Raw genomic sequence first — 72089 nt, 5'->3', positions numbered from 1 at the left:
TTTTCTTTTTCTTGTCAGTCATATTTCTGGCAGGAAAATAGATCAATTCTAGCGGCTTTCCCTCTGAACCTCACTGCTAGTGCTAGCCCTCTTCTCTGGTACTTATAGCACTAGAATATCTAGGTTGTTTCATTTTGTCTTCAGTATACAGCTCTTGTTTTTCTGTGTGAAGTAGTGTCAACTGTTTCTACGGGCCGCAGGAGTTAAAAAAAAAAAAAAAAGCCACAGAGTAATTACATGCAAACTTCTTTTTGAACAAGCTTTCTTCCTTTAGTTCAAAACTCTCTACAGAGGCAATTAAACTGAACTATAATTGTAAATGGGACTGGATAAATAACTTTGCAGACTTAAGGTATTCGATTATTTTTGGCTTTTTATTTCTCTTAAAAATTGTTCTGGGAATAGGCTGTTTTATTCTCTCAGATGTTTCAATGTGTCTATTCAGAATCTTTGAGAAAATGTAAGGCATTTGCCATAAATTCAGCAAACAGATTTGCACGTTTTTATTGTATACGTGGAAACAGTATGAAACATGTCCATAGAAGAGCAATGAAGCTGGTGATGAGTCTAGAGCACAAGTCTTATGAGGAACAGCTGAGGGAAATGGGGTTGTTTACCCTGGAGAAAAGATGGCTCAGGGAAGACCTGATTGCTCTCTACAACCACCTGAAAGGAGGTTGTACCCAAGTGGGTGTCAGTCTCTTCTCCCAAGTAACAAGTGATAGGACAAGAGGAAATGGCCTCAGGTTGTGCCAAGGCATATTTAGATTGGATATTGGGATAAATTTCTTCACCAAAAGTGTTGTCAAGCATTGAAGCAAGCTGCCCAGGGATACAGTGAAGTCATCATCCCTGCAGGTATTTAAGAGACATGTAGGTGTGGTAATTAGGGACATGGTTTAGTGGTGGACTTGGCAGTGTTAATTTTATAGTTGGACTAGATGACCTTAAAGATCTTTTCCAACCTAAACAATTTTATGATTCTATGAAAACTGTTCTTCTGGATCCTTCAGACCCTGAGCCTAGTGATAGGTGTAGTAAAAACCCTCAGCTCTAATTGCAAACAAAGAGAGGTGTTAAGGAATGCATCGCAGAAAACAGCACAGAACAGAATAACTCATAGATCAGTAGGAAAAACAAGAGGTTCTAGTGTCATTTTGGAGACACTTCTTGCTAAGGCTCCCTAATTTTCCATCATCTGTGAGTTAATATAATAATGTTAAGACAAGAAGTATTTTTATATATGCAAATGTTTTGGCTGTTTGAAAATTAAACATTCTTCAATTTTGTATCTCAGTGCTGGTAGCAGACCTGCTGGGATGTTCCTAAAATGATAAATTGATAAAAGTCCTAATGGGAAGAACTTAACAGGAAAAAACAAAATTAATTAGCTTGCTGAGACATGGCTAACATCATTGAGCTTATATACGTTTCATTAAACTGAGACTTGACAGCGTTATGAGGAAACAGTAGGGTTTGCAGTGTATGAAGAACCTGTAACACTGCCAAGGCTGATCAGGTCCTTTGCCATACAGCCTAGCTAGTAGACAAATATTTGCACAGTGAAAATGTCATTTTAAACAACTGGTTTGTTAATCTCTTAAACTTTTACATGATCTACAAATCTGGAAATTCTACCCTGGTGTTTAAAACCTAGTGACACGTTAGATGATCAAAGCAAATAAAAAATAATGGGTTAAGCTTTATGCCTGAATTAGGAATTCTTTGATGACTCCTGCTGTTTCTTCCACCCATCAGTTTTCTGCCATGTTGTGTAACATAGCTGGGATTGGACTGGTGTCTGTTCTCTCTGTTGCAAGTCAAATTTGTATTCTGAATGTACATTCAGTTTGCTGCACACTTATTTGGATCCACATATGTGCTTAGGCTGTAGGTCTAAATGTTTTCATATTCAAACTTGCTTTGCCTGCCTGAAAAACGAATTCATAGTTTTGTTTTGGATTTCATTACCTCTTGCAATATGAGTAACACTATTAGCTCATATTTGTGTAGTGACCCTCAGAATTTGTCAATAAATTAATCAGCTATTTGTGATTATCAGAATGATCCCTCAGATTCTTGCAGTGTGTTTATCCCACTGCAACCTCACAATTTAGGTTGGAGAACTGAGGCAACATATCAATTAAAGGAGGTTGGTTATGAGTAAATCTAGTTCCATTTGACTGCATTTTAAAAAGATTAAATCAGTTTCAGATTCTCTCTTGTTCCTGCTGTATGAAGTAAAAGTTGAATCTTCCTTAACAGAACTGGGACTGAGATCTTTTATCCTTCCCCTTTTAGTCCTTACTTCTCTGATCTCTGACCTTATCTTGCTTTTTGTCACTCATCTGCACAAAAGTCAGTGGTCAAATGTATATTGGAAAAAAAGAGAGATCCCAACTTAAGAGGCCTATATGATACCACTGATTTGAGAATGCAGATCTGAAAAAGCTGATAGTGAACTCTAGAAATAGGGGAACAAGGGCAAAATGCTCCAAAAAAGAATAGGTTAAAGACATGACAAGGCAGCAACAATGCAAAAAAAGGATAAATACAGCATGTAATTTCCTCTCCCATACATGTATTTAATAAAGAGATTAGGACATAGCAGGTGATTTAGTAAATGTTGCAAAGATAATCAGAATAAAATGCTTACAAAGAAATTTAAATAATAGGAAATCCATCCGGGCTCTGATTAAAAATAATATCATGTGTCACTAAGTTCATGTTTCCCTTAGACTGTATATCCAAAAAGTGTTAATTTTCATAAATTCTCAAAACTAAATTGGCATATGACAAAATAGTATTTGGCAATGATCAGATTCAGGGACAGATGCCCTCCACAGTATTTAGCACTGATTGCAGCACAGCGATGTCTCAAGGCTAGATAAAGAATTTAGCAGGGTGAGAAGCAGGAAGGAAAGAAAAAATCTTGAAAATTGCATTAATGGAAACAGCAGGCAGGTGGCAATAACTAAATAGCTTTAATTGTCCAAGGAGCTCATGGGAATCAATTTGCTGTGATTATTACCCACATGTTCTAAGGAAGAAATAGCAAATTAAATAGAATGACACAAATGGTAGTAAAATATACCATAGGATTCCTGTAGAGAGCTCACAGCAGTTCTGTCCTCAAGGACACACTGGTTTAGGTAATTTTGTCCTGGAGAAAACGGTGGAGATGGCAGTCAGGCAACAAGGCACAGTTATTATTAGTACATACATGCAATCTGACCTAGTAGACCAGTTGTATTTTGGTTAGAGTAAAAAACTGCAGATCTGGATTTATTTCACCTTTAAAACACCATCAGATTATTTAATATCTTACCATGAAACAGAATATTGTTATTCTCTTCCCTTCTTGCCTATATAAAGCCATACTAGGAGACCACTCTAGATCACCTATCTCCAGACTTGGCTGACCTAATAGATTGATAGTTTTCCCACCCAGACAGTTTTCTGCATTAAAAAAAAAAAAAAAAAATCAAAACCCAACAAAAAGCATATATTTAATTGAAGTTTACCTGAGACCTACTAAGATTTTGAGAGATGGCTGATCCAGAGCAGCTAGTATTCAGCTAACTCACTTCATTGAGAGATGATATGGGCAATATCTTCAGCCTTTTGGCTTGCCCAGTTCAGAGTTGCATGAGGAACTCTAAGTGGGATTTAGCTGACTAAACATAGGCAATTAGTGCCACTGAAGATGTCTTAAGCTCTCTCATCTGACTTCCACTGTTGCTGCGGTTGGGCACTGGTTAACTTCCAGGTCTGCAATTCTCTTTATCTGCAGAAAAGATATGTCATGCAAAGGTATTTGAAAGGGCAATTAAGAGTCCCATATTTAGAAAGCTGGATGCTGTCTCAGCCTTCTATATGCAATATGGGTGCCTCAATCAATATACTGTAGGCTCTTCAATAGCTACAGTTTCCAACAACAGTCTAGGGATGAATTTCTCTTAAGCATTTGCTATTAGTGTTGCTCTGTTCTGCATAAACAAATATCCCTTGATAAAGGAAGGACTGGTTTCCCAGACCAAAAGGTGAAGTATTTGCTGGGGATACACCAGTATCTAGAAATACTCGGTGTTTAAATTCTTGTTCTGTATCAGGCAGACCAGGTTTGAACCCGAATCTTCCATATCCTCAGGAACTGCCTTAATCATTAGGCCTTTAGCTAATCACAGGCCCCGAGTTAATTTGTGCCAGACCTTGATTATTTGAAAGTATGCATTTCTGCAGAGAAGCTTTGATTTTTAAAGAAATGAGAGTTCTAAAATGAAAAATAATTTTCAATGAAAGAGTCCTAACTAATTAAGACATTGATTGCTATGGGTATCTCAGACAGGATATTCCCTCTTCTTTCAAACGGGAACATTCAGGAAATAAGGACAGAGTTTATCTTTGGGGAAAAAAAAAAAAAGATTAATGATTGGATCTTTGCTTCTCAAGAGAGAAACTTTTAAAACAGTTTAGAATGGTTGGGATGTCCAACTAGAAAATCCCGTGCTGCATAACCAGACTCATTTCACAGTTCAACTTTGGGTACATAGATAGCTCAGATGCCAGGCTTGCTGACTTTGTATTATTGTTTGTTTGCTGGTTTCTTTCCCCTGCATTTCCCCACATTTTCCACAGGGTAATAGCTAAATGTATTCTAGTGAAGCATCTGTGCAACAGGCTTCAGCAAATGTAAAATCTACACAGTCGATTTAAAACTAATTCTAGTTTTTATCTCTGAAGTATTAATTGAAAATCATACAATATACATATTATTTAGTTTGCCTGACAATGTACTAGGTGTAACAGACATACTAAAAAAGCGTACATTAACATTAAACTCTAGAGTAATGGAATCAATTTATAGATTCACCTCAGCATGTAGATTTTGGAAAACTTATTTTAGAGTCTGCACTGGGAGCATATTTAGACACTTGAAACGTATCATACAGTTTTGATTTATGGCACCATTAACTTAAAAAAAATGCACAGTAGTTTGGAAGATAAACTTCATATACCACACATCTCAAGTAACTCATGTAACTCTTTCTTCCCCCTTTTATATATGAAAAAAAACCAACAAGGTAAAACAAACACCTTCCATTCTGTTTCATTATGCTCTAAAATCAGTCTTATAATTTAAGTATGTCTGATGGTGAGTCGTCACTTATGAAAGCTTCAATTTTTTGCACTAAATAAATAATTGTTAATTATAGCTACCACTTCTGACAACTATCCATCATTCTTAAATAAGCAATAGCATGTAATTACAGAATATACAGTAAAGAATTTTGAAATTAAGTACTAGAATCATAAATAAATTGCCTGGTTTTCATACCTCAGCAATTGTACGTAGTATGACAGGTTACTCAACGCTTACACACAGTAGGTGATATCTTAGCATATCCTGGTAATAGCAACATTACGTGCAAATAGCCTTCTCTGTGTTTGTGTCTAGAAATACCTCATGTTGTGATAACAAATTTACAATTCGGAATTGAATTAACTTTGTGTTTTAGAATTGCCTATTCTGAAAAGAGAACAGAATTTAGGAGATAAGGAAAGGAAATATCTGTCTTTTCATTCTGCAAGATATTTGTGAATAAGGGCAGACTTATTGTCTTCTCATACTTTAGTCATGTGCACTGACTTCTGACACATAAGCCAAATCTCAGTATAAGCACGAAGATACTTAACTGGTGGACTTTCACAAGAAGAGCACTCAGCAGACAAAAAGAAGAACCGTAGTGCCTTAGGTACATTTCACATTTCTTCAGAATCCTCTGTTTCGCAGCTGTTGTGGGGCAGGAATAAACAGTTGCAGCTGTATTCACCATAACATCAGCTCTATTGGAGGTGGCCTAGAATTCAACATTACTTCTAGTATGTACGAATAACTTGGAAGAGACTGTCAGGTGGAAATCTCATCTTTGCCTTTGCACTCAGCACAGGCTCTCCAGTCTCCCAATGAATTTTCTTTCCCTTGTGCCCTTATTGAACCTGTTAATTGTCAGCATATGCTGTTGAACAGGAATATTTTTACCCAACAGACAGCAGATAAAAATACATCTAGGTTATTACCTGGTAAAACAATGCCTAGGCCAGGGTAACACAGAGTAACTTCTGTAAAACCAGCCAAATGAAGATCAGCTTTGCTGATTTTTATGGATTATTAGAACATTTGGTTTTAGTTGTGCTTTGAGAGAGTGGCAGTGGATGGCTGTTACATTCATTATGACTGGAATGTGGATATTTATCTCAAGAAAAGGCATGGCAGAAGGAAGATGCATTTGTATTCACTAATATAGTTCTCTAATGAGGTGAGATGTTGCGCTTTGTATTTGTGTTTGCTTGAGGTATATGTTTCTTAAAAAATCACAAACTTAAAATGTGTAATCTAAAAGATGTACTCTGGTTGAAGGAAGTCTGGCAATCTGTGCCTGAAGTGAACTGAGACTCTTAATTCTTCCCACTATGTAAAGATAACAATAAGTTTAATTCTGTAGAATACATAGTAGCCTAGTGCTCTAGGGTCTAAATCTGATATCATTGATGTCTGGTGTAACTTTGAAAATATTCTACTAGGAAATATGTTGTGGGAGGAAGACTGTCAATGTTTAGCACCTTGTTTCACACCCTGCTTAACATCTTTTGGGATTTTTTAATGATAAAAATGTTTGCAAAATTTTCATTTCATCATGTGATCATTTCCACTACAGCTGAGATACCACAAATAAGGAGCTTTGACAGTGAGCTACCGGAGTTACTCTGGTTTAACAAGAGTTTGGGAGTATTTCATAAAAATTCTATTATTAATTATCACTTATAACTCATGCTACATAGCTAAGGAAATAAATACAGAAATTATGGTGCAGATCTTTTATTCCAAAAGATCTCTGCAGACTTTTGAAATAATGTTGGCACAGACATTAGGAAATCTGTATTCTATGTGATGCATACTTACAAAGCCTCTCTTGGTACTCTTTTTTGAAAGGGCTGAAGATCTATCTTGATGAAAACCTTGACTAACTGGGAAAACATCCAAAATGTTTTGCAAAGTATGTTTGAATTTTTTGCCTACATCCAGTTCAGGAAGCTTTGGGAATTATGAATAGAAAATGAGCTCTTTCTGAGTTGGTTAAGAATACAGTAAAAATCAGCCTTAATATAGAGATGAGACAAATATTTAATAATAATTATTATATTAATAGGGAGAAGCATAAAAATAGGTTAAATTTAAGAATTTTTAAATGTTGTATATCTTGGTTCCATGTTTGACTTTTCTTATATTTGCTTGATGCAGCAGTGAGCTGTCTATAACAGAAATGGATAGATTGTGTTTATTGCCTAGGCTGATGGTCTTTATATTATCCTTAATACATTTCTACAGAACAACCTGATATTTAGCATACTTTTGTATAAATGCATTATGGGAACTGAAGGGTATTTATTTATCCCAATTCCTCTGGGAACTGAGGGTAAAAGCAGTGAAACTACAAGTCTTTTGTAGGTGAAGGTAGATGAAAGAGATTTAAAGCAAAACATGATTTTATTTGGAGTAATGCGTGTTTGAATTTCACTTAACTGTAATAGCAGTTTAGAATTAAAAAAAAGTAAGTTAGGTAAAGGAAAGAAACCCAAATTATTGCCCAGGGAGAATATGGCAGAAAGAATTCAGCCATTTCGTATTTTGTTTGGCAGCAGTAAAGGACACAAACTTAGAAGAAACTAAGTTTTGTTAGTTCTGCTTCACATAGAAAAACACTGTGCTGAGGTGAGAGCTGTTTTCTTGTTATACCGATGTTTTGCTATTTACTGAACATAAAAGGTAGTAAAAAGGGGGGGGGACATCCTAATATTTTTGTACTTTTAGCATGCTTTTCTAATATGTGTAAATATCCTTTTATACCTTTTTCTACTCCTATTTTTTTAGACCAAAATAAAGTGTAAAAGCTTTCCAAAGTTACTAATGAGCAAATGATAACTGAACATGATGGAATAAAGAGGAAATTTACCAGTGCTCTTTTCAGTATTATTACTGGCTAAAGCCTTAGTGCAGCTAATAAATTGTTTGGGAAATATATTATTTTACAAATACCTTAACATTTTATTGGAACACTTTGTCTGCTGTGGCTATGTCAGTAAAGCAGTGTACGCTAAAGCACTCCTGATCTTTTATAATGCAGGTACCTATGCCAAATGAAATAAACAGGTGACGTGCTGTGTACAACTGATAGCACGATTAACAGTAACCAATTTGTTGTGCTGTAAAAGCTATGTAAATAATTTCAGGATATGCTCCTTAAGGTTTTAAACCCTGTTCATATGATAAATATTTGTTTCCTGTAAGGATAGTTAAAATGTCACTGCTTTAAAATCTTGTAACCTTCAGCGTTGGAAACAAGCACTCTGAAATCCATTTGGAAGCTGGCAACATTTAATCGCTAGAGGAAAAAGCTCCCATTTCTAGCTCTGTGGAGTGACATAATACTGATTTTTAAACCCAGTGCTCAATCTTTTTGGTTCAGCATTTGGGGCCAATGTAACTTGGGCAGGGAAATGTTGTAACAGAGGTGTTGGTGAGGAGGAGGAAACCTGTTAAGGTGACAACGTAAGCCCAAGTGTCTTGCAGGTCTTGAATATTTGGTATGTTCAAAATACTTCTGGCAGAAAGGAATTAACAGATAGAATAAAAAGTCGAAAGTGTCTGGTAAATAGAATTTATTACCTGCCTCTGAATTATTTTTTTTTTTTTTTTTCCAGGGATAACATTTCCATGTATGTCTTTCAATCTTTCAGAAGAACTGGGATCGTGCAGAGAGCTCTCTGCAAAATCATCTTAAGGGAGTTCTGCTATGAATCCCTAGTGGACCCTAGGGAAATGGCGGTGGTACATCCCATGCTTTGGACTGGGTATCTTGATTGAGGTCCTGTAAGGTGATACAAAGCTGGCTTGTATGGGTTAGCATGGTGTTGCAGAAAGTCAATGTAGGAGGAATATCCTCAAACTCAAGTGTGCAACCTCTTCTATGATTTTGTCTTTCTACAGTTTTGTTCATTTCTGCTTCTACAGTTATGCTTATTTCTTTTCCTATGAATGTGCCTGTTGATGTTCACATTTCTGTGCTTTGAAAGCTTTGTTTCATTTCTTATTATCTCGCTTGTAAACTAAGGTGGATTGGTGAGTCTAACAGTCATTGAAATAAAATGCAGGATTGAAATTTAGTTTTTGTAAAAAAAAAAATCACTAAATTAAACTATATATCTCATGTCTGGTGAGACAAATGTCACTTTTCTTATACACTTTATTGAAAATTTGCCTCAAAGGAAAACCTGAGTAGTTTTTTCCTAGTTTTGTTTTATTTGTTTTTTTTTTTTTTTAACTAATTTTGGCTTATCTAGCAAGTCCCAAAGTACTAATTATCCAGATCTATCACCAACCTTCTGTTTACTGTCTGATGCCAGGGTTCAGTACCTTGTTAAAAAGCTTAATTTAAAAGAGATACAACAAAAAAAAGAACAAATAGACTGCCTCATCCATGAAGGGTGATTATGCTTCTTCTACTTGCTTAGAGGAAAATAAAGACAAATCTTTGCCGTTCACTCTGGCCTGCAGCTTTTTTGAGTTATGGATCTTTCATAATGAGGGAAGAAACTTAGCACTCACCCTTCATGGGTGAAATAACCTATTCATATTCAGGAACAGGTGGCAAACAATTATAAATGGATTTAAAGAGATGCCAAGATTATAGTCTGGAAATATCAATTGTTATAAACTGGTTTTAGTCTCTTCCTCCTCCTCTCCTTGTATTTCATGTACAGGATCTAGCAGTGACACCTAGACAGTTAGTATTGAATAGAACACTAGAATCATTAAAAAGGCTGCAGAAACAGCATTACCTTTAAAATAAAATAAAATTAAAAAAAGAGAAGGGGGGCACACTTAAATTCTTCCTTAAGGATGAAGTAGACAGGTTACTATAGTAAATTTCTGCTACATTTCAGCTGTATCTGACTATGATCACATTTTGCAGCACTACAGCCAGTGCAAGGTATCTTAGAGTAGGTTGCCTGTGACTAAGAGAGAAATTAAGAACTTTGTGGCATCTGGATTGCCATGAGCTACAGTGCTTTAATGGCACTGCAGTTTGTGCTTCCCTATATACCACACCCTGTTACCATGTTTATGGTAACTTGAAGATGGTGAGATGAAGATGCGCCCTTACTCTACAACTGATCATAAAAACGTAACATCACAGTATGCTACTAACAACAATAGTGTCCTCTTCAAGTTACACTTTCCCTGAGAACTGTTTCTAAGGGGACAATTCTTCTTGAGCAGGATTTTTTTCTGTGCAAATGAAAACTACAAGATATAACCTAGACTCATCCAAGCCATCTTCAAGCCCTTAACTGAGCTCACAGTCATTGGAGAGAGAAAAATAGCCTGCTCTTTCTACTGATTAGGATCCTAACCTAGATGTCTCTATTATCAGTCACCAGGATAAAATTTCATTGTATGAAATATGTTGTCTTAAGTTCAGATTCAAAGTAGGATGGCCTGAAAGCAGATTTTTTTAGCTAGTGATAATTAACATGCAAATGGCACTTGCATGAAGTAGATTAGAGTCAACCTGTCATCTTTCTCAACTGCTCACATAAGAGAACATCATTACGAGGGCACCAAGTAAAACAGCCTGAGGCTTCTTTAGGATACATTTTGCAGAATTGCTGTGTAAGAATGAGAACAGATGGAAGTGAGTGGATGGCAGCTGCATGAGGCACCCAGTGACAGTGTAGATACTGCCTCAAGAAAAGCAAAGGACAAGAGTCTGGGGATGGTAAGTGAACTTGCCAGGACATAAAATGAAGGCAATGGTGTTTCTGTCAGGATGTGACAAGGCACACCTGGAATAGCACTGTCCCAATTTTTGCTAGTTTACAGATAATCTGCAAAAGACATTCTGCTATGCATTGGTAGTAAAAAAATTGCTATTTTTCCTGCTCTGTTTCCTCTTCTCCTGTATGGGATTAAAAATACTAAAAGGAGGATCAGAGCAAGAAAGATGAGGAGCTGTTTCTTGACTCTTTAACCCCGTCTGAAAAGCCCATAGGGCAGTATGACCATTCTTGCAAAAACCACAAATTGGTTTCTGACAACACAGTGAATAATAATCTTTCAAAAGCAAGTTCTCTCTAAATACCGAGTTGCACTAGTTGTGAAGTAAACCTATTTGTTTCAGAGGTACAATACTACCACTACAGAAGAATATCTTGACTACCGAAGCTCTCTAGAAGTGAAGTCTGTCTGATTCTCAACAGGGAAGGAAGCCTCTTTTAGTAACTGTTAACTTGAAGCTTTAAAAGAGCATCTGGCAGGTCTGAGAGCTTCTTATTGACTGCTTTGCTTGATATTACAAAGATTGGCTTTGTGTGCTAAAAAACTATTGACCTACTTTATAAGTTAATTGTTTATGTCTTATTGAAAAATGTATGTATCTGTTGTGTCTTGTGTTTGCATATATACATATATTTGTATTTACATAGATTGATATGTTTATACTCAGGCATACATTTGTGTATATTTGCAATATGTATTTCATATCTGTGTAAGTTTTATGTATATAGGTGTATCTACATAAATTTATTTAATTTTCCTTCTCAATCCATTTTCTTCTCTGTTTTCTGCATTATGAAGTAGACCACCTACATATGTGTTTGAAATGGCTTTCAACCAGTCACCACCATAATACTGAGGTGGTAAAAGTGCATTACTTACTAATAGGTTTAAGCAACTGTCTTTGTTATGCTCCTGGGCATAATTCTTGGCAAGAGCAAATTGCTGAAACTCTGCTAAAATTGTTACACTGATTTTTCTGGAGCATTTTATGTGCTCTGAGGGTTTGGCCTAAAGTCTGCAACTAGAATATACAAATATCCACAAGGCATGTCGGATAACTGAAACAACAGAATGTTTTTTTTGTTCTTTCTCCTCCTCTTTCAGGTGTTACTGTGTGAACCTCTCAAATGAGAAGTTCCTTGCATGTATTTATATATATTTAAATGCTTGGAGCAATGTAGATCTATTCCAGTCGCTCCAGCCAATGAGCCGGCTTCAGTTGGAGCTCGGCTCAGATGCCTCTATACAAACGCCCATAGCATGGGGAACAAACAAGAGGAATTAGAGATGTGTGCATGTCTACAGGGGTACGACATAATGGGCATCACAGAAACATGGTGGGATGGCTCCTATGACTGGAGTGTTGGAATGGAAGGTTACAGGCTCTTTAGGAAAGACAGACCTGGCAGGCGGGGAGGGGGAGTTGCCCCTTATGTTAGGGATAGGCTGGAGAGTATGGAACTCTGTCTAGGGACAGGTGAGCAGCCCACAGAGAGTTTGTGGGTCAGGGTTAAAGGGAATATAGCTATGGGAGACATTACTGTGGGGATCTGTTACAGACTGCCTGATCAAGGAGAACCTGCGGATGAAGTACTCTATAGACAGATAGGAAAAGCCTCATGCTCACAGGCCCTTGTTCTCATGGGTGGCTTCAACCACCCTGACATCTGTTGGAAGGATGGTACGGCCTGGCACAAGCAATCCAGGAGGTTCCTTGATTGTGTGGAAGACAACTTCCTTCTGCAAGTAATAGAGAAGCCGACAAGGAGAGGTGCCATGCTTGACCTCGTGCTCACCAACAGGGAAGGGCTTGTTGGAAATGTGACGCTCCAGGGCAGCCTTTGGATGCAACGATCACGAGATGCTCGAATTTGAGATCCTCAGGACAGTGAGAAGAGCGTACAGCCAGCTCACTGCCCTGGACTTCAAAAGAGCAGACTTTGGCCTCTTTAGGAACCTGCTTAGGAAGGTTCCATGGGATACAGCCCTAGAGGGCAGGGGGGGCCAAGACTCTTGGTTGATATTCAAGGATCACCTAATACAAGCATCCCAACTAGAAGGAAGTGCAGCAGGAGGGCCAGGAGACCTCCTTGGATGGATAAGGAGTTCCTGAGGAAAATTCAATTGAAAAAAGAGGCTTATAATAAGTGGAAGCAAGGACAGGTGGCATGGGAAGAGTACAGGGATGCTGTTTGGGAAGCTAGGGACCAGGTTAGGAAAACTAAGGCCCAGTTAGAATTAAACTTGGCTAGGGATGTTAAGGATAACAGGAAGGGATTCTACAGGTACGTAGCAAATAAAAAACAGACTAGGGAGAACGTAGGGCCCCTCAGGAAGCTCTTGGGAGAACTGGCTACACAGGATTTGGAGAAGGCTGAGGTTCTGAATGACTTCTTTGCCTCGGTCTTCACTGGCAAAGGCTCTGACCAAACCACCCAAGTCTTGGAAGGCAGATGCAGGGACTGTGAGAATGAAGACCTTGGGCCCACTGTAGGAGAGGAACTGGTTCGAGACCATCTTAAATATCTGAATGTGCACAAGTCCACGGGACCTGATGAGATCCATCCGTGGGTCCTGAAGGAGCTGGAGAATGAAGCTGCTAAGCCGCTGGCCATCATATTTGAGAAATCATGGCAGTCAGGTGAAGTTCCCAGTGACTGGAAAAAGGGAAATACAACCCCCATTTTCAAGAAGGGGAAAATGGATGACCCGGGGAATTACAGACCAGTCAGTCTCACCTCTGTGCCTGGCAAAATCTTGGAGCAGATTCTCCTGGAAGGCACATGAAAAACAACAAGGTGCTTGGTGACAGCCAGCATGGCTTCACTAAGGGGAAATCCTGCCTGACCAATTTGGTGGCCTTCTATGATGGGGCTACAGAACTGATGGACGGGGGTAGAGCAGTTGATGTCATCTACCTGGACTTGTGCAAAGCGTTCGACACTGTCCCACACAACATCCTTGTCTCTAAATTGGAGAGACATCCATTTGATGGATGGACCACTCGGTGGATAAAGAACTGGCTGGATGGACGCACACAAAGAGTTGTCATCAATAGCTCAATGTCCAGCTGGAGACCAGTAATGAGTGGTGTCCCTCAGGGATCAGTGTTGGGACCGGTCTTGCTCAACATCTTTGTTGGTGACATGGACAGTGGGATTGAGTGAGCCCTCAGCAAGTTTGCCGATGATACCAAGCTGTGTGGTTCGGTTGATACGCTGGAGGGAAGGAATGCCATCCAGAGGGACCTTGACACGCTTGTGAGGTGGGCTGATGCCAACCTTATGAAGTTTAACCATGCCAAGTGCAAGGTCCTACACCTGGATCTTAGCAATCCCAGGCACAGCTACAGATTGGGCAGAGAAGAGATTCAGAGCAGCCCTGCGGAGAAGGACTTGGGGGTGTTGGTCAATGAGAAAATGAACATGAGCCGGCAGTGTGTGCTTGCAGCCCAGAAAGCCGACCATAACTTGGGCTGCATCAAGAGGAGCATGACCAGCAGGTTGAAGGACTTGATCCTGCCCCTCTACTCTGCTCTTGTGAGACCTCACCTGGAGTATTGTGTGCAGTTCTGGTGTCCTCAACATAAAAAGGAGATGGAACAAGTCCAGAGGAGGGCCACGAGGATGATCAGGGGACTGAAGCACCTCCTGTATGAAGACAGGCTGAGGAAGCTGTGGCTGTTCAGCCTGGAGAAGAGAAGGCTGCATGGAGACCTCACAGCAGCCTTCCACTATCTGAAGGGGGGCTATAGGGATGCTGGGAAGGGACTCTTCATTAGGGACTGTAGTGACAGGACAAGGGGTAACGGGTTAAAACTTAAACGGGAAGTTTGGATTGGATATAAGAAGGAAATTCTTTCCTGTTAGGGTGGTGAGGCACTGGAATGGGTTGCCCAGGGAAGTTGTAAATGCTCCATCCCTGGCAGTGTTCAAGACCAGGTTGGACGAGGCCTTGGGTGATATGGTTTAGTGTGAGGTGTCCCTGGCCATGGCAGGGGGGTTGGAACTAGATGATCTTAAGGTCCTTTCCAACCCTAACTATTCTATGATTCTATGATTTCTTCCCCATGGTACATGAGAATGCTATGACGCAAAAATCAAATGAGCCTCTTCAGGAGGCACAGTCATGGCATAAGAATAGGAGATACAGTTCTGTCACTGCAGTAGAAGAATTCTACTATATGTTGGTTTGGTGGTTTTTTTTTGCCTTGAAAAGTCATAGAGAATCCGGGAGGACTGTCTTACTGTGAATAAAGCAATATCAGGAAATGAAACTTTATTCTCTTCTTGTAATGATTGTAAGCTTTTTCATGCTTGATGAGCTTCAATCAAAGTTGACACTAAGGGATCACAAGTAATAGTCTTTAAATACAACACTGTGCTCTGCATTTGCTCCCTATAGTTGTCTTCTCTCCTTAACTCCTTTTCCTCCTCACTTTTTCAGGTGACATTTTCTAAAAATGGACAAGTCGTCAATTTGACAGTCTGCAGATAGAGGTAAGAATGGTGAGATGGAAAACTGATGGTAATATCTTTTCTTCATAATACTGAAGGGAGATCTATTTACTTTGTGTCTATCTGTGCAGGATAGTATTAATTCTGGGAAGAAATGTATCTGGATTAAATTATGTTTACAAAAATCCTTCAGGAATAAGGTATGTAAAGATAGCAGTAATTTCTCCTCCTCTACATCATATTTGCCAGACTTAAAATCCTTTCAATCGTCTTGTGCTCCAACTCTGTGTATATTGAGAAGACTTCAAAAAACATTTTTTTCACCAGTAGAATTTGACAGCTGACCACCACCTGTTTGGAATTTAGGAAAGTTCTCTCAGCTCCTTTATGCTTATCTGTCTTTAAGTTGAATCCTGGAGAACAGAGTATACACTGCTGCTGAAAACACTTATGAGAGCTCCTAAACTGTTAATCTTTGTGTTAAAAAAAACTGTAAACTGTAGGTGATGAAGCAGTCTACTTAAACAGAGTGTATTTCCCATGGAACTGTAAAAAAGTCACTCATTCTCTCTGTTTTGGTTCCCTGTCTGAGCAATAATTCTTCCTCCTTCATGAGTTGTTAGGACAATAAATCAATTCTCTTACATGCTGCAGATCTGGGTGACATACAAAATTCTAGACATCCTGTTGAGTCAGCCCCACATCCTTGTGGGGTTGTTATCTTCTCCTGTTATTCAAGGCCTGTTGCTGCCTGGTCAGTAAGTTTTGAAGTAGAATGGTTGAGTGAAAAGCCCAAAACTGTTCCTCATCAGCTTTGGCCTGTTAATCTCTGAGTAAATCTGGTCATCTCAGGGTCCTGGGTTTTAATCATACTTCTGACACAGATCTGAATGAAACCATTAACTCTAATTTTAGAACTGCTTAATAGCTCAAGATTACAGATTTATTATTTCAAAAGCACTATGGAAATGATCAGGTCTTGGACACCTTGGGGCTTTTGGGGAACTCACTGAAAAAATATCTGTGTCTTCTGATGAGTAAATTTGATCCTGAATGACTTTGCCTCAAGTTTCCTAAAAGTAAGAGTTGATTTTATTTACCTATCTACAAGATTCTTGAAAGCCATGAGTAAATAATATATGTGAAGTATTATTAATTTTAATCCATATGAAACGTGTTTTGAAGACCAACACCATGTTAAGAACAAGTTAGATTGAATTAAACATTTTGTCATGTCTTAGTAAACAATATAAAATCACCTTCGTGTATGTCACCGTCTTCTAGTACTTTCTCTCCTTAGTTTTACTTGTCCTTGAAAGTAATGTAACATATAAGATGCATGCTGCTTCCATCAGAGCACAACATCCTGCTTTATGCTATGTATCAGCAGAGAGGTGAGAACACAGACTTACTAATGGCTTGGTATGTCATCTTGAGCTTTGACAGATGCTTCTTTTGACTTGCATTTAATTGTGTAACTCCAACATACACAAAAATGTCTCATTAATTTTATTTTTTATAGGGCAAGACATCATGTTCTCCACTCTAATGTACTCCCTGTCTCTACTTGGGACTTTGTTCATTACTTGTTTCTGTTAAGAATTCATAGGCACAAAGGGTTAATATACTGCATGTGAAATGGTGGCTGTATTTATAAAAAAATATATGAGATTATGTTCTCTGCCCACAGTATGTGTTCTGGAGTTGCTCGCACATTCCCAAGATCTTCCTGAAATGTAGGCAGCATGCCACCTCAGTGTGTGCAATGTGGGAGAAATTTCTGATGAATGGGGTAATAAGAGAAACTCCATCGTATTGTGGGAAAAAAGCCAACCTTCCAAATGAGAGTGGGAGAGCATGGAAAATGGGGGTTTTGTATAGGTCTCTTCTGATTCCTTCCTTCCCTTCCTCCCTGCAACCCCCCCCCCTTCTCTCCACACCTCTTTATTTGTTTAAAGAATTTGTATGGTATGTGTGAACTACACAAGTAACGCCCTCCCCCCTGCCATGTGCTAATGACACAGTTTAAATCACTACCATGTGCTATGTTCTCAGTTCTGTTTATCAGACCACAGTAAATACATACTAATAATGTTAAGGGCCTGGTATAAACTCAAAAAAGAAGATACGCAAACCTGATCTTGAATATTAGTCCTCACGTATCATAGACAATTTTGTCTTTGTTGTCTCAGAGAGGTTGGAGAAACTGTCAAAAGTGCAGTGGGTGTTGGTAAAACTAACAGTGTTTCAGATGATCATGGACTTTTCTGAGAGAAATAACATTTTTAAAAAAAGCTGAAGAAATAGTTTGCTGACATTAATGTGAGTGTGGGTTCCCTGGCTGACCTTGGTTTTATAGATCTCTACAGCTAAAGGGCTTGTTGCTGTTATGGTCAGGATGAAAACGCTGCAGACCTGCTGCTTGCTTTTTTGCATCATTCACCTGCCTTTTTGTGAAGTGAAACAGAGGAGAGCCTGGCCTCTGCCCCTCCCAGGCTGAGCAGCAGAGCTGTGGCCTCCCCACTGCGAGAAAGCGCTTGGCTTCTTGCAAAGAAAACTGTTTGAAAAGGTCTCCAAGAGCAAAGCAGTGAAGACAATTGTCACATGATTTCTGCTTAGTGCTGATCGTTATTGCAGCTTTTATACTATTAGAAAAGGGTGCAGTGTTGGTGTTTGAGAATGGAATTCTGCAGTTTCAGAGGGAAAGTGCGTGGAGAGCCTGGTGTCTGTGGTGGGATTATGCCATTCAAAATTCAGGTACTGCCCATTTGGGTGGGTATTTGAGATAGCAGAGATAGCAATCCCATTTCTCCAATTTCTTTGCTTTGTTTTTCCTCGAAGATGTGTAACACAAGGTAAAAATTTCTGATGCATGTAGCTCTGCAGTCAACAGAGATAAAATTAAAGCTAAACTGCATTATGATTTGCCCTGTAAACTCTGTTTTCTGAAAGTATACATTATTTATGGATTTTTAAGCATTGCATGTGTACCTCTGGAATGCCTTTCACTCCTTTTTGTGCCATTCTGATTATTATTTTTTACATACATAATGGGATAAGACAGATGTTTTCAGTTCCATTTCAAAAGTTGGTATAGAGTCAGACTTGCCAGGATCTTCTGATCTAAAGCTCTCTGAAGCCAATGAACTGACACCTTCTTATATCTCAATGGTCTTTGGATAAGGCTGCAAGTTAGTGAAGGACAAAGCTCAAGGATGCAAGTTTTTGGCTCTTTTAGGATGATGTTCTCCTTACAAACCACTACTTAGTAAACATGTTCTTCTTCACTAGAAAATCCTTCACTGACATGAGACAGATTGAGTGTTTGTAATCATACAAGGATTTTGTTGTATAATGTCCATCACTTTCACATCCTGAGTTTTTTGGAATTCTTCCACTGCATAATGCAAAGAAGAAGGTGGAAAGGAAGAAGCTCTACATTTGTTGATCTTCTGAAGCTGTCAATGTTTTTCACCATGTGCATTCATACTTTTTTAAGCTGCTATTGACTTGACAAAGCTTGTACTCTAAATCTGAGGGATGTAGTTAGCTACTAGGGTGAAATGATGGAGTTTCTGCTTTCTGATAAGATTAGGAGATCAGAACTGAGAACTTGAAATGACTTAGACTAAGGACAAAGTGAGGAGGCAGTGCAGGATGTGAGCTGGTTGAGGGAAGAAAAGCAAAATATTTAACTGTACAGTGTGGATCTCAGATTTTAGTAACTTCTTCTTTTTGACTCAGAGAAACTAAGATTTGTTGGCTGTCTCCCAGTTTTGTCTTATATTCCCACCACATAAACTGTATGGGTGGTGTTATAATGAAATGCTTCCAGGCTTGCTCTATAGAGCAAATGTACAGACTATATGAACAATATAGTTTATGCCTGAACACCAATTCACATATAAGTTCCTTTTAAAAATCAGAATTCTTGCTAATGTAAAACCTCTCCCTGATCAGCTCTGCTTTCTAAAGTATTCTGGCTTTTACACTTTTACTCAAAACCAGCTAAGAGTTAAAAAAAAAAAAAATTAAAAAAGAGCAAGCCAACGTACAAACCAGTGCTAAATCAAAAATAAAATACAGGCAGAATTTAATAAGAGACAATTACTATAGGAAGCAGCAGTTTTTCTTTTCTTGGAATTTAGGGTGGAGTTTTGAAATAATTATATTGAGCTGTAATATTTTATACAAATAAACAGTATGCTGTCCTATCTACCTCTTACCCCAGACTCACATTCTTTCTTTTGTCTCCTAGGGAAGAAGAGAGAAAAGAGGAAAGGAATATTTCACAAGGTTAAGATTTTTCTCTCAAGAATATACTCTTGGTTTATATACCATTATTTTACCCTATATACTGTAATCTTTGCATAGGTTAGTCTAGCCTGTGTATAAAGCAAATGATATTAAGAGTCTGTGGTTCCTTTACATAGTTATATCATGTTTTGTGCCTAGGCAAGATAATCTTCTTGTATGTTATCCATAAATACAATAAATACATTTTAGACAGCTCACACGATCTTTGAGAATAGGGCTTCTGAGGCACATGGGGCTGGGAAAAGAGGTATTGTATCTCCTGTTGCAATTTGATGGACTTTTACACATGCACATACGTAGAGTGGTAAATGCGGAGTATTCTCAGCCCCTGACTTCTCACACTCTACAATACTCCCAGCTTTTCCTAACCTTGGGTCATCTTCAAATTCTAATTGCTGAAGAGAAGCTCAAGTTACTTACTGCCTGGAATTTGTATGATGGTGTTAGAGCTAAATTATTAATTTTATAGGCTATGTGTTAAAACTTATGCCTTCTTATGATGTCAGGCAATGGCTAGCTGTCCCATCAGTGTTCATTTCTGCAGTAAGCTCCCAGCTGATTTTCCTGAGATAGAGACTACAGTCAAATCTGTGAATAATCTTACAGTTTTACATGCATGTGTTATTAAATTATCAGAGCACCCTATAGTTTTAATGCAGTTAAACCCCAATGGTTAGGTAAATGTTTCTATCCTCATTTTACAGATGAGAAAATGAAGCAAAAGGGTGAAGACTTATATCTTCACAATGTTATATGTGACTAATTTGTACTGATTTAATCTAGTACCTTTTAAGTTTTGGCTTAAAATGCTCTTCCACAGTCCTGCAGCAAGTCTGTTGTGGAGCAAGGTTTTGTGAACTTCCTGGGATGGTAACTTAACTTTCTCCTCTGGTTGACATTGTTTTCCTTTGTGTCAGGAGAAAGACTGAATGAACATGAACTCAATCCAGAGTCAAACTAGTATCCGGAATAAAGTCTGCTTTATAAAGTCTACTAAAGCATGGTGAGTAATACTCACCCTGTCTGTGTTGGTAGAAGTAAGAGGTGGAATATTTCTGTCCAGTGTCTTTCTCCTCTTTTAATAATTACATGGACATCATCATGACTACTGCCTATTTGCTTTTGGTGAACATATCATAATATTGTCTCTGGCAGAAATTAATTTCTCTTCAGCAGTTGAAAGCTGAAATGAGATAGACACCTATTACAAATTAAATAAAACTATTACAAAGTTTTAAACATATAAAGTCCCCTAGATGCCAGTTGCTGGTAATTCTTTGACTTCTGTCCTACTTCACTGTACACTGTTGTCTTTTTATAGACGGAACATGGGAAATGATCTGTCTTTTAAAAATACGGTATTTCTGGCTCAAGGTAAAAGCTTAAGGTTTTTTTTTTTACAATCCACGTTTTAAACTACAAATAATTCCTCATGTGCTTATGTTAGGGTTGAAGAAAAAAACAGGACAGAAATTAGCATTACTTAAGGTAGGGGTAGAAGGAAAGCATACCCTCAAATTTCTTGGTTGGTTACAGAAATGATTTTTGTTTTGTTTGTTTGCCTTCCAGGAGCATACTTTCCTATAGAGACTGAGATGGATGTAAATGTAAATTGTTTTTCATACTTCAAGGCAATTTTATCTCCTTAAAGTTCAGCTGTTTGTGTTTTCTTCCTTATAGAAATTGCATCTGAATGGCCATGGTAAATTATTCCAATATGTACTCATCTTAGCTTATTTTAGTCCCTCTTTCAAAAACAAGTCAGAATAAGGTGAATTTTTCAGGTGTTTGCAAAAAAGCACAAATTATTATCTCTTTCAGTCAACTGTAAATCACATTCAAGTTTAAATAATTGCTTGAAATGACTTACATTGCAGCCTGGTAAGATACTGGCTGTTCTCAGGGTCAGTTAAATTCTCTAGAATGGCCAAGTCCCCAGAAATCATACTCTGTGTACAGGATTGGGACCAAAACTTTGTTTTGTTTCCCCATATAAAAGTGAGGGGGGCTAGACATACCAACGCATGCCTATTTCTTTTAGATTCAGTCTGCATGATGGGGAGATACTGGAAACCCAGAATAAGCATTAGCATGTTGTTTTCAAGAGAGAAACAGGCAGAATCTCTGCTGAGGTATTTGGAAAAGGTGCTTTGTTCAGACTGAAATATGAAGTAGTTGCAGGTGTCTCAATTAGGCAAGAATTGTTTGGACATTCGGAATCTAAGGGGAAAATATTAATCCATTAATCTGGTTGAAACACTGATATTTCCTTTGAACAGAGGTGCAGATATTGTCACATTTAGTTTAGAATCAGAACAGTCTGAGGTCTTGTGGAACTGCTGATTTTGCAAGATAAGGGGTAAGGCAGATTAGCTCCATAGGGAGCAAGAGTGAGCTTTGGAACTGTAGCATATAAAAAGAAAAGTGAAGTTTAGGTATGGTAAAGACATTTTCATTTGAAAGCTAGCCATAGTTCAATAAAAGACTCATGCTGAACCTGATATTTTGCCATCTATGTGTCACTCCATTAAAGTTTATGTGAGCATGAAGGCTAAACCTGTCTAAAATGATTTATTAGATGGAAGTCAAGAGCACTGAAGAAGATTAGAAAGACCAGAATTCATGAGAATAGTTAAACATAATACTATTGAATATGGCTGTGTCTTCTAGGAATGATACAGTGCTAATCTCAGGAAACTCTAACATGCAGGAGCAGAAATACAATGCTAGTTTATTCTTGCTGTTGCTTACACCTGATGCTGACATTAAGTATGTTATTAAAAAGTGAAACAAGGCTTAGACCAAGCCCTGGTGTGGCAAGATATACAGAAGAGTGATGTATGAATTGGTCATAGTTATTGTGTAAGGAAGAGAACATGCATCAAAGACCAAGGGCACTTTCTCCTTTCTTTTCACTGCTTTCTTAAAGGTAGGGTTCTAGAGTGGGGGTTGTAGGATGTTTAATACAGCTGCTATGTTCTACTAAATGTTATAATGTGTTAAATGCAAGTTTTCCATCTTTTTGTTGCCTTACTTGAAAGCTAATTCAAGAATCCAGAGTAAAGAACTGCATGTCATTTCAGAGTCCTGTTGTCACGGTTATCCAAACTGCAAGGCAGTCAAAGCTTATTAAACTCTGATATGATTTGGGTTTCCTTTCTAAACAGATTAGTTGTGCAGTAGCCCCAGTCTCCTGATGTAGACGTAGCTTATAATATTTCCTCACCATAACTGCTGTAACAGCAACACTACTAGAAGTAGGCCATTCTGTAAGTGCTATAGCCTTAGTCTGATTAAATGAAGTGAGGTAGAGATGAAGAAACATGTGAGGAGAAATGTATTTATCCTTTCCCAAAAGACATTTGTGTGTTTTCAGTATTCTAAGTTAAGGGAGACAGTAAACAGGGTATCTGGAAAAATCTCCTTGAAAGACTATAAAGCATGCATCTTCTCTGAAATGTGATACAAGATCCTTAAGGATAAAGTGCCAGCTTCATTTTCATGAATGGAACAGCTGCTAAATTTTTGCAGTATCCAGAGATCAGTGATACTCTTGATAACCAAAGGCATAAGCTCCCTACTTTGATTAGACCATCCCATCTTGCAGCTGCTTCAAATTCATTTGTACAGAAAAGGAAACTGAAGTGAATAGTTGAATGACCCTTTTCCCTTTTATAAAAGAAGACAGCGTCGCCACTGTGAAAGGTCACTGAAGCACAATAGATACTTCCTGTAGGAGACCTGGGTCTTCTGTGGCATGCAGCATGTGTGTGTCTAGTGACCAAAATTCTCAAATAGAAGTAATTCTTTTTGGAGAATGATCAATTACTGGTTGTCTTGTGCCATTTTAATTTGGATAGTAATCTCTACTGCAAACAATAAAACTGAAAATGTAGCCACAAAAATGTTTCTCATATGTCTAGAATTATGCACTACTCCTCAGCATCTTTTGGAAACAGGTGATTGCCATACCCTGAAGACAGTGCTGGGAGACTTGGAACTGACAAGGAAAAGGCAGCTCACAGTTATAAAGGGTATCTTGGCTGCTGTCAGTATTGCTTCAGCTGGGACTTTCCGGAGCCTGCTTCTATAAATATATATCAATTCAATTGTGTAATTACCATTACCAATGTGAATTCAATTTGTCTGTATTTTTATTCTGTAGAATTAGGTTTTACAATCTTGAACTGCTATAGATTCTTTTATAGATATCTCCAGATCCTGAGTTGCAGAAATTAAGTCATCAGAAGCAGATGGGGTATGAAATAAAGTGAAAAATGGAAGTGATTTTCAGGAAACTTGTTTTTAATACAGTATTTTTTGTGTCAAATAATTGCCTTTGATCACCTGATCCACTAAAATTAAATCAGAGTTCTGATGCCCAAGAACTTCTCAGTCACACAATTTGCACTTGTTAAAAAGTATCAGGGTGTCATAACTGAAAAGAGACTGCTATTTGGGATGGGATGGGAAAATCATTGCATACTGCCCGGCCATGTATTTCATCCCCTGAAATGCAAGAATCACTGCAAAAACTGGATAGGGTGCCTAACCTTGCTGAATTATCTTCTCAACAAGAGGATCAGATTAGAAAGATGCGGTCCAGAATGATTATCTGGTGGTCTCTCTGAGCTAGACAGACACGAATGCCTTATTTTTGGTGAGCAGTGTTTGGAATCCCAATATCAAAATAGTTAAAACACAGGCTAGCTTTCAACTCGCCTAATGCAAAATGTTGTGTAAAGTACCTTGGGCCACAGTGTCACCTTAAATACTTACCGTTATTAATAGTTGTTAGAATCTCTAGTAGCTTGTGTAAGATTCCTCTTCCATTTCCTTTAATTCATGTAGAATTGTTGTTGCATGCTCTGTTGACAGCTTTGCATGTGTGCTTCACTGGCAGGGACAGGACAGGAAATACTATTCTTGCACTTAACCGTGCATACAGGAATAGCTGAATGGCATTTCTTCAAATGTGTGCACAAAGGGAAGATCTGTGAGAGAAAAAAACGGCATTGTATTGCATGGATTGTGCTACAGGAAAATCTCCTGTGAAAGATTTTCACTGATACAAACCAACCAAAATAGGTGGAACAGAAGGGAAGTGTAAGGCCCAGACTCTTGGTTATGTATTAGGTGTTTAGAGTAAGCAGACTCCAGAGGACTCCAGAGGTTGCAGTGCATCAGCTCTGCAGATGTCTTGTGGACTGGGTAAAGAAAGGAGTCTTCCCCGCTGCATTTCTTATCACTGCCTTGGCAGGCTGCTTGGATGCTTCAGGATTTGCCTCTGAGAGTAAGCTCTTCTGGAGACAAAAAATACTTGAAACAATAGAGAATTCTGCCCAACAGTTCTGCACAAGGCTTATTTCTGTTCCAATTGATTTGTGTGGCAGCCTGTCTTAGGTTTGCAAATACAAATCCAGACTTGTATTCAGTACAGTTAATCTCAATTTCTTATTTTCAGATGGACTTAACAGGGTTTATAACCGTCTTCAGATCTGTGCAGGTTCATGTCCTTATTTACTTCTCCATATTGATACTTACATTGTTTCAAATATAATAAATAGCTGAGTAAACAACCCTGAAAAATATATGCCTGTATATATGTATATATATGTTCAAGATTCTATTTATTAGTCTGGCCATTGGTCAGTTGCTTAAGTACAACTGCTGTCTTAAATAAAGATCAATCTCTCATGGTCACTAGCTTTAGGCAAAATTTATCCTTCAAGAGCTTAGATCAGCCCTATGGTTCTTTGGATCATCATATTCACTCGATTGACTACTGATTTTAATAGGTCTGATAGTAAAGGAAGATTCTTAGAACCAGGGTATTAAATAGGCTTACTTGAGCAGCATATTCTGTACACTTAAAAAAATAATTGCACTTCAGACTGAGAGCGTGAATTCAGATTCAGCCCCCTATTGTATTTATGCAAGTTTAAAGTAATGTCTTCAATTGGCAGCAATTAACAACTTTTCCCTCTCCCACAGCCTCATCCATAATAGAAGCAAGATTTCCAAGTTTTGGATTTGATTCTTTAGTGCCCTAAGGATTTTCATAGGTTTAGGCTTTAGTGCTGTAATAGCACTCAGTAGATGGTGTGATGCCATGTGAAACAGTGTTAGACTACACTGCGTGATGCATTGCAAACACATTAGAATGCTTTTGCTTTCCAATCATCCTTAGACAGGGTAAGAAAATAATGTCTCCTGTCTCCTTTTCAGAGCCTGTACAAGAAAGCTGCTTACATTTGTTATTATACTGTGGCCCGCAGTGCTGTTTTCAGTACCTCTTGGATGTACTGCATTATTGTTTTCTGCAGCTAATGTTGATCACCGTGATTTGTGCAGCTTAGCCTCATTGGAACTATAATTAAGCCCTTCTGTTATAAACCAAATACTCTGAAAATAATTTTCTTCATTTGCTGTAGCTGCCGAGTAAGAGCTCCTGCAACCTGTAATGATTCAGGTAATCCTATTACTGCCAATACAAGTACACCATTACAGGAAGGCTGCAGAATCATAACTAGAACTTGCTGAAAAACTTTCCAGGAAGCTTTTGCTTCCCCTCCACATCAATGTTTGAATATTTTGTAGAAAAATATCCTCTGTAGAAAAATATCCTCTGAAGCAGGAGAGATCAGTGATCAGAATAGCCAGTAGCATAGATTGAAGTATTCTCACAGGGGCATGGAAATGCAGCTTCAGATGTTTACTTCAGAAAAAAACCCAACTATCCATGGCAAATGCTATAACCATTGGGCTACTGCCAATTCTGAGAAATTCTGTTCACCTTTCCATTCTCCAACCCCCACTGAGAGGTTTTGTTTTCATTTACCACAGAGCAAAGCATCAAGGTTTTTGTAGACAGAATTCTAGTTTCCAGTGAGATAAATGATACCTTTGTCTTGATCTCAATATAATAGGATTATAGAATAGTTTGGGTTGGAAGAGATCTTCAAAGGTCATCTAGTCCCCCAATATACTCTTTTCCCAGGTGATAAGGTGTCAGTAGGTGCCTAAAATACTGCAGTGGTAGGGACTTCTTTGTGAAAGCCCTGAGAAAATGCCATCAACTTTGTTATATGTTCATGAAGTATGTATCCTAGTCACGACGAGAAGGTAAACGGAGACTATGATTTTCATTTCTACACTTTAATACTATGTTCATTTTTATCTGTTAGGTCTGCTGCTGCTGTAGCTGATTGGAATTCTAAACAGTGTTGGATATTTATTTTTGTAAACCTGTGCCATTCATCTTTAATATAATCATGTAATTTACTCTATTAATGCCAGCTGCTATATTTGGCACAGGTCATCTGAAGGGTTTGGAACACTATATTAATTTTTCCTTGAACCCATTAGCTAATTCTAAAAATCCATAGAAGTCAGAGCACTCCTCCGCCATAGTCAGGGAAAGTTTATTTTTGTCCTCGTTTTGGAACACTGCCTTAGTTTGACAGAAGAAAAATCCAGTAGGAGATGGACTATCATTTTTCTGGGATTTATTTATTTGTTTATTTTCTTCAGAGCTGTCCTTGGAAATCCCAAGATTTCCAAGACTAGGATAAGACTTTTCAGAGGGAGTTATGCACAGTGTGGAGGATTTATCTCACCTAATGCCTGCCTGAGAACACTGGATCTAATCAGCTTGTGGGAGCTTGGAAGCTAAACATATGTCTTACATGTATGTAATCTTGCACTGCTTTTTTAATCCTCCTTTCTATGAGGCTTTATGATGCACGATTGGTATCTAGCTCTTGATCTCGGAGCTTTCTCATGACGGTCCCTTCATCTGTTTTCTTTCATACAGAATTGTGTGGTTATGGGGACATCTCTGCGTCACAGTTTTCTGGGAGTGTCCACTTAGATTTTGCAAAGCAAAACAGTCGCTGTCTTGAAGGGAATGTTTTTCAACTGGTTGGTGCCTGCTTCATCTCTCTCTTGTATATGAAATCTTCTAGGATCGGCTTTTATTGCTGAGGTAAGAGTTTGAACTGTTTCGTGTTTCTATTTTCTGGCAAACCTGGTTTAACACCCCCCACCCCAACTCTGGTCTCACAGAAAGCGGTGGCAAGGTTTGGAATTTCATAGAGGTTTGTACAAGTTAGTGCAAGTTCACTCTGAGAACACAGCAGAAAAGAAAGAAAAAAAGGAAAAGGAGTGATGGCCTGAGCAAATATAACACATTCAGTGTAGTGTGGAACAACCGTGATTTTTCTTCAGCTGTGATTTTATATCTTTTTCATGCCACAGATAGTAGTATAGGTCCCATGTACTATCACCTCACTCCCTAAATGCTTTTTCTTAATCCACGGAATGCATTGGTTTACCTGTTGTCCAAAACAAACTCAGCTAGAAAACTAAAATAAAACATGACATTGAAAAATGCAGATTTTAATAGAAGGCTGTACTTTAAGTACTGAAAGAGCTTTTCATTTGAGGAGGAATTTCCAGGAAGTACAGTAAGTGCAGGCCTCTGGCAAGCATATTCAGACTAGATTACCAGTCTGCTGTAAAGGCAGGGATCCTGATCTCAGAAAAGCCTATTTTCCCCTTGTAAAACTGCTATGGATTTATTAAGACCAGACAATAATATAAGACAGTTTTGACTAGCTAGATGCATTACTGAAGGTGATAACATAATTAGGCCATGGATTGTCAGAGGCTGATACAGTATCTAAAGGGAAAACTTTTTCATTTCTCAATCTTGATCACAGAGATAATTTGAAATCCTGCTGCTTCTTCTAACAAATCAAATTTGCTATAGGCACACACCTATGTGCAGCTAGTTAGCAGAGTGCTTCAGAAAGATCGTTTGAGGTGTCCCACCAGAGTTCTCCCAAGTAACATAGTTCTAGCTCACAGCATATCTTATCAAACATTTTCTAAACTATCAACCAGGCTTCCAGAAAAGATTGAACAGAGTGTTCATGGTCCGTAAAGATGCTGTTTGATCAATAATGGTTCACTAGTTTAGGTCCAATCCCCATGGAGAATAACTTGAAATTGGATTGTAGTTCTTGGAAAATTTAGCACAACTAAGCCTACTGTAAATTAGTAATCAACTAGTGTTGTTACTTCAAATGTAAAAATCCTTCTTAATAGAGTAAAATGCCTCTTATTTAGTTTTGGACATTAACAGCTATCTTATCTCTAGCATACTACTGTGAGCAGATCCATACCCAGAGGTTCATGCTAATTAGAAAAGAATACTCTGTGAGTATGTATATGTTTCAACTTTGTGTTTAACCTCCTCAGATTTCTCAATGTTGATGTCAAAAAGGGGCTTTCTTTTAGCCTAACCTCTTGAAACTACTTATCCTAATATTTATCCTCATGTTATATTGCACACAATCCCATTTATCTAGCAAGTAATTAATGTGAAGCTGTGTCACCAAACCCTGAGGCCTGTCACTGTTGCAAGTGATTGTTAATTTAAAGCATGTTTTATTCCTCAAATGATCTCTTTTGAAGAGAATCTCTCTGCCAGAGTTGTGTATTGCTTTGTTTTCAAAGTAATCATCTACAGTCCAGATTTCCTTTGGGAAAGGAAAAATAAACAAACAAAAATGAAAAGCCAAAATAAAGAGCTGGAGCCAAACCCTCTCTAATTAATGAGTTAAAGACTTCAGACTTTTGTATTGTTAACTGATGTTGAGGCATTAAGCTGTCTCCCATAGTTTTCTGGCCCCCCTTGTTAGCTAAAACCGCTTTTTTCTTTTTAGGATCAGTTTTTACAAGTTTCAGTTTTTCATCTTCATCAAAAATAATATGTTAAAGTTATTAAACCAGCAAGGCTGAATAGGGGTTTAGGCTTTTTTCACTTCCCAGTCCTGTATCAAAAAAAAAAGGCAGTGAGGGTGAGATCATGCCCTTTTAAGGCTAGAGTAATCTTTTTTCCAGTTCTAACAAATTTCAAACACATTTGAACAGAAAAGATCGTGTTTCTGTGCTGTAGGTAGATGGCTCCAGCATTATTCATCTGATTCTTTGTATATGTCTGTAGCAGCCCTTAACAAGAGCAGTGGGACAGCTCTGAAATACAATAGCACTCAGGGCCAGCCTTTTATGTTTGTTTACTCATTTTTATGAGCCTTCCTCAGCTATTTGATTCATAGGCCTGAAGCATACCAGAAGACAGCTTAAGAAATTCATCAGACTTTTAAAAAGAGAGGCCTACTAAGCTGACCTTGTGGTACCAGGATATTAGAGCTTTCTTATGGAGCTTAAAATCTGTTAGTTTTCACTATGTGACTGATTAAAGACGGAAGATCCCAACTGCTCTGTATACTAGCTTGTCTCCAATGATTTTAGTAGGTCTCCACTAGCATAGATCTGTTCTAGGCAGCACAATTATCACTGTTCAGGATAAGAAAAATAAGGCAAGATTAGCAAATGAAATGGACAGGTAGTTATGGCACTTTAGGCAGAAGCAGCGGCACACGTCACTGTAATAGAAGCGTCTATGGAATTATGGACTCTGTAAGAAGTCACACGAAAGAAATGGACAGGTGAGGAGGCAGCATTGTGGCCTCAATCACTGCTATATGGTATGGCAGACTACACTAGAGATCATTTCAAGTTTCCTATTTACATATTCCTTGCGGGATGTGAGCTTTACTAAGATCTCATTGTACCAGATGCTGAATATTGCACAGGTGAGCAAGATACGGGCTGTAAACAATAGCTACATGAAAAAAATTCAATTTATGACTTAAAGACTTTGCAAGTGAAGGTCACTTGGGGGCAATTGGGTATCAAGCCTAATTCTGCTGATGATAGAAAAAAGATTTAAAAGGGAGATAAATTAACCTTTGGAACACTTTCTCCGTTGCTTCATTTCTTGTATCATGATAGTCTTTCTGAAAAGCTAAACATAAATAAAAGTTATAAACCTTACTAATTGCTGTAGTCTCATTGCAGCAATTATTTATTTGCAATTTTCACACTTTCATTATGGAGAAGATTAGAGAGGTACAATGTGACCTAGCTGAAATAAACCTAGATTTAAGCCCACTTGTATAGATGCTTAATTATAAATATATAAATCACTGTTCTCTGTGAACCTGTACCCAATAAAGACATTGATGACTCTTTGGTCTTTTGAGTATTTAAAATCTAAGCAAAAAGAAAGTGGTTAATGTATTTATTCTTTGGGTCAAGAGCCTTCTTTTTATATGTGTGTGTATAGTTCCATGGACAAAGGGGTTGAATCATCCAGGTGCCACTGTACTAGAGTAATTAATATTTAGAGGGTAAGCATGGTTTCTCCTCCCATAAATTGATTTAATTTTCATATCCTGATTGCCTAGAGTGCCTCAGTTCAGCAACCTTGCAGAATTTGCTGTGATTTTGATTTATTCTACAACATCCTTCTACACTTCTAATCCTTACAGTTTTTACATATATGGAATTAGTTACAGATTTAATGCCCCATTGTTATCAGTGAAAATAATTAATTTTCTGATATCTTTAAAAGGGACCAGATCAGAGTTTTGAGTATTTTCCCACTTGCTAATTCTCATTTAAGTATAATTTCTACTCCAAAGGTAACATAGGACTGATATCTTAAAAGTAACAGATAAATATGCATATTGCAGGTGGAGAGAGCACCTCTACAAGAAAAGGGTAAGAGAATAGTTTTACTGTAATTTGCAAGGACTCATTGATATCAGGCCCTAAAATGTGCAAAATGGAATGCACATTGCATGGTATGTTCCTATTAACATTTTTTCTCTTATTTTAGGGATCTATGAATCCAGTCCTACTGTAGTATAAATCCAGGCCTAATAGTATATCTGCCAATGATGCTGACATTTTCTAGGCTACATCTGTAGGAAATATGCTTTTAAGATTTTATATATATATATATGTATATGTATATGTTGTGGAATTTTACACAGCCTGGTTTCTGAGGAACTGCATGAGAGGAGATGGGATTCTTTCTTATGAAGGAGCCCTGTAGAAAGTTACAATTTTTATCTTGTTAAACAGGTCAAAGAATTAGATTTTTACTCTTTATATGTATGGTTTTGATTGATTATTTTGTAAAAAAAAAAACAAAAAACCCCACAAAAATAACAAAACAAAAAATAAATTAACTTACTGGTAGTTTCTGTCACATCTTTCACTGAAAATTATTTCTTTTTAAAGACACTAGATTGCATGTTGAATCCATAGCTATATCAAAGAAAATTCCAATGAAAATATATAAACATTTTTGGAAGATTTGCTGGCTTACTCTAATATTTCTTTAATATCATAGAACAGTTCGAGTTGGAAAGGACCTTAAGATCATCTACTTCCAACCCCCCTGCCATGGGCAAGGATGCCTTACACTAGACCATGGTGTCTGTAATAGCAGATGACTGCACAAACATAATAAATTTTATTTTTACAGGGTATGGGGGGTTTTTAAGTGCTCTCTTCTGGGATAAAAATAAATTTTTATCCGGGTATTTATTGTCCAGGGAAAAAGGTCATGGGTCCTCCACTTCTAGGTTTAGAGTACTATAGACAGAATAGTATTTTCTAATAAATTGTGTGGATATTCAAAATAGTTCCTTCTATTTCTTCTAGCTGGCATAATGTAACTAACCCCTTGAGGGCTTGCACTGTCTTTCTGGAGGTAGACTAACAGATCTAAGTTTATATATTATTGACATATTTGAAATAGGCTATTCTGGATTCTGAAGTCATGTAGTAAAAAGAAGATAAATATTAATGTTAATATTTTGCCTTTGTGTTAGCATGCTGATAACTTGAGTGAACGATTAAGGCAGATAGCTACTTCGTCGGTGAAAAATTTTATTTAAGCAGGCATTTCTAGGTAGGCTTGGACAGAACAGTCTCGCTAAGCATTTGCCCTTATCACATTTAGTTTAATACTGAACTTGTATAAAAAAATGCAAAAGTTATTCTGCCTATATTCACTTAAATATTTCAGAAAACATGATGGCTTCTGTGTTGATTTCTCTCTAAAATTTGCTTTAACAATAAGATTGTCTGTTTTATTACTTTTCTAATAAAATGTGGGGGAGGAGGTGTTAGGGTTAAGTGAGCAGCTGTGTGGTACTTAGTTACCAGCTGGGGTTAAATCACAAAGCAAGGAATAAAGCAGTGTGTCCCAACAGTTCTGATTTAATTCCTGGGTCAGATTTGTACTAGATAGCTAAATATGTGGTGGGACTTTGAAGGATACCAAAATAAATAGTTCCTCTTTGAATATAAGGCCATTTATTCACATAGATTTGAAGTGATTCTAAAGTACATGGATCCTTAGGTGAAACAGACTCAGAGCTGCCAGTAGTTATTGTTCAAACTTAGTATGGACTATAGGTTAATTAATAAAAAAAAAAAAAATTGAAAAGACAAATTTGATGCGTGTCTTTGAAATGGGGAAAACTAGAAAATTCAGGGGATTTTTAGAGGGATCAGCTTAATGGCAACTTCGTAAAACACACCAAAAATAAAATCCAAAGAGAATATTTGTAAATTGTGTTGAAGCCACCTTGGGTTTAAGATTTTCTGTTTGTATCATGCCTTGTGCACAAGAAAGAAAAGGCAGGTGCCAGATAACTTGCAATTGGTTAGTTATTTGTCTCTTGTGATGCCCTCCTAAGCAAGCCAGAGAACCAGAATCCAATGAGACTGCTACAGAATCATACAAAATTGGCTAGATAGCTGTTTAATCTGCAGCAGTTATTGGTGGTCAACTGTCACAGTACTAATGGGGATTTCATCATGTTCTGTCCTATTTCCTCAGCCCATTTTTTTTTTTTTTAATTGAAGATTGAACAAGAGTATTGACGTGAGAAATAGGTAGATGATTTGAAATGGCCTATAGGAAGAACTATAGGAATCTCTCTACTTCTCTATACACCTGTGTACTTATATTCAGTCTGACTGACTGAGATGAGAACTTTAGAGTCATCTGGCAATGACTAAAATAGAGGAAGAAATCTGTTCCTGTTGGTCCCAATGGAGGCAGAAGCAGTGTGCAGGCTTTATTTTCCTAGAACAGTTCTGTGCATCATTACAGAGAAGTGCATATGCTTTTAAATAAAGACAGAAGAAATTCTGCTTATATGCCGAAATTTGGTACACTGTGTTTTGTACAATACAGTTCTGCACTGAACTCTATTTTTGTTTTGGTTCTTTTTTATTTTTTTTTTTCATTTTGTTTTGTTTTGGAATGTAGGATATCCTCTCTTGCTAGTTCTCAGATAGCCCACAGGCAGGAAAATCAGAAGTGGTCAACATGCAAGAAAACATACTGTAATTAAAAGCTGTTCCCTCTTGTTTTCCTCTGCAGATTTCAGTAAGAAAAATATTAAGAATAAACTCTTGAGGAAAGCTGATTTTTTACAGGCTTTTTCATTTATAAAGGTACAAATATCTGAATTTGTCATTGACAGTAGTAGTAACAGAAACAGCTATTCTTAACTGAAGAAAAAGTCTTCTGATATTTTCTTCTAGAAATCAGACAAAACCAAACCCTGAACCTGCACAACTCTGAAATTTCGTAGGTTTCGAGAAGGATCAGGCTGTGAACTTCGCATCTTGTCCATATCAATATAAGAAACCAATCTGAAAAAAAGAGAAAAATCAAAGCTCGTTTAGAAGCCATGTGTATATTAAAACTTATTTCATTCATTCTCTTTGAAGGTTGTACATTCCTCCCAGTTCCAAGAGCCCAAGATTGTTCAACTTGCTTTCTGAGAAGTTAAGTTACCGCACAGTCTTAATTTGAAAGCTTTTTAGAGATGGGTGGTTTTGTCATAAAGAGAACAGGCAAACATTTATGGATCAAATAATTTGAAGGGCTGTCCTAATGAAATGATCTAAAGGACCCGAGTGAGATTTTAATGATATTCATTTGCTTGGCAATTCTTGGTGCCTGATGCTGTGGAAGTATGTGCATTTATGGCGTATGTGCATTTATGGCAGCCCAGATCCTTTTCAGTAGACTGAAGAAGAGTGGAGCTTGGCCACCATTTATTTGCCTTGATGGGGTAGTGTTCCTCATTGAGAAAATTATGAAAGATTGGAAAGAGCTGTGAAGATCAAATCCTATACACTATAGATATACATATATGTGTGTGTTTGTATTATTATTCCCTCCCAGAATAATAAAAAGCAGTCCTTTCAAATATCTGTCTGTTCATCAGAACACTGGGTAGGCATATACAGTCATTTGGGACATACTGCTATTAGACCCATCCTATTATTCATATGTACTTACTCATTAAAGACTTTTTTTTTTTTTTCCAGAAGGGCATAGCTAAAGAAGCCGTAGAAGTGCTAAGGGAGAGGTTACCAATTTACCTTTGCTGAACCCACACTTGATTTAGGTGAACTGGTTTTCCATACGCTAAATATTAGTCTACTTTATTCTGCCTGTGCTTACCTAATGCATACCAAGTACAGCAGGACTCAGCTAGGGGGAAATATAGGCTGTAAGAAAGACGGGAGATGGGGAGACAGGCTGTAAGAAAACCATTACAACCATTTTTATGAGTCTCTGCATGCAGATGAAGTAAAATTGAAGAACTCATCCATATATGAGCAACTGAAAGCAAAACTAATATAACCATTCTTGCAGAACTAATCAATAAACTAATATGTCTTCATTAGCAAGGTGGCATTTTGTGCTATTGATATTAAAGATCTGCTTTTTGTGCTGGGTTTCACTGAAATTGTTATTGATAAATAAACCCCCATGGGCTAAAATTGTTGTCTTTTAAAATATATAATCTTGATTAGATGGTTTTATTTTTCATGTGTTGCTTCTAGCCGCATCTCCCATAAAGCCGAAAAATATTGAGTTTATCATTTCACAAGTCTCAATTATGGCTCATACTGGACACTGCATGCATGAGACAGTAGCAAAATGATGAGGCTATATTGGGCTATGTGTTTCATTTAGGGTTATTTTAAGAATGGATTTTGACTTGTGTCATTCATAGTTTAAAAATTACTTGCTCAATAACAAGTTCAGTTGTAATTAGAAAATTTAATGTCTACTGACAGGTCTTTTGTGACTGAGACCCAATTTTAGCTCCGCATACCAAGGAGCTTGCCAAGGAAAAGTAACCCCTTTTACTCAGTAAGGAAGGATAATGGGTAACTTCTGGAATTAAGTGAAAAATTGAATCCAGCTTCCTGTGTGCACTTTAGGTCCCACACTGGAATTACAGAACTAACTCTGAACTGCTTGGCTGCTGACAACAAAGATTTTATGTATGCCATGTTAAATTCTCAACAAAGTTCTCAAATCAAAAAGGTAATTTTTACATTGAGTTCAGGCTGTTTGTTTAGAAATTTAAGTGCTTTGCACTGGCTTATCTTCTCTGTAGGACCCAAGTTTTGGTAGTCATTTTTGAGAAAAAATGGTAATATACCAGTTTAAGGAAAGGGGAGAAGGAAAATAAAGTCATATGCAAACAGAATTTTAAAGTGTTAGCCTACTTTCCATCATTAAGAATTTGTCCACTGAAGAGCTCATATTGGCAAAGTACTTGCTTGCCAATGAGTTCACTGTAAGAGGAATTTTATGAACACAAGAATCATGTCATTTCATTATACTATTATGTATTAACATCTATCCATATATCTATATATATAAACAATGCATAATTGATATCTTTACCAACGAAGGTGCTTCTGTCCTTGGCATGAGACAACAAATTAAAGTAAAGATGCTTTTTCACATAGTCTATGTTTTAAAATATGTTGCCTTCTGTGGCACATAACTTATTGCATTATAAGTCATCTTTTCTGTAGAGTCATTCTGAGAACCACTTGACTGTGATGTGTAATCACAGAGCAGACATGTGAGACCACGACAAAAAGGAAATGCCACAATTTCTAACCTGTGCATATAAATGGATCATGCAAGACTTAAGACTTGTATAAATATCCACTTAAAGTCTGTATTAAAAGCTTCTTGCTTTTAATGTAGCATGCTCCCACAGATGCTTTCTGCAATGCTTCATTAATCAAGAAAAGCTTCATTAATCAAGATATAATCTGAATTTCTGAAAACATATTGAAATTAAATACTCAATCCTGCTAGAATATATTTTCCAATGTATTTAGGCAAAACTGTGTGAAACTCTCAGTCAAGAGATCAGTTGATCTTGACACAGACTCCAAAACAGGGTGTCTTTAACTTTGAATTTTAGGTTCCTTTTGATCTGAAACAGATTTACGATCTTCGTATTTGGAATTTGTGTTTATATTTTATATAAAACTCCCGTGCATATTGATGGGAGAATATTGTCTTTGAAATTCCAGTGTGTGAATTCCACAAGAAAATAACCAGGAAGCCCTGTGATGTGATATTGTAACCAGACTCTCACTTAACTACTCATTTGTCTTTCAACTTGGTCGTGGGAACAGGAATTTACTAATCTAATTCAATGCATTTGTTGCCTTTAGAGATCAATTCTACTCCAAGCAAGGTCAATAACAAAACTTTATTGATTTTACTGGGACCAGATCAGCCCCTTTACACAAGGGAGACTTTATATCATTATATTTTTGTGTATAATTGCTGAAATACTAACCAATATTTTTGTCCAACACAGATCCTCACATACTTTGTAAAAGGAAATTCAGAAGACAGATGAATTCCCCAAAGAGCTGTAACAAGTCGAACATACAGCCAGGATTTCCGGTGCACTGGACCACAGTGCATAGGAGGGCTCCCCTGGGAATGGCATGGAGAGGTAAATTACTAAACATATTACTAACATTACCAAACATGTTACTAACATTGCCAAGCATGTTACTAATGTATTTGATATTTATTGCTTTCAACTACTTAAATGACTAATTTTTCTTTCCCAGGCATAGATAAGGGCTCAAGTTTTCAGAAGAAATCAAATGCATTGTAAAAAAAAAAATTCTGGGGAGGAAGTCTAATTTAGTACAAGGATTATCACCTTTTTTGCCAAGAAGTAAGAACTAGTGCATGGTATTCAATGTACTGTACATCTAGATTCTTGTTGTAGTGAACACGCTAAGAAATAAGGGACTGAGACTTTGATCATGATGTTGATGCTATGTCCTTCTCATTTTCTGGCTCTTGATCAGTTGTAGGACTTAGCAGCTATCACAGAACTGTTCTAAATGCCATCAATTATGTCTGTAAAAGCATAACAATAATACATCAATAACCCAGGAGCTCTTTAAGATTTAGACAGAAGGTCATAGGCAGAGATGCACCAAAGACAATGAGGAAACTGCTGGAGGATGTTAAGTAAAATTCAAATAGATCAAGGTACATAGTGAATAGCCTGAGGTAACAGCAGATACCTAAATAGTTATCTCAACATACAGAGCTGAAGAGGAAAAGAACTATCAGTAAAACATCTTTTAAGATAGACTCTCCCTGTTGGGATTACTGTGAGAAGAAAACCTGGATATGATAATTAAAAACTTTAAACAAAGAATATGCAAAATACATAGAAAAGCATGTAGTCTGGGAATTGAGTCAATAAGAACGCATACAGAATAAGATTTGTCTACAGTCTAGCAGCTTTTATCTGAACTGCCTCAGCTCTGTAAAAATGACTGTGAAATGATTCATAAGCCATTCTGAAGTTTCTGATCAGGGCCTTACAGAACCAACAACAGTGCACAACCTCTGCATCTTCAAAAAATTCTAGATTTGTTGAACTGTAAGGATTGTCACACACATGCTCCCCGGAAGGTCTCATATGCTGTTTCAGTTTAATTAGGCTATTAAAAAAAATAAATACAACAAATCTGTTCTTGACATTTATTAATATATAGTGTTCTGTGGGTTTTTTTCTGAAGCAATTTCATAGCTTCACCCTGTCTCCATTTTTTTCTTTGTTTGTACAGATAAACTGTGTTTGCAATTACCCTTTATTTTCTAGAAAGGATTTGAACCCAGTAAAGTATCTTTTTTTAAATAACATTTTAAATATAAAGGTCTTGCTGATGTGTGACTAAATATTGTGAGAACTAATCTATTAAGAACAGAGCCATTAATTTCTTTACTAGAGAATCCTACAGCTTTACCACATTGTGCTACGTTAATGTAATGATGCATCAAGCTCCCCATTAGTTACTGAGAAAGAAACCCTTAGGGCAATTGAAATGAAACAACTAATGTACAGAGTACCTGGCAAAAAATTACAAGGCTAGACAAGAAGAATGTTGCTATGCTGGAGGTCTGTAACCGCAGTCTCCAGGAGCTGTGAGTCCTTGCAGCACAAGAGCAGTTGTTATGGATAGGTCTTCCATGTAGCAAAAAGATCTTCTGTCTATTTAAGAATATGAGCTGTGTTACCTAAGCAGTCTAATGTATTTGTAAATTATATTTGAAAGTGTCTGCACAAGACAGATTTATTAATTTATTTCAATATGGGATATTGAAAAAATTCCTAAAACTCTTAATTAGCCTTTGATGTGCCAAACACTTGTTTCATAATCAGAAAATAAAGAAGTTGTCTGATAAAAAAGTTAATAGTAATAAATAAATAAATGCTGTTAGTTGTATTCTGGAAAGATTTCTGTACATTTAAACTGGTCAAAGAACCTGGATATCAAAGTTTGTTGAAAAATTATTTTTCTAAAAAACTTCAATAAGTCCTCTTGCCATCTTATATTTGCTTCTACACTTGGAATTGCCCAGCCTCTCAAAGAAATGAAGGTAAGTTTTCACAAGCCAAATTATGAATATGGAGATTAAATGTATTTTGTTTGCTGAAAATACTTTTTTTCTTTGACAAAGAACAAGTTACAATGAAATTAGATAATTTCTGTTTCTCGGGATTCATTCCTAAATCATCATTAGCAAATGTGTCTTCTATGGAATTTCTTTGTGAGATTTCAAATATGCCCGATTTTTAAAGAGCAAAATTTGTGCTGCTAATTGCTTAAGTGAGTAATTTTATGCATGGCAGTGGGCAGGAGACAGAAATGGGACATTTTATGAAGAAACATAACACATTTTCTACACTCAAATCACTGATAAAGACAGAAAATTAATAAAGAGTATGAAAGAAATATAAGTGTGAGGACTCTGCTAATATGCTTCCTATAGAGGTCACAACTGTGCTCAGGCCTTTTTTGTGGGTTCCCTAAGTATTTTGACATTTTCTGTGAGATGACATTGCTGGTAATTTCTCTCTTCATTAAAGTATTATTTGTCTACCACATACCGTGCTAAGCACCTGTATTATCCTTCATTGCAATTAAAGTTATACTTGCAGAACTATACATGTTCTATATATACATAGTATAGGACAACTATATATGTAGAACTAGTAGGCACTTGCAAGAAAAAGTACAGGTTCAGTTATTTTTGCTTACTTTATTGCTTCTGAAGACAGAGAAGCTGACTGACTATTGAAAATTACTCAAGAGTGGTGGATTGAAGTAGCAATTACTCTTACACTCTCAACTGGAGTCCTCTCTCATGTTCTCTTATAGCAACTGGTATGTTTCTTTCATTGATGATGTACAGCATGAAAATTCACAAGAGACACTGTATTAGAATTTTGCTGAATTTTTGTCAGCATTTCTGTGCTGACACTCCAGTTATTTTAATGTTATAAATTGAATTAAAATATTAGTATCAATATAACTTTCTTACACTCTTATCAGAGGCAAGATTAATTCCTGTATTAATATGTACACCTGAAATATGCTGTCAGGTGCTGCCTAAGGTTGTTTACCTCTTAGATCCTAGGACTTGAAGTTTGCAGAACTGTTCTCTCTTAGCAGCAAGGTACAAATATTTGTCAATAGAAGTAGGACTTACCCGGTATTATGGTCTCCTTTCTGGGATCCTGAATTTAAATTTGAATTATCTCTAGAATCAGATGGAGCAAGCCTTATGAGTAACAATGTGTAGGGAGGGACAATATGCTTTCTCAAAGGGAGCTTTATGGTCAGTAATTAATTGTAGGGAGAAAAGTAGGATTCAGAATGTCTCTAAAGTCAGGTGTTTGTATCATTACTGTTATTTTCACCAGGATCTGTGATTTAAATATCAGAACAGCAACAGATGTGTTATCATCTTTAAATTTTACAGCTTTGTTTATAATTGCACCTGGTTAAAATTTTAATACTTTGAAGTACATTGTACAAGTGCATGCGGCTATTGCTAGAATTACTTAAGGGGATTTAAAGATTTCTTTTCTTAGGCATTTCCTACAGGGAGCCTTTCAAACTCCCTTTACTGACTCCAAACCATTTCAGTTTCTATTTGTATAATTTTACAAGGAATATGACAAATGTAACTGTTTTCCCAATGTTTTATGTCCCTAATAAGGAGCAGAAGGTCAAGAACTTTGGGATGGAGGGGGAAGCCAATTACCCTTGCTACTGTGCTTTGGAATACTGTTTGCAACTTACACTCATTTTCTACCAGCAGGATTACAGGACAGTTAATTTCCTTAGAAAGTTTATGAGGCTCAAAGGATTAGGTTTGGGGTTTTTTTTATGGTTTTGGTTCCTGCTTGAAAGAGGCTCTGCAATATTCCCGCTTTTTGGAATATTTAGAACTTTAGGTTAGATTATTTGTGAGGTCATTAGGTGTTTTAAGCTGCAGATAGGTATCTGACAGATGTTCAAAAGACTCTTCAGTCTTGTTTCCCCAAATGGCTAAAGACTGCAGAGAGCTGTCTGGGATTTGCAGCCCTGTACAGCCTGCAAAGGGATTTCCATTCACCTTTGGACTGAAAGTGAAGGTAATGACTCCCATTTCACTTCAATTTCACTTAAAGGTAAAATACAGGCATGATTGATCAGAGAAAAGAATGCACTCATGTGCTAACCATGAGCATGCAGATACGTTCTTTTGGTTCCACCTACCTTACCTTTTTTTTTTGTGGCATGCTGTAGTACAGATTCCTGCAGAAGGTAGGCTGTGCTCACAGCTTAAGGGTAATTTAGTGTCATTGCCAGAGCACTCTAGTGAAGGGAAGAGCTGGGAATCAAATTTGCAGCTCTACTCAGACAAGGTTTCCCTTTTCTGGACTGAGTGCTCTTACCTACTCATTTGCAATATAAAATATGGTGTCCAAATTCTGCTGTACTAGGAATTAAAACACTCAACAGATTAAGACTCTCTGTGAAATATGCAAAAGATGAAAGATACCTGGATTCTGGCTGGTTTCAGGGTACTGAATTCAGCATAATGGTAAAAGACAATGTGCTGTGCCAGAGAATGGGGATAGCCTGGAAAGATGAATAACCTTTGAACAAAATCCATTTGTCTGTGGAAGCACTTAAACTAGTAGAGACTTGTGATACTTAAGACCTATGAAACTATTTATCAAAGTAATTTATTTCCAGTAGTTATTTAGTAGTGATGCAGGACATTGGCTTTTGCTCTACTGTTTCATTAAATGCACACTCATATTTGTACACATTCATTGATACTAACTTTTAGTTTCCTCTTTTGATACAGTCTCATATTAACCTGATATGCCAGACGGCCAGTAAAAACACATGGTTCCATCAGACTGGAACAGAGCTGCTTAATGCACTAGTAATTCTTCTCTTCCCTTGCTAAATTCTCTTCCTTTTCCTATCACATATCATGGCCAAAGTCTGTAGCTTATCTGAAAATTAATACATTTAATTGTCAAAGCCATCTGAGGATTTACACAGTCCCTCTATTCCTTGGGTTTGTGTGGTTTTGGGTTTGGTTTTGTGGTTTTATTTGTTTGGTTTTTATTTATTTTCTCTTACTTCAATGCCTCTGCACCTAACTAAAATAGTACTAGTAGTCCTAGAAATAGAAATTGGTGGTACAGCTTTTAATATGCCTGTTGTTTTACCTACTCCTCATTTGAAAGTGATTGATATGAATCTTTTCTAAATGTTATGTGTTCTGTACTCACCTAACCTTTTTCTAACTTTAACACAACCATAAATAATTTAAAACATTTGAAAACAAGCATTTAGAGAAATCACTAGGTGAATGTGGCTATTTAAGTACCATACCAACCAATTCAGGCAAATAAGAGTGGTTTCTTTCTGAAATAGCCTTGTACTTTGGGTAGAAATTTTGTCTGCAGGGGATACCATTACATGAGATGCATGCTGTGGTAGAATTAGGCAAACTTCAAACCATGATTCACTGAAAAACCAGAAAATTGTATCATCTAAGATCTAGAGTTTATATATAAAGAAAGAACTAAACTCTCTCCTAGATTAAAGACTGTGCAGGTATCCCTCTGTGATGAAGCTTAGTCATCAATGAACTTAATTCCTATGATCCAAAACCTTTGCTGATTTACTCTGGTGTAAATGAGCAGAAATTCCAGAGCAACTGTAGCTAAATTTCAATGTAATGGAGAACACAAACCTCAGTAATGGTAGCACAATATGGCAGGTTTTTGACTCCAAATGCTGTTTTACTTGACCTTCAAATAGCACAGTCCCTTTCTGACAGTGTTTGCACTGCTCTTACTGAGTTACAGTGTTCTATTTTTGTATTTGATTGTAGAGATACTCCACTAAAAAGACTAGGAGATAAATGGACCAATAAATGGTAACTGATTACTTGAGTGGAGTTTAACTAGCAGAATCCAAGTAAAGCAGTGGAGTGATAGGAATGCTTTTGGTTGGGCTTTTCTTTGATTTTACTGCCAGTGTGACAGATCAAAGTTTTCCTGTGAATGGGGGTTGAGAGAGATGGATGGATTTTGGTCCTTTGTTTGGTTTCAATTTAATTGAATGGCTTAGGAGGATGCATTGTTTATTAGGCACAGACCACCATCAAACAAACAAATAAATACAAAACTCCTGGCAATTGTTTCTGAACATTTGGGGTTTATGTTTTTTTTAAGTTTTTTTTTTTTAATATCTCTAAGAACGTAAGAACATAATTCTGGTTTTGGTTTCTGCAAAGATTTGGAGTAGAGTTCCAGTGGCTTTTTTGTATAGAGGACATATTCCAGCTTTGCTTTGCAAAACATGCCTAATGAGACCCTGAGCAGGAATGCTGTAACATGAAGGCAATTCACTTTTCAACCATGGCAGTCTCCAGACTAGATACTGTCCACAGCAGCAATTATGCACCTTAGACCCAAGAAATAAAGTCTTTACTTTGCCCTCTCTTTCTCTCCCTGTTCTTTGGCAGAGGAGTCTCCTGTATTAGCACTGCATATGGTCTGTCCTCGCCTTTCCTCACCTAAGATAGGGAGGAATTTTGACTTTCCTGGTATGAAAGTATATATTTGCAGGTGTGTAATATATGCACACCCATAAATATTGCATTTTTTAAATATCTCACTAATGCAGTATTAAAATGATAACCATAATGTGTTATGTTTGCACCATTACCTGCTATTCAGTTTATATAGTTGTGTCACAAATATATCCTGAGTAATGACATCTATTCTGTGGAAGATCTGTCATGCAACGCTTTACCCTGTGATAAGAATGGCCAACTACTTTTGTTCCCTTTTACAGCTGTTGCAACCTGTATGAACATACCGGAGAGCCTGGCAAATTGACTTATAAAATATGAAGGAGTTTGGTGTATTACTATCTTTCACAAACTGCACTTGGCATTACGCTTTGGTGTCTCATTCCAGTAACAGATACAGTAAAAACAACAGAGTACAACAGTTTCTAAATCTCTTGTGTGACGTGATAAAAATGGGAAATGATGCAGTATAAACCTTAATATTCTCAGTACAGTCTTTGGATTGAGATTCTTCAATAGTGTCCTCCTAGATTCAGCGTTCTTCTGCTGTCATAATTAGGACTAGCTACAGACCTGCAGTTTATGAGAGTTCTCTGGGTAGAGCTGCTGACTGATGAATTCCCAGGGCTCCTGGCAGATGTTGTTGCACAACTGGGTTTAATGCTGAATGCCTTTGTTCCTTTCCAAAATCCAGCCCCTTTTCATGAAAAGAAAAAGAGAAAAGACTGCTTCTGGAAATGGTGGTTCATATCTGCTGCTACATTTAGAACTAACACATCTCACCAGAGTGGTATGTTCAGGCAAGGAATTCGACCTTTCCCCCTTCTCCCCCACCCTTGTAGACAAGAATCTAACTAATTTTTCAATCAAGAGAAAGTGGAGAATCAAGATAATAGTTGGGTTGAATTGGCTTGATCTAATGTCTGTTAGAGACTCTTTATATGCATGCTTGGGTTTAGGTTCTCTGACTAACCATCTACCCTCACCCTTTGTTCTCCTAGCCCTTTGCCAGCTCTTTTCTGCTGGAAAAAATAGCACTAAATCCAAATCTTGTCTTATTTGAGTCTTTAAATTAGCTGTGCATATACTGCCTCGTATAATTCTAAGCCTACTGCTTGCATTTGCATCTGCTAGAAAATGAATATGTGAAGGTTACTAATCAGGTAAGTCCCCATATGGCTTCTCTTTATGTTCTTCCCATTAAATAGCTTTCCTGCATTTCTTAAATTAAGTGTTTCATATTTGGAGAGTAGATCAAGCTGGCCATGCTGCTGTAATTGTCATCTTAAAAGAACAGGTTTTATATGAGAGCTCATATAGCTAATAGCAAATTGCAAATGCCTGAGGAACTGCCTAGCATGTTTCGTCAGCATTTTCACTTGGCCTTCCTAGAAGTGTTATGCCAAATTTGTCTTGTCTTTTGTGGTTTTGGTTTCTATCTTCTCAGCTCTCATGCTGTAAATTGCAAGTTTAGCATGTTAGCCGGAGAGGAAGTAGAACTACTTAAGTAGTAAAGGTGATCATGTGTCTTGGTTTCAGCTGGGGTAGAGTTAATTTCCTTCCTCGTAGCTGGTACAGTGCTGTGCTTCTATTGTGGGATTGCTTAAGTAGAAAGAACAAGTGCCAATCACAACCACACTGGTGGGCTGGCTGCAATATTGCACTGGGACTCCCTCATTCTTATCCATAAGCTGATTTGTCAGCTGGAACTGGAGAGGACCTTCTCACCCTTTCATAGCCCCATATGGCCAGTGTGAAAGTCTAATGGAGAGTGGAGACTAACAGCAGAATATCATGGCCTGAATTAAGTCACACCACCATTGAGCGCTGCTGTACTGGACATGCTAGAACTTCAATATGAATTGGAGTCAAAGGCAGCCAAGTGGTATGCCACAACTGATATTGCCAATGCATTTTTCTCAGTTCTTTTGGCAGCAGAGTGCAGGCCACAGTTTGCTTTTACTTGGAGGGGCCTCCAGTACACTTGGAACTGACTGCCCCAGGGGTGGAAACACAGTCCTACCGTCTGCCATTGACTGATCCAGACTGCACTGGGACAGGGGCAAGCTCCAGAACACCTGCAATGCATTGATGACATTATCATGTGGGACTATATAGTGCAAGAAGTTTTTGGGAAAGAGAAAAAAATAATCCAAATCCTTCTGAAAGCTGGTTTTGCCATGAAACAAAGGTCAAGGGACCTGCACAGGCGATCAGTTTTGGGGAATAAAATGTCAAGATGAACATCGTCAGATACCAATGGATGTGATCAACAAGATAACAGCAATGTCTCCACCAATTAATAAGAAAGAAACACAAGCTTTCTTGGGTGTTGTGGGACTCTGGATGCGTTCTGCACATCCTGAATTACAATTGATTGTAAGCGCTCTCTATCGCGTGACCCTGAAGAAGAATGATTTTAAATGGGGCCCTGAGCAACAACAAGCCTTTCAGCAAATTAAACGCGAGATAGTTCATGCAGTAGCCCTTGGACCTGTCCAGACCGGGCCAGATGTGAAAAATGCGCTCTACACAGAAGCTGCGAAGAATGGTCCTACCTGGGGCCTCTGGCAGGAAGCACCAGGGGAGACCTGAGGTCAACCTCTTGGCTTTCGGAGTTGGGTGTACAGAGGATCTTGAGGCCAGCTATACCCCAACTGAGAAAGAGATACTGGCAGCCTATGAAGGGGTTCGAGCTGCTTCGGAAGTGATTGGCACTGAAGCACAGCTCCTCCTGGCACCCTGGCTGCCTGTGCTGGGCTGGATGTTCAAAGGCAGGGTCTCCTCTACACATCATGCAACCGATGCTACATGGAGTAAGCTGGTTGTGCTGATCACACAATGAGCTGAAATAGGAAATCCCAGTCATCCAGGAGTCTTGGAAATGATTATGGACTGGCCAGAGGGCAAAGATTTCAGAATGTCACCAGAGGAGGAAGTGACATTTGCTGATGTGGCCCCACCATATAATAAACTGTCAGAAAGTGAAAAGCAGTATGCCTTGTTTACTGATGGCTCTTGCCGTATTGTGGGAAAACATCAGAGATGGAAGGCAGCTGTACGGAGTCCCCTATGACGAGCTGCAGAAACTGCTGAAGGAGGTGAATTCTCCCCCCTATCCTACAGGGGAGGCTGAAGGTGAGCAAGAGGCTGCATGGTACTTAGGTGCTAGCTGGGGTTAAATCACAACATCATGGAAATGAAGTAAAACAATTCAAGTGGAAACATTGGATAGCAAAACCTCAACAGGTGCATGATGTGTTACCATAGGAAACAGCTTTATGTTACAACCTGTGCCTTCAGTCTCATGCTTAATAAAGCACCTAGACCTATATTCCACTCCCTATTGTGTCTTGCTGCTTAATTATACAGTATCTGTTTGATATTTGATCATATTTTTCTGCAGGAACGGTTTTGAAAATAATTACTCCACATGAGCACAAGATTATTTTAGGGCGGTTTACAGAGACAATTTCCTGACTGACATTTCTGCAGAAGGAAAAGCACAGTGAGTTGTCAATTCATTAAAAAAGTTGCATTTGAAGAGGTTGTGTGGATGGATGGAAGAGTGTTTTCCAAGGGCAAATTTGAGCTTTCCTCTTTAAAAAGAAAAGCGATGGGGGCAGAGGGAGGAGGGAGAGGAAAGTTACAGGCTCGGGATCCTTTTCTGGCTTGTTATTATTAGACGTGAAGAATGCTACTTAACAAAGCCCAGATATCTGAGACACAGGAGGTCTGACATATGTATTTTACTCCTTTTTTCTTGGTGCTGTGGTAGCTGTCACAAGGCCCATGAAGGCAGAGTTTGTTGTGAGTTCTGTGGCAGAAGTGAATGCTCTCTGCAGATGGAAGAGCAGGCCAAAAGCCCCAAGGCCTGGGGCTTCTGTTCTAAGGGCAGAGATGCTGAAGGCTGTGCTGTTTCCTCACACCTAGCACTCATTTTTTTCTGCTGCAGCTCTACTATTTTCTTTTCCTTTGGTCTCTATTTGCCAGTTCTAAATGCTGCCACAAGATTGTAGATGCCTCTGCCTTTATTTCAGTGTTCTGTTTCTTTAAGGCAGGCAAGGGTGCAAAGAACGATAGCGTCAACACTAAGGGCTGTGAGAGTGATTCCAAATTCATTGCTTATTTCTCCTTAAAAAGACATTGGACAGCTGTAAATAGTAATGAAAAAGCAATTAGAAAAATATACCTCTTTTCTCTAGAAGACTGACTAATATGAATGCTTTAATTCTAATTTTTTGTCCCCATCAAAATGACAAACACCAAAAGTGTTTTTTCTTCAGTTTTTGAGGGCTTTTTGCTTTTGTTATAGAAGACTAAGAAATATATTTCTGGGGATTTTTGTAAAAGTTTTTAAGCATGTTTTGCCTTACTGCAGCATTCCGTAATGAAAATATTGGTCTTATTAACTGTGCTAATTAGAGCTGAACAAAATACCTCCAGCAACAGCTAGTGAATATGCAATGGAATAACAATTCTGAAATTGCTTTGCCAGTGTTTACAGGAGATGAATACTGTCAGGGATAAGTTTGCTACCAGGAACATTGTGAGAAGAGAGCATGGTAAATATTTGAACACTTTACATTTTAAATTCATAATTTGGCATTAAAAGTTACCCTTGTAAAATCAAATAATGTATTTTTGTTTTTTCAAATAATCTATTTAATAGGAGAAACAGAATTAAGAATGTTTTGATATGCAAGTTAAAATCAGAATAATCCCCTGCCACCATAGCCTATGAGTAGTGTATTTACAAACTAGAGAAGGAGGCAAGCCTTGGATAGTTTGGAACTACAAAGTGGTGATATTTGTGAAGAAATTACTTGCTATCTTCTGACAGTGACTCTGTGTACAGCATGTGATATTAAATGTTGAGCATGCACTAGGTTAACAGGAGGTACACTTTAATATATATTAAAATAGTGGATTTAGTACACAGGAAACGATGATTCTATAAAATATTTTGTGGAAAGACTGAAGAAGACTAAATTTACTAATAGTGTGAAGTTCCAGTGAACTTTGAAGTAATGTCGCATTTGCTTTTGAGTAACAGTTGTGAAATTCACTTGTCTTTTAGTAGGTGGCAAAAATGTCAATGAAGAGAGAGATTCTGGGCCCATTACTTTTAGACATGTTCAGCAAGTTAAGTATTGAGATTTCACTCTGAGCTATTAAATGTTGTTCTGCAACCTTCTTTTACACTGCAAGCCCGATTCTGGCATGTGTTCCTGCAATAGAACAAACAGTTACCACTGTTGTAATGAACATTACTAAAATGCTGCAGATATTTTAAGCAGCATACACAGTACTCATTAATTCATTAGTGTATTAATTAGTTATATTTAGTTCTAATTACTTAGTTAATATTTGTAAAGTGTTTTTCACATGTAAAATGTTAAGTACGTGTTAGAGATTTTCATTGTAATTATACATCCCTGAGGCTTGTTTTGTTTTGCGTACGTAGAGAAGAGTTGGGTTTAGACCTACTTCTAACATATGGGGCCAGAATAAAAAATGTACCAAATTTATGATGCTGTAGTGGCCAATACCAGGCAGAGTTAAATCCAAAGTCTGGCATGTGCTCTTTAAAATGAGGCATTTTGCCATGTTTTTATTGGAGAAGCATTGACTATTGGGTAATAAGAATGAAGCTTCTTAATTAATAACATCAACTCTTGTGTGATTTTTATTTTATTTATTTTATTTTATTTTATTTTTATTTTAAACACTTACTTCATTGGCCTGTGTTGTGCTGTGTGTTTATGTTCCAGCATCTCAGTTCTTCGTGTACTTTCCAACCCTGGTTCTACAACTCCATTCCAGAAATGGAATTAATTCATAATGGTTTCATTTTTAGGCACCAATTCCACAAAGTCTCTGGCATATGGAATGTTGATGGGATGATTCACATACATAAAATTAAGCTTGTGTTTAACTAATTGTAGGATCAGAGCTCTAATCACTAGTGGAAATATATATTTGAATTAGCAAAACAGATAGGAAAAGATATTACTCCTAGTGGGAGCGATAGAGAGAGACCGATCAGGGAACAGGGAGAAGTTCCTGCCCCTCAAGGGCTTCTTCAAATTGACAGTTTTTCTTGCAAAATTAGAGACTTCAGTATTTTTTTTCTTAGTATTTATGATTATTTTAAGAAGAAACAAAAAAATAACAATGAGGTAGGATGGTTGGCTAAGACAGACCAAAAGCTTGTGTTTGTTAGCTAGTTGTTTCTCCCTTATAGGATTCCTTCTACCATGTTTAGAACTAATGACAACAAAAGCTGATATCAGACTTAGCTCTACTGTCCATCTGCTTTTAGCACTAAAAACAACAGCATTCGTAATCTCATTCTGACCTCTGGATGCTCCAATTCTGTTTCTTGAATTTTACATTCGTAGATGTTGTTTTCATTATTATAATACTCATAAGAGTATTCCTGCTGTATATGTTTATTATTCATGTGAGGCCCTGACCTATACCTGAATACGTATCTTAGTACCATTGTGCCATCCTTATGTTAGCTTTTAGCTGCTCCATAACATCTCCATATTTCTTCCCTGTTCTCATGCAGCGGTCAGGTGTGGCCTTGTGTAAAGCAGAGATACTGCTTTAGCGTTCTTCTATCCATTCTTTATAGGAATTTCTTGTCTGCTTTATATCCTATATACTCTGTGGTTGTCTTAGCTGAGTGCTGGGTCTGGATATTTACTAGTATGTTTCAGAAACTTCCCAGACTCTGTGTTAGTCTCCTCTGATTATATTTTGTTAGTAAACTCAGAATAGGTTTGGTCCAACTGCTCTACAGTTGTGTATTTTTTATGATCCTTCCCAAAGATTTCATTGATATTTCTTTAAAGAATAAACCATTCATTTGTCCCTGAGCATTTGGGGCTTGAAAGAGCAAGCAGAGACAGAGACAGACAACCAAAAGGCAGGAGTTGTTCCAGCAGTTTCTGATCTGCTTCTGGAGAGAGCTTCAGGGAACATCTGAAAGCTGCAATGCCTGGGAACTCCTAGCTTGCTGCTGTCAGTGAGGTTTAACTTCCAGAGGCTTTTGCTTCTATGAAATCCCTGTTAGAGAGCCTCTGTTGGCTGTTTCTTGTTTAGGAATAGCTACAGCTATTGTTTCCAACTGACAGTTGCTCAGAGAAAGTCAAGCATCTTTCAGCTGGCTATATAAGAGCACTGCTCTCAGCCTGTAGCTAGTGGAGATAAGAGTTGTAGTAGCAGTTAGTGGGGTTGCAGAGAGGCCTGAAATTGTGTTCAAGACAGTATGGGACTACTTAAAACTGCCCAGTGATAGTGTCAGTGTGCCATCAGGCATGATCTCCAGCATGAACTGGAGTGACTTTGCACATCAGAGGCCTGTTATGGCTTAGCTCCAGCTAGCAACAAAGAACCACACAGTATCTCGCTCACTCTTCCCTCGCCTTCCGCACATGGGATGGGTGAGGAGAATCAGAAGAAGGTAAAAGCCACAGGTTGAGATAAGAGCAGCTTCATAATTGAAATGAAGTATAATCATAATAGAAATAATAACAACAATAGTAACGATAAGAAAAGAGAGAAGGGAAAAGAAAATTCAGGAAACACAAGTGATGCACAATACAGCTGCTCACCACCTGCTGACCGATACCCAGCCTGACCCAAGAAGTTACCTGGGCCTTCTGGGTAACTCCCCCCAGTTTATATACTGGGCATGACATGGTATGAAATACTCTTTTGGCTAGTTTGGATCAGGTGTCATGTCTCTGCTCCCTCCTGGCTTCTGGTGCCCCTCCTCACTGGCAGAGCATGAGAGACTAGAGGAAAAGCATTACTTAGCAACAACGAAAACATCCATGCATTATTGTCACACTAAATCCAAAATGCAACACTGCACCAGCTACTAGGAGGAAAATTAACTCTATCCTAACCAAAACCAGGGCAAGGTCTCGACCCATATAAGACTCCAGTGAGAGGGTGCTGCCATCCAGTCCTTGAGCTATAGGGGGGTGTCTGATGCCTTTCCCTGAGTAACACAAGTTGCAATGAGATTCCTATTTGATATAAGAAAATTTTTTTTTTCCTCATGAAGGTTATCAAACACTGGAATACGTATCTGGAGGGTGGGCTCCCCATCCCTGGAGGTATTCAATGTTTAGCTAGACAAAGCCATGAGTAAACTTTTCTTGATAGCTCTACTTGGAATGGTAGATTGGAATACGAAGGTCCTCACTAACTTAATTATTCTGTATTTCTGTGTTTTTATTAGAAACATTCTAGTTGCATAGAGGCTGTGAATATTAGCTTGGGGATTGTTCATATTTGACTACTTCAAATGAAAACCTAAACATGATGTTTATATGGGACAGTAAGGAGCTTCATTTACTGATTTTGTTACTCAAAGTAGTGCTTTATCCTTTCTCCTCCCACCACTCAAAAGGCTTTTGATTTTATCATTTTAGCACAGAAATGGAAGGTGGCTCTCTGATCACTTTTCATGAAACGACCCTTTTAGGTTTGAAGTGATATTGATTTAAGTTCATAGAGGGAGGGGTAACATTGCAATCCATCTGATGTGGCAACCTCAGTAGACTCAGAAGGATATGATTATCATTGCCATTAAACTCTAATTAGTACTGTTAATTAGTCAAGCACTAGAATAAACTTGTTTTGTTCTCCTCCTTTTGTTTATTTATTTATCTAGGGGAAACAGGGAAGGTAAAATAATCTTAGGAAAATTTAATTTGGTTCCTCTCACGAGGATCCTATTACTGCTTGTCTCTCTCTGTTTCGTGAAACCATGCAATATAGTTTGTAGAACAGCTGAAGAAGAGCAGCAGCTCACCTATGTGTGTATCTGTCCTTCAGAGGAAGATCTTTGCTCTTTTACGATAGCTCTGATCTGTAGCATAATAGTCTGTGCCTGTTCAAGTCAAATGAGAGTTTCTCTTTAACTTCAGTGGCAGCAGTAACAGGCCCTAAATGTCAGAAATGTACTTGCCTGTCTCAGAAACAGAAGTGACAAGTCTAGAGTATGATTACATTTTCAGATTGCTCTGCAGTGATTATGTTGAGGGTTTTTCTTTGTGTCATGTCAAGAAGCTCTCTCAGTGAGACAGTTCTCTTGGGTCTTGAAAGATGAGTTTGTAGAAGTATTTTATTTCCCCTTATGGAGATATGTGCTTTGGAACAGTAGTTGGTAAGAGAGAATAATGACTTATGGTGCCCTGAATTGCCAGAATTGAGGAAAACTGAAGTGAGTAACTTTGCTCTGTAACTATGAGAAAAAAATTGTATTGATTCTCTTTCAGTCTTACAATTTGGGGTACACAATTTTCAGAAACTCAGGCAAAATTTAGAAGTTCTGGAATTGGTATGGGAACCATACCTTCCAAGTAATTTCAGGGTGGTGCAAGGACGGAAACATGAAAACTTTTTCCTGTGGGAACATGCAGGCTAGTCCAAAGACAGTTACCTGGGGGAGGAAGTGTTTTACTGGCATACATATATAATCCTTGTTTGAAAGCTATTCAAAACAGGCAGGGAAAGGTCTGTAATGCTCCTACAAAATAAAGTCATGTAGGTCCAGTTGTGAGTAGCCTTTTTCACCTGTCACTTTCTTCTGAAAAGAGAGTGTCTTTGCTGGATGAAAGTTTTAGGTTGTTGCCTCTCTGAACCAGAATTCTCCGTTGTCTTTTGTAGATACTTTATCTCAAATATGGGCATCCTATAGGTGTCTGGAGCCATGGACATGCAAATACTAATGACCAAAGGTGAAAAAAATAGTTATCATGTCTGAGATAACATAGCAGCTAAATAACTGTAAAAGAAGAAGAAATATAAATTGATGAGGGGAAAATTATGTGTCTTTGTGTAACTAAAATGTCAAATATCATCATGCATATAATTTCCAGAATTTCTGTTGTAAGATCTTTTTTGAAGTTACTTTCTCAATTTTAATTACTTAATTTGTTATTTGAACTTGTTTTTTTCTCATCTGTACTGTAAACACTTTATAACCATTCAAGGTTTTATGTGAGTTGATGGCTGGAAACATATGCTGTGCCTCACACCACTGCCTGGAACACTATCCTGGGCCTTGAAAAACAGATTTTGTGGAGACATGGCACGCCAGAGAGAATTGAGTCAGACAATGGGACTCATTTCCAGAGCAGCCTTATAGATATTTGGGCCAAAGAGCATGGCATTGAGTGGGTATATCACATCCCCTACCATGCACCAGCCTCTGGGAAAATCAAACAGTACAATGGGCTGTTAAAAACTACACTGAGAGCAATGGGTGGGGGAACTTTCAAACACTGTGATACACATTTACCAAAAGCCACCTGGTTGGTCAACACCAGAGGATCTGCCAACAGGGTTAGCCCAGCCCAGTCAGAACTTTTACATATTGTAGAGGGGGACAAAGTTCCCATGGTGCATATGAAGAATTTGCTGGGGAAGACAGTCTGGGTAATTCCTGCTTCAGGTAAAGGCAAACCCACTCGTGGGATTGCTTTTGCTCAGGGACCTGGATATACTTGGTGGGTAATGCGGGAAGATGGGGAAGTCCGATGTATACCTCAAGGGGATTTGATTTTAGGGGAAAACAGCCAATGAACTCAATTGTATGCTGCTGCTTGCTATGTAGTACTTTTATAGTCCACCAACTAGAATTCTTCAGATCATCAGCGACTGGCCCTGACTTCCCTCCGACCATCATCCCAACAAAGAATGAACCTTGATGAAACCAGACAAAGTTCTGTGGTAAATGAACGATCAGCATCAGTAGACAACGATCCAGCACTGCACACAGCCTCTCCTGCTCTAAAAGACCGTTAAGAGATGGAGCCCAACATCATGGACCGAATGGACTCAGCAGCTTTATAGGGATTGGTCCATCACTAAGGAATGATCTCTGTGTGTGTGTGTGTGCGTGTGTATGTATATATATGCATCTATATGAGATAAAAGTGACGGTATATTGAAAATCATAAAATCATAGAATAGTTAAGGTTGGAAAGGACCTTAAGATCATCTAGTTCCAACCCCCGTGCCATGGGCAGGGACACCTTACGCTAAATCATATCACCCAAGGCCTCATCCAACCTGGTCTTGAACACTGCCAGGGATGGAGCATTCACAACCTCCCTGGGCAACCTATTCCAGTGCCTCACCACCCTAACAGGAAAGAATTTCCTTCTTATATCCAACCTAAACTTCCCCTGTTTGAGTTTCAACCCATTACCCCTTGTCCTGTCGCTACAGTCTCTAATGAAGAGTCCGTCTCCAACATCCCTATAGTCCCCCTTCAGATACTGGAAGGCTGCTATGAGATCTCCACGCAGCCTTCTTTTCTCCAGGCTGAACAGCCCCAGCTTCCTCAGCCTGTCTTCATATGGGAGAATGTGAGATCTCAGCATGACGTGAATGGTATGGATTAAGGGGTGAATACTGTCCTGGGTTCAGCAGTAGCAGTCATTTTTCTCCTTCTTAGTAGCTGGTGCAGTGCTCTGGTTTTGACTTTCAGCCTGGGAACAGCGCTGATAACACCGATGGTTTTAATTGCTGTTCAGTAATGTTTACTCTGACCAAGGACTTTGTGAGTCTCATGCTCTGGCAGGGAGGAGGGGAAGCCAGGAGGAAGCAGAGACAGGACACCTGACCCAAACTGACCAAAGAGGTATTCCATACCACAGCAGTTACCCGTAAGGGCTAGGTTGCTGCTCAGGTCAGCCTGGGTATCAGTCGGCGGGTGGTGAGAGGTTGTATTCTCTTCCCTTGTTATTTCCCTTATCAATATTATTATTGGTGGTAGCAGCAGTGATTTGTGTTATACCTTAGTTACTGAACTGTTCTTATCTCAACCTGTGGGAATTGCATTCTTTCGATTCTCCTCCCCATCCCTCTGGGAGCGGGGGGAAGAAGGAGGAGGAGTGGGTAAACAGCTCCATGGTTTCTGAGTGACAGGCTGGGTTTAAACCATGACACTCTCTTTTTCCAGGTCACTTGATCATGAAAAATGTGCAGAATCCATCTTTACTTTCTGGTGTTAATTAAACTTTTCATTTGTTCATGTATGTTTGCTTATTTCCTTTTTTTTTTTAAGTTTTTATGTGTTCTACTGATTTTCCAGACATGCAGGCCCGGGTTTTGAGTATATTAATTTTTTTTTTTTTTTTTTTTTTACTTTACAAAATAGAAGTTCTCTGTCTTTTTGCCCATATTGCAACCAGATGTATAGCAAGCTCATTACAATATATAGTAAGAGTTTTAATAAGCTGCTGCATAGCACTAAGTAGCTGATTATCAGAACAAGTACATGATGAATGATTAGTTGTACCTGGAGAACTCTATATGATAATAACCTATGAACTTCTTGTTTTTCAGTGGGGTAGAGGGAGAACTAATGCAGCTGTATTCAAATTTCATACACTCCTGTCTCTGTTCTAGAAACACTGGAGAATTGAAATCTTGATTACCAACTTCCATTTCTTGTTCTGGACTCAATGGAAAGATTTTCTGAGAAACACCTCCCTTTTCTGAAGAAGACAGCCGCTGAACACCATACCTCACAATTTGTACTGGAACAACAAGACATGCTTTCTTTGATTTTTGCAAGTATCATAAAATCACATGTGACAACAGAGTCACAAATTAAGGGAGTAATTAGAAACTAAATATTAAATATGCACTAGCAGGTTTCCTCCTTTGAGAAACTTTGAGCTGCTGATAGATCCTAGTAGTGCTACTCTTTGTCACTGGTGCCATTGTAATGGGTATGATGTAGGAGGAAAAATACAATGGAATGTGCAACTACCATTTGGGCTATAACTCTGAAAGACTATATACTAGCATTAGCTGTATATGTCAGTGGTCTTTCTTTGATTGCTTTGTGTCATTGTCATCCTAAAATTACATGAAAAAGATTTTTGGAGTGATTAGTGTTAATGTATTTTACAGTGTGATTGATTTAACAGAACATACTGCAATACAATCTGACTCATAACAGCAGAAACAGAAACCAGAGAAGGGCTCTTCATTTCCGGCAGACAAAAGCGGTGATTGCCAAGACTTCCTGAGCTCCTACACCTTGATTTTGTCACATTTTGTTGATTTGATTGTGGGTTATGATTTGCAATAGTAAAATAGGTAAGTCTTGTAATGGTAAAATCATTAAGGGATAATAATGGTTCCCACTGAAGCCTTTGACAAATGCCCTCTTGATGCTAGTGGGAACATTAGTGACGTGTATACCTCTAATTTGAAGCATTTAAGTTACGAACAAAGACCCGTCTGAGTATTATTTAAATTACAGAACTTTCAACAATGAATACTTATTTCCATTATTTCCCCAACTGTCATCAGCTCTGCTGGTCTCCAGTAACCAAAGCCAACCTCAAGCACCTTTCTCTTGGCCCTACAGAGCACAGGCTTGCTGCAGTCAAGGCTGCTGGCTGGAGTCTGTGCTTTTTAGGTGCAGGCTCTGTGGTACCTCACTATTTACAGCTGGAAGTTAGTACTGTGGAGGAAAAGAGTTGTGGATTTTCTTCTGAGAAAAGAACAGAGAGTTTTCAAAGAGAGGAGGCTTTCTCAAATGCTGCCTGATTGAGTTAGAATTCCAGCTAGCTGCTCAGGCTTGCTGATATTACCCATTACTTGGTTTTAATCCTATAATATGCATGTCCTGGGTTCAGCAGTAGCAGTCATGTTTCTCCTTCCTGGTAGCTGGTGCAGTGCTGTGTTTTGACTTCCAGCCTGGGAACAATGTTGGTGAAACCGATATTTTCAGTTGTTGCTGATGTTTACCGTGACCAAGGACTTTGTGAGGCTCATGCTCTGCCAGGGAGGAGGGGAAGCGGTGAGGAAGCAGAGATGGGGCGCCTGACCCAGGCTAGCCAAGGAGGTATTCCATACCACAGCACGTCATGCCCGGGGTGGGGGGTAACTGGGAGTTAGCCGGAAGGACACGGGCTTCCGGGTGGGACTCGTTTCTTGGCCGGTGGTATCGTATTCTCTTCCCTTGTTATTTTCTCTTATCATTGTTGTCGTTGGTGGTAGCGGTGGTGATTTGTGTTGTACATTGGTTGCTGGACTGTTCTTGTCTCAACCCGTAGGAGTTGCACCCTTTCGATCCTCCTCCCTGTTCCTCCAGGAGCGGGGAAGGAAAGAGCCCTGGGGGGAGGGGGGGGGGGGGGGGGGGGTGTGCCTCGATTGCTCTCAGCCCAGCACCACTCACTGGGAGTGAGTGAACAAGTTGCCTGACTGGGTTTAAACCACGACAGTTCTTTTTGGTGCCCAACGTGGGGCACGAGGGGTTGAGATAAGAACAGATCTGACTGGATTGGTAGTCACTCGTCACAATGCTGATTTATTGGCTCTCAAGGTTGTTCCTCTTGATCTCACAGTTTCAGTATATCGTATCTTACATCCATCTGGTATTTGCTGGATTAGTGTTTTTCAAGTGTGGGGCTTGGGCTAAGGTTTTTGTCCCATTGTACTTTATGGTAATGACTTGTAATACAATAGAATCATTGATCATGAAATTGATCTGGCTTATGTTCCCAGTGTGGTCACCACCTTTATACTTTGGGAGGTATATAATACAAGTGCTTAGCAATTACACATCTTTTTTCTCCTTTTCAGGTGCTCAACCTGTGAAGGAGACATCCTTTTACCCTCCCAGTCGTCCCCCCAGACCATTTACATTTGAGAGTTTTGAAGTGTTTGAATGGCCTTTTAATGCTGTTGGGACTTGTTTGCTGATGGTGATGGGAATCACCATGCTAGCACGCATACAGAGTGTGTTTTGCCCACGACTGATTTCAAGAGTTAAGCAGAGTCAGGTTTGGGTCTTGTCTGGGGTCAAACGACCATGTAGGAGGACCAAGAGATTTTCCCTGAGGCTGGACAGCCATGAGTAGCAGGGTTGTGTGGGATAGTATGGGCAAGTATCTAGGTCAGTGGGGCCCTCCAGTACTTTGGAATTTCACTACCGAACAACTGCAAAATCCAGAAGAATTAGTAAAACACTTAAATGAGGTGTGTGGTCATTCTGGCCATACCAGAGGTGGACAAATCATGGCAACGTGCTGGGTTTTGGCCTATGCTTACAGGGCCTTGTTCAACACTATCCAGCACCTTCAAAAGGAAAAGAATGTCGGTGGATCTGAGGGCAAAGCAACAGTCGCTACTCAAACTTTGGCTGCAATGAACAGTGCAGCTACCCCAGTGTCAGGTACAGCAGCTGCTCAAACTTCGACTGCAACACATAGCGTGGTTACCCCAGCTCCAAGCACAGCAGCTGCACCACCCCCAGCAACAAGTACAGTTGCTACTCAAACCACAGTGATAATCACTGCAGCCAAACCAGAGGACCAATTCGTACCAATATTGGTTGCCCCTGTATGCAAGAGAACAAGCAAAAAGGAGGCAAGAAAGGTGAAGTGAGATGAAGAACCAATGAATTCACCACCCGGTCCAGAATCTGATCAGGAGTCATCATCACATGACGAAGAAGAAGAAGAAGAGGTAACTTCTTGACCTCGGACCTCAACCGAGCTGCGGAATATGCAAAAAGATTTTACCCGTCAACCAGGGGAGCACATCATCACCTGGTTAATCCAATGCTGGGACAATGGGGCCGATGGTCACAAACTAGAAGGTACAGAAGCCAAGCAGCTGGGATCACTTGCTAGAGAAGGGGGAATTGACAAAGCAATTGCAAGAGAGAAAAAGTCCCTCAGCCTTTGGAGGAGGCTCTTGGCAGCTGTGAAAGAAAGGTTTCCCTACAAGGATGATGTTACAAGTCGTTCGGCCAAGTGGACTACTATAGACAAAGGCATCCAGTCTCTGAGGGAATCGGCCATCGTAGAGATGATCTATCACATCAAGCCGAATAACAGGGATACACCCATAGATCCAGATGAAGTTGAATGTACACGACCCATGTGATGAAAACTTACACGGAATGCACCGTCATCATATGCCCATTCATTGGCAACAGTAACCTGGAATGACATAGTACCACTAACAGTGGATGAAATGGTTCATAAACTCCGAGAGTTCGAAGGCAATCTCACCCCTTCCATCATCTCAGCTGTGGAAAAACTGTCCCAGGACCTCAAACAATTGAGGGACAATCTATCTGATTTATCCAGCTCCTCACGTGTACCAACACACGTCTCAGTTATTAACAAAAGGCGTCCTATTGTTCAAGAGAGGAGATACAGGAGGTATACGCCACGGGCTACCCTATGGTTTTACCTGTGGGATCACAGAGAAGACATGACAAAGTGGGATGGAAAACCTACTTCAGCTTTGGAGGAACGGGTGAGTGAACTGAAGAGGGGAGCAAGGGCCAAGACTGATCGTCCCATGAGAGCTACAGCTTCAGTCTCTGGTGAGCAGTTTCCCAGATGGAATGGAAGAGCTGATTTTACTCCAGCTCCTGTGATAACAAAGAATAATCCCTTTCAACACGACTTAAGTGTCCAATGCTGTGATGACCATTAGAGGGGCCCTGCCTCCAGCCAGGTGGAGGTAGGGGACAATCGGATTTACTGGACTGTGTGGATCAGATGGCCTGGCACATCAGTCCCACAGAAGTATAAGTCTCTAGTAGATACCGGTGCACAGTGTACCCTGATGCCATCAAGCTGTCAAGGGGTGGAACCCATCTATATTTCTGGAGTGACAGGAGAATCCCAAGAGTTGACTGTGCTGGAGGCTGAAATCAGCCTGACTGGGAGGGAATGGCAAAAGCACCCTATTGTGACTGGTCCAGAGGCTCATGCATCCTCGGCATAGACTACCTCAAGAGAGGGTACTTCAAAGACCCAGAAGGGTACCGGTGGGCTTTTGGTATTGCTGCTTTGGAGACTGAGGAAATTGAGCAGCTGTCCACCTTGCCTGGTCTCTCAGAAGATCCCTCTGCTGTGGGGTGCTGAAAGTTGCGACCACAACAGTGCACCGGCGGCAATATCGCACCAACCGAGACTCCCTGATTCCCATCCATCAGCTGATCTGTAGACTGGAGAGTCAGGGGGTGATCAGCAGGACCCGCTCACCCTTTAATAGCCCCATATGGCCAGTGCGAAAGTCTAATGGAGAATGGAGACTAACAGTAGACTATCGTGGCCTGAATGAAGTCACACCACCCTTGAGTGCTGCCGTACCGGACATGCTAGAACTTCAGTATGAACTAGAGTCAAAGGCAGCCAAGTGGTACGCCACGATTGATATTGCCAATGCATTTTTCTCAATTCCTTTGGCAGCAGAGTGCAGGCCACAGTTTGCTTTTACTTGGAGGGGTGTCCAGTTCACTTGGAACCGACTGCCCCAGGGGTGGAAACACAGCCCTACCATTTGCCACGGACTGATCCAGACTGCACTGGAACAGGGGCAAGCTCCAGAACACCTGTAATACATTGATGACATTATTGTGTGGGGCGATACAGCGGAAGAAGTCTTTGAGAAAGGGAGGAAAATAATCCAAATCCTGCTGAAAGCCGGTTTTGCCATGAAACAGAGTAAGGTCAAGGGACCTGCACAGGAGATTCAATTTTGGGAATAAAATGGCAAGATGGACGTAGACAGATCCCCACAGATGTGATCAACAAGATAACAGCAATGTCTCCACCAACTAATAAGAAAGAAACGCAAGCTTTTTTGGGTGCTGTGGGGTTCTGGAGAATGCACATCTCAAATTACAGTTCGATTGTAAGCCCTCTCTATCATGTGACCCGGAAGAAGAATGATTTTAAATGGGGCCCTGAGAAACAACAAGCCTTTGAGCAAAATTAAACATGAGATAGTTCATGCAGTAGCCCTTGGACCATTCTGGACCGGACCAGATGTAAAAAATGTACTGTACACTGCAGCTGGGGAGAACGGTCCTACCTGGAGCCTCTGGCAGAAAGCTCCAGGGGAGACTCGAGGTCGACCCCTCGGCTTTTGGAGTCGGGGATACAAAGGATCTGAGGCCAGCTATACCCCAACTGAGAAAGAGATACTGGCAGCCTATGAAGGGGTTCGAGCTGCTTCGGAAGTGATTGGCACTGAAGCAGTGCTCCTCCTGGCACCCCGGTTGCCCGTGCTGGGCTGGATGTCCAAAGGCAGGGTCTCCTCTACACATCATGCAACTGATGCTACATGGAGTAAATGGGCTGCACTAATTACAACGAACTCGAACAGGAAATCTCAGTCATCCAGGCATTCTAGAAGTCATCATGGACTGGCCAGAGGGCAAAGATTTCAGAATGTCACCAGAGGAGGAGGCGGTGCGCGCTGAAGAGGCCCCACCATATAATAAACTGTCAGAAAGTGAAAAGCAGTATGCCTTGTTTACTGATAGCTCTTGCCGTATTGTGGGAAAGCATCGGAGATGGAAGGCAGCTGTATGGATTCCTGGACGACAAGTTGCAGAAACTGCTGACGGAGAGGGTGAATCGAGTCAGTTTGCCCAGGTGAAAACCATCCAGCTGGCCCTGGACATTGCTGAACGAGAAAAGTGGCCAGTACTTTATCTCTATACTGACTCATGGATGGTGGCAAATGCCCTGTGGGGGTGGTTGAAGCAATGGAAGCAGAGCAACTGGCAACGCAGAGGTAAACCCATCTGGGCTGCTGCACTGTGGAAAGATATTGCTGCCCGGGTGCAGAACCTGGTGGTGAAGGTACATCATGTAGATGCCCATATACCCAAGAGTCGGGCCACTGAGGAACACCAGAACAGCCAACAAGTGGATAAAGAGGCTAAGATTGAAGCGGCTCAGGTGGACTTATATTGGCAATGTAAAGGTGAATTATTTGTGCCCTGGTGGGCCCATGACACTTCAGGCCATCAGGGCAGAGATGCAACATACAGGTGGGCTGGTGATCGAGGAGTGGACTTAACAATGGTCACTATTGCCCAGGTTATTCATGAGTGTGAAACATGTGCTGCAATTAAACAAGCCAAGCGGTTAAAGCCTCTTTGGTATGGAGGACGATGGTTGAAGTATAAATATGGGGAAGCCTGGCAGATTGACTATATCACACTGCCACCAACCCGCCAAGGCAAGCGCCATGTGCTTACCATGGTGGAAGCAACCACCGGGTGGCTGGAAACATACGCTGTGCCCCGTGCCACTGCCCGGAACACTATCCTGGGCCTTGAGAAACAGATTTTGTGGCGACACGGCACCCCAGAGAGAATTGAGTAAGACAATGGGACTCATTTCCAGAATAACCTTACAGATATTTGGGCCAAAGAGCATGGCATTGAGTGGGTAAATCACATCCCCTACCATGCACCAGCCTCTGGGAAAATCAAACAGTACAATGGGCTGTTAAAAACTACACTGAGAGCAATGGGTGGGGGAACTTTCAAGCATTGGGATACACACTTACCAAAGGCCACCTGGTTGGTCAACACCAGAGGATCTGCCAACAGGGCTGGCCCAGCCCAGTCAGAACTTTTACATATTGTAGAGGGGGACAAAGTTCCCGTGGTGCATATGAAGAATTTGCTGGGGAAGACAGTCTGGGTTATTCCTGCTTCAGGTAAAGGCAAACCCACTTGTGGGATTGCTTTTGCTCAGGGACCTGGATATACTTGGTGGGTAATGCGGGAAGATGGGGAAGTCCGATGTATACCTCAAGGGGATTTGATTTTAGGGGAAAACAGCCAGGGAACTCAATTGTATGCTGTTGCCTGCTGTGTAATACTTTTATAGCTCATCAATTAGGTGTCTCCAGGTCACCAGCTACTAGCCCTGACTTCCCTCCAACCATCCTCCCAACAGAGAATGAACTTTGATAGAACTAGGTGAGTTCTGCAGTAAAGGAACGACCAGCATCAGCAGGCAACGATCCAGTACTGCACACAGCCTTTCCTGCCCTGAAAGATTGTTACAAGAGATGGAACCTGACATCATGGACTGAATGGACTCGGCAGCATTATAGGGATTGGTCCATGCACTAAGAAAATGATCTCTTTTTCTTGGTCTGTGTGTATATGTATGTATATACGTGGGAGAGCGATGGTGTATTGAAAATGTGGGATCTGAGCATGATGTAAACGGTATGGAATAAGGGGTGGATAATGTCCTGGGTTCAGCAGTAGCAGTCATGTTTTTCCTTTGTGGTAGCTGGTGCAGTGCTGTGTTTTGACTTCCAGCCTGGGAACAATGTTGGTGAAACCGATGTTTTCGGTTGTCGCTAAGTGATGTTTACCCTGACCAAGGAGTTTGTGAGGCTCATGCTCTGCCAGGGAGGAGAGGAAGCGGTGAGGAAGCAGAGACGGGGCGCCTGACCCAGGCTAGCCAAGGAGGTATTCCATACCACAGCACGTCATGCCCGGGGTGGGGGGTAACTGGGAGTTAGCCGGAAGGACACGGGCTTCCGGGTGGGACTCGTTTCTTGGCTGGTGGTATCGTATTCTCTTCCCTTGTTATTTTCTCTTATCATTGTTGTAGTTGGTGGTAGTGGTGGTGATTTGTGTTGTACATTGGTTGCTGGACTGCTCTTGTCTCAACCCGTAGGAGTTGCACCCTTTCGATCCTCCTTCCCGTTCCTCTGGGAGCGGGGAAGGGGAGAGCCCCGGTGGGGGGGTGCGGGGTTGTCAGTTATTGTCAGGCCGGCACCACTCACTGGGAGTGAGTGAACAAGTTGCCCGACTGGGTTTAAACCACGACAATGCAATAAATCATTAATGAGTTCAGAGGAGAGCTGTAGCCTCCATAAACAAAAAATAGCTGTTCTACCTTCATTTTTATATTAGTATGTGAAATATCCTCACCTTTCTTTGTCCTCTCCTGCTTCTCCGTATTTTTATTTCTTTCCTGTAATCCAGTTGTCATATGCATCTTTTCATGCATCCTGCTCATAGAAAACTCATCAGGTTTACTAGATATAAAAATTATAATGTCTTCTAGGAGTTTCATAATTTCTTCTGCTGTAATGAATAGCCACATGCAAAACAATGGAAACATAAGGGCATTGAAGCCACCTTTGTGTAATGATCAAGTGAATCATGAAGCTGAGAGTTTCTAAGCAGTATAAAAGACTCCTTCAGAAATTAGGACATTACTTCCTAATGTAAGTTAGATGGTCCAAAAAACCCAAACCAACAAACCACAAACAAAACACCCACAATAAATCAAAAGTTAGCCTTTATTGGGAGAGCCCTAGGAAGGTCTTATACTCATTTTCCAGATACGTTTTGTTGTTTTAAATTCTTCTCAGTGGCTCCTTTTCTGCTTTTTGTCATATTTAAAAGTATCCTGTCCTAAGCAGTTGTGCAGCAGCAACACAGTTCAGAAACGAGTGGATGTCAGGGCTGATCCGGGGGAGATTCCATTCAGACCATGGGTAACACACATATAAATATAGACTGCCTCAGAAAAACATGAGTGTGGCTGCTACGGATGAGAATGTGACTAATTTCTTATATAAGGGCCTAAGAAGCAGAGTACTTACCCAACAAGCAAAGAAAAAGATAAAGGAAGAAAAAGCAAGGCTCCTTACTTCCCTAGCTTGAGAGTTAAACCATGTTTTGCTCCTTTCTTGGAGAATGGCCACAGAGGCCCCTGTCTGGACAGGAAAGGAAGTGAGGATGGCCCCCATCTATGCGGTTCAGGACAATGACTAAAAAAAAAAAAAAAGAAAAATCCCAAACAGAAACCCCAACCACAGCAGAGAAAGTGAGTGTATTTTGACAGCAAAAGAGTGCTCTAAGTTGTGGATAAAGTGTATTTTCCTTACTACTTTTAGAAAGCTAATATGTGAAAAAGCTTAGAACTATTCTGGTACCGAGTGTACCATACCTGATGGCTCACTTCTCAGCATGTAATATCTGTAGGTCACTCCTGAAATGTGAGGCTTCCAACCTGCTCCAGGGCTCATCTGCCTTGGGAGTGAGCTGTCCCTTCTCCTTGTCTGTAGAGGGAAGTCTGTTATTAGCTGTCCTTTTGTCATCTTCTTTCCTTTAAACCTCTTAGAAAATTCTGAATATAGTGTCTGTCTGAAAAGAGATAAGAATACTTTTGTTGTCTTTTTATTTAGGTAGTAGAATAAAATCCCTAGCTGAAAGAGTTAACAACATTGCCTAGATGTAAATGCAAGGCAAAATGAAAAAAATTGCCAGCACCAAAATCCAATAAATATGTCTGTTTCTTTAGTATACTGCCAGTACATAGCTTTAAACTGCTGAAAAGCTTTGGATGCTTGCTCTGGATGGCAAGCTGAATGAGATGTGAGACCACATAGAAACTTAAGCAGAAAACAGCTTGTTTGCAGATTGCACTTTGCTCTGAGTGAAATGTCTTCTTATTTCTTTTTGGCTATGATAACTAACCTTAAGTCTCTGCAGAGAACTACACAATGATGAGCTATAGTACCTGAGAGATAACTGTGTCTGCCCTCTTGATCTCTCTTATGAGAAATGAGACTTCAGTTCTTGAGGAAGAAGAAAAGAGTGAAAAAGGCCAGTCTCTCAGGGAATACTGTCAGGGTATTAGAGCAAACAATGCCTGTATCCTTTCACCAATGACACACAAACTGGTTCATCCACATCTAAAAGAATGTGAAAGAGAAAAATCGAGCTTATGGCTTGCATATCTTTATTGAACAAAACTTGTGGCCTCATGAAATTCACCTTGTTTACTACTTTTGCTAAACAAAATCATTATGGTTTGAGACTGTCTGGGATTGTACTCTAAGTTGTGCATTTAAGTACGAGAGAAGAAAGAGGATTGTGGAGACAAGTTGTTTTCTGGATTCTCCATGCTTCTACTGAGACAACAAAGATGAAGCGTGATTCTCATTTTAAATTGGCTCAGTGGTGGCACTTTCATTCCAGGTGAATCTGAATGAGTCTTTTACAGAACTCCTTCTTCTAATCAGAGTATTTAGAAGATCAGAGTTGGGTCTGGGCTGGAATATTCTGCCACCCACCCTGTTCATTTTACCCCATGTAGACACCTTGCCCAAAGCTCTGGTTTCCATTCTTACTGTTTCTGGCAATGCTGGGGCTGACAGCCAAGCAGAAAGAGATGGTTGTCTTTTGTTAGATGTTTTTCTCTGGAATGTCTGTTAACAATCTACCTTCATTTAAAAGTAAAACCTGGGTACCAGTAGCCGATTTAAGACCGCATCTCTGCAGAAAAGGCAGCTTTAGGGTAAAAATCTAGATAGCCTTATTTTGTGTCTCTTTGAAGAGTCTGCCTGGTCTGAAAACTGTTTGGAATAAACATTTATATTACTCATATATAATCAACATTGTAAATTAAAGTAGCAGAAGTAGAGAGGGTATTAGTTTTTTGCCTCAATAGTTAGTGGATGGGATGGTAGCACGGACAGAAACGAGCTATAAGGTTTTTAGTCATGTGACCTAGAATGCTGATATTTTTTAAATAAAGCACTATCCTTATTGTTTATATTCAGAATATATAAAATTGTACAAAATAAGAGAAGTTTTGAGATTGTCCTGAGGTAACTCCAGCTATCTCATCTCTTGCATATACTTCCCAAGCCATTTTCAAGACTTCCAATGAAAGAAACACTACAACTTCCTTGGAAATTTATTCAAGCACTTCATTTTCTATACATTCAAAACTTTTCTTATTTCTTGCAGCAATTCAAGCCCATTTTTGCTCATCCTGCCTACCACAGATGAGCAATATCCTCTTTACAATAACTTATGTATTGAAGAATATGGTCATGTCCTCTGTGCTTCTCTTCTGCAGCTTAAACGGCCTCCATTCTTTTCTCATGGGTCATGCTTTTAAAACTGCTAGTAATTTTTGTTTGTCTCTCTGGGAACATCTTTAGCTGGACTATCTCATGAAGCATTTTCCAGAATTTTACTCACTAGTCTCAGCTGAAGAATTATTAATGCTCCATTTTAAAGCCTTTCTTCATATGTCTTAAATGCAAATGTCCAATGATACATGAAAGTCACTTAGTTTTTAATAGAATGATTTGCCTTTACATAGGTCTCATTCTGGCCTTCGATAGTTGGAGTTTTAATTCTGAAATGGGAACTGTCATTGCTGCACATATTTTGTGAACCCTTTGAATGCTTTTGGAACCATATATTTAATCTTCAGGTTTTGATGTTGGTAACTTCCATAATGTGTTGTGGGATAAAAAAAAACAAACCCTTTTTAACCATGTTCCTCACTTTTTTTTTTTAATTTTCATTTAATGCTATTCTATACCAATATAAGCAATGCAGGCATTCTCAAAAAAAAACTTTTCTATACCATTCTTTACCTTTCTGTACTTCTTTCAGACCTTGCCAAGTCTTCTCATGTCCAAAAGAAGCACTTCTAGTCAGTCTCTCATCATGTTTGAAGCTTTCCCTTTGATTATTTCTATTTTTCTTCTTTGAGCCCACTAGTTTGGCAATGTTCTTTTAACCTAGGCTTACCACCACTATGGAGGTGTCTCCAGATATAAACAAAGCACAGATTAGTATTAAAATGCATCACGTGTCTGGTAATATGGGATGGAGAAGGTTTTATACTCATCCTTGTAGAATATAATGCATACTGGAATTCTGGTGTTAGCCATGAACGCAGTCATCATACTTGGAATAGGTTTTGTTGTTATTGTAATTTATTTATATTTAATCCTCTCCTGTCTCTTTTCCAGCATTCTCCAGTGAAATGAATAGGTGATCATTATGAGCTTTCTAAATTTTTAATTAAGTCTTATAGACTAGAAAAGTGTGGTTTTCAGTTATTAAAAGCCCAAAGATTTTTCCTAACTTCTGGAACAACAATTGTAAAGGAAGTGTTACCCAGGTAGTAATATGTACACTGAAATATAAGGCCCGCTACATTTAGTTTTTAATATTCCTTCTAGTCTGGATTGGGCTTCATCAGTCTGTAGTTGGAGAGAACTCATGTTGAAGACATCTGCCTGTATCAATAGCAAAGATGCTGGTTACTTCTGTGACCTTAAGCTTTACTTTGAAATCTCTGTAGGTCAAAATATGAATACACACATGGAGAATAGCTGTGACTGAGGTAAAGATGGGCTTGATTCCCTGCTGTGCAGCATCCTGTTATTTCTTCCATCTCTTAACATTGTAGTGCAGTTTTCTCACACAGTTGGCAGAAGTTGCTTTTGAGATAAAGTGGGTAGTGAACTGCTGTGCAGAAACCTTAAATCCATACGGATGGAACACCCTGATTGTACAGGCTGGCCAGAGGGCCACAATTTCTTTTGTTTGAGTGCTGAGTTGACATTTCCAAAGAAGGCAAGAAAAATATTTTCTGATATTCTGTTTTTGTTTTTTTTTTTATGTAAGAGAACATCACAATTTAACATGGAATTATTATGTAGATCCATTGAATTTTAAATCAAAATTGTTGGATGTTTTATTTACCACTTACAGGGCAGACATTCTGTTTCCTGATGTCTGTCCACTTTTTACAGAAGAGGCAGGTTATTTTACTTCTGTTCCTCAACTTGTGTCTTCAGATAGCTTTTGGCAGACCCTACGTATTCTTTGTACTTCTCCAGTGGTAGATAGCTTCCTCAGAAGCTTTACTATATTGTCTGTCTTGTGTTCATTACAGTGGGCTGCATAAAGAGCTTCCCTGAAGCTCCTGTTTGGGAAGAGAATTAGAGGAGGGCAGCAACCAACTCCTTGCCATTTCCACAGGTGCTGACATAAAAAAGGAGGACCTAGCAGGCTGGCCCATCTCTTTGTCCTGTTTGGAACAGATAATGGTTAAGGCAAGTACTCATGTCAAATGACATGCTATGTATCACAAAGCAGATTTCCCCTTATTTTAGGGCTTTTGTTACACATTGTGAGCTAGATGATGATTTTTATTAAGTGCTCAGACATGTGTTGCTCCCTTCCTCTGATTTCATTAGACAGCTCTATGACTATGATTTCCACTGTTCCTCTTATTCAGACACATGCATTTACCTGTCATTGGAGTATAGCTTACTAGTATTGCAAATTTTGACTTATTAAAGTTCATGTTGCCACAGAAACACTTTTACTTTCAAAATTATTTATATTTCCTTTGGGGTAACTGACCTTTCTGTATTTTTTATCATGCCTCTTATTTCATTTTTAAATGAATTTCATAGCTAGGTGCAGTACCCTACTGCGCGCAATTATTGCACCAATATAAAACCTAAACATCACAAAATAATTCCCCAAATCTAGGCATTTATTGGTACCTTCACAAGAAAATCAACAGAAAAGTCCTCTTTTTTGCTTAAACTGGATCATTTACCTGACATTTAAAATATTGGTTTTAATATTTCTTTCTACATCATTAGAGAGTTAAATAATCCATGAGATAGTGTGTATTAAAAATCAAATCAAAATATTGCAGTATTGCTTTCAAAAAAGGCTCACATATCTACTTGGTACCTAAACTGGTACCTCGTTTGTTGGTTAACAGCCAAATTAATGGAATATTCATCTGCAGTCTCATGGAACTATGTATTACAGTCTAATTAAAGGCAAAAAATTAGGACATCCAGAGTTTTCTCTTGTAAATTAAAAGTCCTCTTTTATGTGCTGTGGTGTCAGCACTATTATCAGACTAATTAGACATTTTACAACGTCCTGGTACCAGGGAGGAAGTGGTATTGTACATAGTTTAAAGATTATAAAGTGTCTTTAGCACATTGGGGTTAGGTGTTTAAGGATACCTTCAGTACTTACCTCCTGTTGCAAGAGGAAGTACTTTATTGGCTCGTAAGAAGAAATTGGGCTTTTTGAAGAATTAAATGCTTGTCTTTAATGGCAAGCTTCCACTTTTGAAAGCCACTAAGAATGATCAAACTGTTGTAAATCAAGGGGACACAGTTTGTTCATGTCCACTTACAAATCTCAGCCACACAGTAGGGATTTAAACTCACCCATTGTCTACAGACAGCATTTCATATCAGTTTACAAAATACATTTGAGAATTTTTGTTGCTCGTCTCCCCTCGCCCAGTATACACCCAGATAACTCTTCTTTGTTTTCCTTAACAAATGTAACTAGCAGAAAGACTGATCCAATGCTGTGTGCCTTTTCATATTACAATTACATTATCCCATTCATGCATAGATTATGCTACATTTCATTTAAAATCTCATGATTTACAAGCCAGATAGCGTGATAGGTAAGGAACTAACTTGTTTTCATGCTTTATTTTTTAATGCTTACATTGCTGTCTCTCAGAACTTGCTTATAATCATTATCTTGCTTGATGCTTCAATTTTTACTTCTGTATTCTACCTGGTTTTATGTGCATTCACATATGTGAAAGTCTTTGAGATTTTTCCTTATTAATGTTTTGAATGCCTAACTAGGGAAAATAAAAAACAAACAACAAATACAAATACGCATTCACTCACTTTGTCTTTAATTGTATAAAAATTGTAAAAATGTCATGTTAAAGTTAGTATCTATAGTGTTTGTAAAAAAAAAAAAGCATTGCCCCTTTTTAAGGAAATTTTTGATTATAGATTTATCTTATGCTTTTAGCATTTGAGTAGATCTTTAGATGAGGTATTATGAAGACATTAATCAGTGCCAGCTCTAAAGATTCATTTTAAAAATTCCATTTAGTATGTGAATTTGTTGCAAAATGTATCTTGTGATTAACTGACTAAATAAATACAGAACTAGTTTTTAGTTCTAGAACTAGACTAGTGTGAGAGCAATGAATGTTTAATAGACTAACAACTGTTTAAAAAACATCCAACACCCAAACATAATGGGCACTTTTGAAACTAAATTTTCGACATGGTGTTTAGGGATTTAGCCATGCAGCACGCATTAGTGTTAATGGGAAATTGTCCAGTCAAATCTCTACACATTACGTTGCAAATGTACTCCTTAGTGTTTAAAGCTGGCCTGTTAACACTCATTATGAAACTGCACTCAAGGAAGGCAGATGACAAAATATGGTACCTGAACATCTATCACACAGCAGTATAGTTTCCCACTTATCCCCCACCATGTTTTGGGGTCCTTTTTTGTGGGTTTTGTTTTTTTGTGTTGTTTTGTTGTTTGTTTTTTTTTTTACAGGAATTTTGCATGAAGACTGTATGAGGATTTTCACTATGGAAAGGCATTTCCCAGGTTGGAAAATAACTGGCTTTCCTGGAGGCCCAGTTGTATCTGTTGGCATGGAACCTGTGGAGGATTTATAAATACAGCAATGTTTTTTCTTTTTTTTTTCTCTTTCATTTTTCTTTTCTTTCC

At 38.9% G+C, this 72089-nt stretch overlaps 2 long non-coding RNA genes across 2 annotated transcripts; both read left to right on the top strand.

The window, feature by feature from the left end:
* Positions 1-27212: 27212 nt before the first annotated feature.
* On the top strand, positions 27213-37383 carry LOC133268230 (uncharacterized). Its single transcript, XR_009743016.1, has 3 exons — positions 27213-27364; positions 27491-27661; positions 37272-37383. It is a non-coding gene; the product is annotated as an uncharacterized LOC133268230 (long non-coding RNA).
* Positions 37384-41329: 3946 nt separating this feature from the next.
* On the top strand, positions 41330-56444 carry LOC133268229 (uncharacterized). The gene is made up of 3 exons (XR_009743015.1): positions 41330-41411; positions 53576-53746; positions 56327-56444. It is a non-coding gene; the product is annotated as an uncharacterized LOC133268229 (long non-coding RNA).
* The last annotated feature ends 15645 nt before the right edge of the window (positions 56445-72089 follow it).

Source organism: Pezoporus flaviventris, unplaced genomic scaffold (genome assembly GCF_033815535.1).
Source record: "Pezoporus flaviventris isolate CSIRO_AGI_PZ_B2104156 unplaced genomic scaffold, CSIRO_AGI_Pfla_v1 ptg000013l, whole genome shotgun sequence".
Lineage (NCBI taxonomy): Eukaryota > Metazoa > Chordata > Aves > Psittaciformes > Psittacidae > Pezoporus > Pezoporus flaviventris.
Note: the sequence above shows the minus strand (reverse complement) of the source record. Positions and strands in the feature narration are given on the sequence as shown.